This window comes from Miscanthus floridulus, chromosome 18 (genome assembly GCF_019320115.1).
Source record: "Miscanthus floridulus cultivar M001 chromosome 18, ASM1932011v1, whole genome shotgun sequence".
Taxonomy (NCBI): Eukaryota; Viridiplantae; Streptophyta; class Magnoliopsida; order Poales; family Poaceae; genus Miscanthus; species Miscanthus floridulus.
In genome coordinates this window covers 108,075,871-108,140,936 of record NC_089597.1, presented here as the reverse complement: position 1 = coordinate 108,140,936, position 65,066 = coordinate 108,075,871, and the positions used below count along the sequence as shown (strand labels likewise).

Here is a 65,066-nt window from a genome sequence, read left to right as displayed (position 1 = left end):
CGAGGCCGTGCTCGTGAAAGGACACAAAGCTCACGACATAACCGTCGCGAGGCCTCGGCTCCGGCTCGCCCGATGGAGTGATCCACTCCGGCCTGTTAGGGTCGGTCACCGGACGAAGGTGCCCGCCGTCGACGAGCGACTGAAGCATCTCCACGGTGACGTTGGATGGATCCCAAGGGTCTGCCTCGATGACAACGATGTCACCGGCCATGAGTATGGTGGAGGGTTCAAATGCGGCGGTGAGCCTATCTCTCTGCCTCTCTCTCTAGCTCGCCCTTCTCCCTTCTTCTTCCCGGTGCCTGCTGCTCTAGCGATGGCTCAATGGGGGCAGAGCTAATGCAGGCAAGGTAAGGTGGGGAGGGACGAGGCTCGTTGTGTATTTATGTAGGATGAAGGTGAAATGGGCAGGCGACGAAATCGGGGAAGTTTCCCCCCAGATCCGGTGCGGTTAATCCCGATCTGATTTTGCCGCCCGCATGCCCACCTTTTCCTCATTAGTCGCGGGAACAGTTACGTCCCATCCGCTGGCACCACGTCACGTCCAACCGCGGCAGCAGTAGATGTCATTCCGCATCCCCAAGGAAATCGCCTCAAAAGGCGCGCCAGCCGTTGTCAAGCCGATGGGGGAGATATCCCCCCACCCTATTCCTTTCAAGATGAAGGAACCGGGCGCCAAGCCCATTACAGTCCAGGGGTTCGAAGGATGGGCCCCTAAGGGTTTCGACAGCCGCCCCAGGGCAACAGAGTTAGGGGCGACCGCGGGCGAGCCCATATGGGGCCGAGGCCCAAGCGAGCGAAACGCTTAGGATGCCCAAAGTCATGTCCGAGACCGGCAGGGAGGTCTCTGAATGGGATCCCACTGTAGGGAGGCACCGAGCCATCGGGGCCCAGCGAACGGCCTCGGCACCCACTAGAGAAACCCTCTGGTACTCTTGGAGTGCGTCTCTGGACCGCTAGCTGACCCCTAACAAACGGGGCTCGGGCCTCCACTCGGACTTACCCGATAACAGCTCATCGGAAATGCCACCGCTCGCGCCCATCGAGGGTAGCCTGGCATATTCCACCCCTCCTTCCGAACAAAAAGGAAGCATGAGGGTCGTATAAAAAAGCCAGGGGAACCCCTGATGGACCTCTCGCAGAGGCTAAGAGGCTCTCCCTGCAACTTTGCCGAGACCCAGCGACCCAGGCTCGCACTCGAGGGGGCTCGGCAAACAAACCCCTCCTTCCGAACGAAAAGGTTGCGCGAGGGTCGTGCAAAAAGCCAGGGGAACTCCTGACGACCCTCTCGCTCCGTGCAGAGGCTAGGGGGCTCTTCCTATAGATATGCTAAGACCTCGCGACCTAGGCTCGCACCCAAGGGGGGCTCGGCAAACAAACCCTCACGCGCGAGGGGCGTACAAAAAGCCAGGAGAACACCTGATGGCCCTCTCGCTCCGTGCAGAGGCTAGGGGGCTCTTCCTACAAGTTTGCCGAGACCCAGCGACCCAGGTTCGCACACGAGTGGGCTCGGCAGACAACCCCTCCGTCCGAACGAAAAGGATGTGCGAGGGTCGAACAAAAAAGTCAGGGGGACCCCTGACCGCCCTCTCGCTCCGTGCGGAGGCTCGGGGGCTCCTCCTGCACCCAAGACAAAGACAAGCGACCTAAGCCCGCACTTGAAGACTCGAAAAAACACGATAAAAGGGCATCGAGCCCGTTACGGTCCAGGGGTTCGAAGGCTAGGCCCCTAAGGGTTTCGACAGCCGCCCCAGGGCAACAGAGTCAGGGACGATTATGGGCAAGCCCACGCTTGGCCAAGACCCGAGCAGGCGACTGCCCAGGACACTCTAAGTCATGTCCGAGATCGGTAGGGAAGTCTCCGAATGGGATCCCACCGTAGGGAGGCACCGAGCCACCAGGGCCCAGCGAATGGCCCCGGCACCCACTAGAGAAGCCCTCTGGTACTCTTGGGGTGCGTCCCTCACTAGCCGACCCCCAGCGAACAGGGTACAAGCCTCCACTCGGACTTACCCGATAACAGCTCGATGGAGGTGTCACTGCTCGCGCCCACCGAGGGTAGCATGGCACCCTCCACCCCTCCTTCCGAACGAAAAGGATGCATGAGGGCCACGCAAAAAAGATAGGGAAACCCCTGGTAGTCCTCTTGCTCCGAGCAGAGGCTCGGGGGTTCTTCCTACAACTAAACCAAGGCTTAGCGACCTGAACTCGCACTCATGGGCTCGGCGAACGCAATAAAAATCCCTCGCACAACGTAAGAAAAGCCCCTAGAGGAGTAAAATCCACTCCTCCAGGGCCTCGGGGGCTACACCCGGCGGGTACGCTCGCGCGCACCCACCGAGGCCTCGAGTACGAAACGCAAATCCCGACAAGAGCCGCCGCAAGCCGAGTCTCAAACCTCCGAGAGAGCGCTCACACTCTCCCAGAGGCTCGGGGGCTACTGTCGTGTACCATAAAAAGGGGGTACCCTAAGCAAAAGCCGAAAAAACTCGTAAAACCCCCATGAGGCCTCCTTAGTCAAACTAAGGAAACAATTCACGGTGATGTCCGAGGCCGGCTCGACCAAATCTGGTCTCGGACCAAATCTCCGCCGCGCCCGAGGCCCCCCGGTCAAGGCCTCGGACGTCCCGATCCTGCTCCGCATCGCCCGAGGCTGGGCTCGTCCTGTGTCCTCGTCGCCTCTGCCTCGACTGTCCCCCTAGCAGGCTGTCCCATCCGTTTAATACGTCCGGCCGCATCCGCTACGTCAGCCACGACCGGCAGGGTACAGCGACAGGGGCGATAGGACAATGGTCAAATCTCCTTTCTACCATCCCCTACTAACAATACAGGGTTACCACGCCCTGTGGACACATGTCCCACGCCATTCCACCTAAACCGAGTACGACGCTGACCACCGAGGCTCCCGTATCGCACACAGGGCACGTCCAAGGCCTCGGATGGATAACTAACTCTCCGCCTCACTAAAGGCCTCGCCCAAGAGGCCTCGGACAGGAAACTGATTCTTCGACTCACCCGAGGCCCCGCCCAGAATGCCTCGGACGAGCTACCGATTCTCCACCTCGCTCAAGGCCGGCTCAGCAAACAACCACATCGCCTCCGCCTCGACCAACCACTCCCACGACATCGTCCGGACGATGGCTCGGTACGGGAGGAGTGGCCGATGAGACGCAAGTCACATCGATACCATGCCGTCCGAAACAAGACAAAGCAGGAGTTACCGGCCACTGTGCGCAGCACTGTGCCCATGACTAATGGGTCCATACCGCACTGTGCTGCCTAACTCTAACTGCTCCGAGGACAACGCGGCATGGGGAGCTAAGCTCGGATCCCAGTAGCCTCGGAATCAGTGTGCAGGGTCAGCCGCTCCCTCCATGCCTCGGCAATTCAACTCAGGGTCTCGACAACCTTGGGATTCGCGCCTGCCGAGCCCCCCCACGATGGCTCGGCCTCGACACCGACTGAGCCTCGGCACTTCGTGCGGACAACGCACTGCGACTGGCACGTCACTCGTCAGGCCCTACGTCAAGCTATTGCTAGCTCCCACGTCTCACAGGATCGGATGTGACCGGTGCGCTACTCTGGCACTTCAAGGGCGGAACCACTCCATCGACCTTTTTCGCCACAGCAACAGGCTATAGGGCTCGGATAGGCTGCCTCTATTCACACGACGCCACGTAACTAGCACATGTATCACCCCCGTCCCCCCTTCTACTATAAAAGGGAGGGAACGGGGCTATTTCTAGGGGGGCAAGACACTCATACAAACTTAGACACACTCAGGCACATACGAACTCACGAGATAGACGAACACAGGCTGTAACGCCCACACTTGAGATCAACATCTCAAGCAACTAGCCCCGTTCATCATAGAGACCTAGGACTAGCTCCCTCTCTCGCCCTGCTTGTAACCCCCTACTACGAGCATTTCGGTGCAAGGAATACAAGATCGATCTCTCAGACTGGACGTAGGGCACCGATTGCCCGAACCAGTATAAACCTTGTGTCTCTTTGCATCACCATCCGGGACTAGGGGCACGCAGTACAAATTTACTAGTTGGTTAAGGACCCCCCGGTCCGAAACACCAACACATATCCAGCAACCACATCTGACAACCATGTCGGGGATGAAGAAGAGATGGCATTGAGTTGTTCTGGAGGCAAAGGGTGCTGGGAGAGAGCATCCGCTACCAAATTGGAAGCCCCTGGTTTATAGACAACCTTGAACTACAACCCCACAAGCTTGGTGTAAAGCTTCATCTGCCATGGAGTCTGCAATCGCTGCTCAGTAATATGCATCAGGCTCTGTTGGTTAGTGAAAATAGTGAACTTGCCATGTTATAAGTAGGATCTCCAATGGTCCACTGCCACAAGAATAGCTAAGTATTCTTTCTCGTAAGTAGATAAGCCACGCAAACGAGGGCCAAGCGACTTACTAACAAAGGCCAAGGGGTGACCATCTTGAAGGAGGACTACGCCGATGCCGACATCACTTGCATCAGTCTGCAACTAGAAAGGCTTGGCAAAATCGGGTAGGGCTAAAGCTGGAGCTTCAGTGAGAGCCTGCTTCAGAGTGTCAAAGGCTACAATGTGGTTGGCAGTCCAAATAAAAAGCACACCCTTCTTGAGCAGATTAGTCAAGGGCCTGACAATCACAACATAGTGCTTAACAAACTTTCGGTAATAACCTATGAGTCCGAGGAAGCTGCGGAGCTGCTTGACATCAGATGGTTGTGGCCAGGCTTGCACAGCGGCAACCTTTGATGGATCTATGGAAACTCCCTATGCACTGACGACATGACCCAAGTAGTTGATAGATTGCTGAGCAAAGTGGTATTTGGACAATTTAACCAGCCACTGGTCCTTGGAAAGCAATTCAAAAACTTGTGCCAGGTGCTTAATATGGTCTTCATAAGAGGCGTTGTACATGAGTATGTCATCAAAAAACACCAAGGCACACTTGCAAAGGAGTGGATGTAGTGTATTGTTCATAGCACCTTGAAAGGAATTTGGGGCGCCTGTTAACCCGAAGGACATGATGGTGTACTCAAACTGGCCCTAATGTGTTTGGAAGGTAGTCTTGTGTTCTTCCCCAGGAGCAAGGCGGATCTGGTTGAAATCGGCCTATAGATCCAAATAAGAGAACCAACTAGCCCCAGAGAGTTCATCCAAAAGTTCATCGATGATCGGAATGGGAAACTTGCTCTTCACAGTGAGTGCATTGAGTTGGCGGTAATCGACACAAAAGCGCCAGCTGTTGTCCTTCTTCCTGACCAAGAGAACTGGAGAAGAGAAGGTGCTGGTACTAGGGTGAATGAAACCAGACTGTAGCATCTCTGTCACCTGAGCCTCAATCTCTGCCTTCAAGGCCAGCGAGTAGCGATAAGGACGGGCAGAAATAGGCTGAGCCCCTAGAATGAGGGGAATGGAGTGATCACAGGCCCAACGCAGAGGTAGCTCGGTTGGCAACCTGAATAAGTGTTGATACTAAGACAACGACGCCTGAATCTCTGGCAAATCACTGTGCACTGATGAAGTAAATGCATCCCCTTCAGCGGACAAATGATGGAGCTAAACTACTGAACAATCAAGCTACTCCGATAGACTGCCTTGTAATACTACAGTGTGGGGACCATAAGGAATTTGAACCCAACGTTGAAGCTAATGAACCTTCATGGGTGAGAATGCCTGTAACCAATCCATCCCCAAAATCATGTCATATGTGCCAATAGGAATGAGCTTGAGGGTAGAGTGGAAAACATATCCTTGAATAGACCACTCTGCATACGGAATTTGAGTAGTGCAAGGTACTGATCCACCATTGGCAATCTTTACAGAAGTTGGAACTGACAACTGCTGGACCCCCTTCAAGGAAGCTACCAAGTTGGTATCCAAAACGAGTAGGTGCTCCCAGAATCTAACAAGATGTTGATACTCTTGCCTTGGAGCATGTCTTGAAACTACAGAGTTCTAGGGTGGAATGATGGAGAGACAACAGCAGCAGACATAAGCATGAAGGAGTGATCGGCCGTAACAGGAGTATCTAGCTCTGGACTTTCTGTCTCGGTGAACAGCTCTTCGCAAAGATTCCACACCTCCTGTAATGCGTGCAATTGGAGAGCCAGAGAGCATTTGTGACCCTAGTGCCATTTCTCCCCACAACACATACAGAGACCATAGGCTTTCTTGTAAGAATGGAGGGACTGCAACTTGTGATCCACTGAAACATGGTGGAAGTCACGACGACGGTCGTTAGGATGGTGCTTTGGTTCTGGCGGCACGGGAGGAGCTGGAAGAGCCAGTCGCTGGGGAGGAGCAAGAAGTGGCAACGACCCCCAAGGCGCCGCCAACTTAAGGAATGCGGGAGCATCAGTACACCATAACTCCCATCGATGGGTCGGCTCGATGGCCTCATCCTGCAAAAGGGCAAGCGAACAAGCAGTGTCGAGATCGGCGGGACGCTGAACAAGAACAACAGAGCGGATATTGTCGCGGAGGCCATCGATGAAGCGTGTGGTGTAGGAGAGGGTATCTGGGTTAGGTGTGTAGGCCGAGAGCTGCTCAATAAGATCAACAAATTGATCGACATATTCTTGAACCGAAGCGCTTTGCTTAATGTGGAATAGTTGGCGGATGAGAAGTTTGTGTTGATCGCGACAGAAGCGCTCGCGCACCATTGCACAGAAGTCCTGCCAACCAATGTGTTCAAGGCGATGTGCAATGGATTGAATCCAGCGCTTGGCTACACCGGTGAATTGCATCGTAGCAACGCGAACCCACATGGATTGATCAACAAAGTACATATCAAAGTAGGAATGGGCCTAAGTGATCCAAAGTTGGGGGGTGGTACCATCGAATTGGGGAAAATGCATTTTGGGTAATTGGCCGAGGTGGGAGGATTGAGGTGGATTGGGGAAGGATCTGGTGGTGGGGGAGGAAGGTGGGCATCCGTGACGTTGAAGGTAGGGTTGGGAGTGGGAGGAGGATGGGGATATGGGGCGGATTAAGGAGGGGGATCGGGGAATCAGCGCATAACATTGACCGGGGTCGGAGCTATGGTTGTGGCCAACCCATAGCCCCTCTCCTGTGTAGTCGATTCGACGCGGTGCTCGCTGGGCCAGTCGATCGGAGTCCCGGCAGATGAGCGCGGCGACCAACTTTGGCTGCCGCAGGGTGCCCGATGTGGGTAGCTCCACTGCAGTGCGACCTCCACTCGACCGAAGATTCTTCACCTCCAAGCGAAGATCATCGATCAGGCCATCCACCTCCGGTAGCCAACTGACGAGCTCCTCCACGGCGGTCTCAACGGCGGCTCATCATTGATCTCGTGGATGTGAATCAGCTCGAGATCCACCATCCGCTGCTCGAGGTCAGAGACTCGCTCGTCGAAGTGCCCCCCCAGTTGTCGGCAACGACGATGGCGGTGTACTGTGCTGAGGCATACTCCTCCAGCGACTTGATGCATCGGTCCACAGCCTTGTCCCGCTCCTGGAGCTCTGAAGTCGCCTCCTCGAAGCGGCGCTCCCACCGCTCCCATCGACCGCTAGAATCGGTGCGGAGGTCGTCGATCCGCTTGAGGACTTCGTTAAAGAGTGAGCGCGCGTTGGGATCCATGACTCCCTTGGCACGCTGAAGATGGGTGAAGTGGGAGTGTGGCTCCGGCGGATCCAGCCCTTGGAGGCGTCGGATCGATGGCTCTGGTACCAGTGTCGACGACGCTCGCTGCGGCGGCGGCGGGAAATTCGGGGAAAGGGAAACGAGGTTCGCCGAACAGGCTGACGATCGATAGAGTGATTAGGTTATGTCTTTACAGAGTCATTGGTTGATCCTCTCCCTCTCTTCCTTCCACTCTTCTACTACTCACTGCTGGGCTTGGGCTCACAGATATTACAAATCAATTTTGGGCCGGTCACTCTCTTGTTCTTGGGCCTGATGCAAATACTCCTCTTGGGCTCAATGTTTACCGGGTGCGGCGTCGTGACACATGGGCATGGATTTGGAGCACTAGTGGCGACCATAGTCATACTGTTCTTGGGACGATTGGATCGTGGAACATAGTACGCTTCTTAATAAATGTTTTTCCACTATAGAAAACCTGGGACGGGATTGTTCCCACTTTCCTGGAACAATAATGATGTTCCCAGGACATGGAACATGGTATTGTACCAAGTTCCTGGTGATACTGGCAGCGGCACCCTAAGGCCCTGTTCGTTTCCCGGGGAACAGACACCGGGAAGAGTTCCTGGCCGGATTCGTTGCTTCATTTATATACGAATTTTCTTGGCCAGAACGATTCCTGGCGTGATATGCCCTAACCGAACGAGGCCTAAGCAAGAACTAGAGAAGGGGGGGGTGCGAGATTGATTTAGGAAGGGGATGGGTTGAGGAGAGGGATGTGCTCTTTTATTTAACACAGGTTAAGTGACTCAATGCAAAATTTTCGGCACCTTAACCGGTTCAATACACAGGGAAGCCACCACCCACCATGGACACGCCATATGCCGGATCTATTCGTCTCTTGAACCGATATGAATTTACAGTACACAATATAAAAAGTCTAACAATCTAAAATTGCACTTTGAAAGTCAATGGGTCTAAGGAGAGAAAAAAGATGGGGACGGCCCCATGGAGCAACCATGGGCATCCATCGTGTCATGGAGCAACCATGGGCATCCATCATGTAATTGCGACATGTGTCTAAGTTTATGCATCTATAGCAGGAGAGATATGTAGTTTTTCTTTATAATTATTTCTCCTAAATTTAAAAAGTAAATCTACGGTGGGTGCGCATGGTTGCTCTACGGAGACCGTCCCACTCAATTTTTTTTCCCCCGGATCCAAGTGATGCATGCGGATAAGTTAAGGCCAGTCTCAGTGGGGATTTCACGGCCCTGTTACTAATATATCTATATTTTAGAAATAGTGCAGAAGAGTTTCATCCCCATGAAACTCTCTCTACTCCCATAAAACTTTTATCATCTCTCTCTTCATCAATACGGTGCCACATCAGTCTATTTAATATCCATAAAACTCTGATGAAACCCCATTGAGACTGTCCTAAGAGACATTTGTTGCATTTTGCTCTCTCGGAGTGGTAAACGTGTATTATTCTTTTCATGGTCAGAGCTAAGCCATCGTTTCACTCATTTTCTCCCTTGCCCCGGCCAACTCAACTGCTGACCGTGATTAATACCCCGAGATGCACATGCACGCGCGGCGCAGCCACATGGACACACACGACACGACGACACACCTTCGGCCTATCGCGTTTGCGGCAGCGGCGGCAAAGATTGCGGGCTCCATTGTTCTTCGTGTCAGTGCCCAATCGAGCTTCAATATCCTACAGGGACAGTACTAGCTACCTGACTGTTAAGTGCCTTTAATTCCTAGTGGCTACTCTACGTTCCAATGGAAAATGACAGGGTGTTATGGGTTGAAGACTTGAAGTACAGTAATAATTAGCCACCGAGCGGCGAGCTCAGTCAACCATTCTGATAGCGTAGCTAGCATCAAAGGAGACACTGACCCTGAAATCCTGATCGAGCTAGTGCAAACGTGCAACCATGGCATGAGCTGATCAAGTGGTAGCTGGACCTGGATACACGTACGCAATTGCAGCTACTAGCATGGTCGATTAGCTAGGTCGTGGAAGTGCTTCCTTCTTAGGGCGTCCGCAATGGCTAGCTATTTGGCTAGCTAGATGTGACGTGTCAAGGAAAAAGTAGGAGAGAGAGTTGTCACTAGCGACGAGCAAATAGTCTATCTATTTCACGTAGCCCAAGAACATATGAGAGGAGCATGTGGGTCCACTAGAATAAGAAGGTATAAAATAGTCATTTCTCTTGTCTCTCACCTCCACGTCAGCTAGCTACGTAGCTAACACCATTGCGGACGCCCTTACTAGCAATAGCGTTTTCCGTTGAGGCCAGGGGCATCAATATTCAAGCACCAACCACCAAGAATTTTGACCGCTACCACTTTGTACTCGGTACTCCCTCGGTCCAAAAATAGCTGTGATTCCCGTTTCCCGAGAAATAACTCTAACTAATTTTATATAAAAATATATTAACACTTATGTTACACAATTAATATCATTAGATAGATATTTGAATATATTTTCATAATAAACTTATTTGGAGATTTAAATGTTGCACGTATTTTATATAAATCTAGTCAAACTTAGGGCACGAAAACTTAAAACGACAGTTAATTTGGGACGGATGGAGTACTTACAAAGGATTCCACCTATAAACTTGTTAGGTGACCCTTTTCAGTAGTCTCCGTGGCTATATGGTAAATGTGTTGCGGTGGCATTTCTTGTATACTTTTTTTTAATTTATACTCTTCTAATAAAAGTTCACGAGAAATCCACTTCCCTCCCCCCCCCCCTCCCACTAAGTTTGGCATGTGTCCAGAATCCCGGTAACTCCCTAATGCCTTGTTTGGATGCTGTCGAATTCGCTTTAATCCATATGTGTTGGGGTGTATTAAGATGGAATTACACCCTAGCACACGTGGATTGATGGGAATATGAATACATCCAAACAAGGCCTAAACTAACATTTAGTTCAATTTATTTCCTCCAACTATTTTAGTTGTCATAGGAGCTCTTTTTCTCTCTCCACTCTCATTCTCTCACGGAGCCCGTGGGAGCAGGTGACGCCCCCACAGGGTCCCACTGGCTCCATGAGAGAAGGAGAGAGAAGAGATAAAAAAAGGTCACGTGAACACGCATGAGGTGACAGAGAAGCCGGAGTCATAGCTCTACCAAACATGAACTTAGGCTCTGTTTAGATTCCAAAAAATTTTGCGCAGTACCCGTCACATCGAATCTTGCGGCACATGCATAGAGTACTAAATGTAGACGAAAAAAAAACTAATTGCACAGTTGGGTGAGAAATCGCGAGACGAAACTTTTGAACCTAATTAGTCCATAATTAAACACTAATTATCAAATACAAACGAAATGCTACAGTGAGCCAAAATCCAAAAATTTTTGGATCTAAACGAGGCCTTAATATCAAAATTTATGAGGTGACAGACAAAATTGTCACGATATACTGTTCTAGGCAGCGTAGTAGCACGCCAACCAATGATCCGGTGAAGTGACGGACAATGTGGACGGCTGCATTCCGCGCCAAAAATACTAGGCAGCGGATTTGGACCTCTCCGTCAGCTGTCCGAGAATGAAATGTCCCTGTGCCAATGGCAAAGGCAAACGCAGTACGCGACGACGTGCAGCTGGTTGGAAACGGAACAGCAATACGTCGTGCTCCGGGCAGTTGTGCTGCTGCATGCACTGCGTTGTGCGTTGGAGCAGCTTTGCATTGGTAGCTAGCCTCCGCGATTCCGATCCGTCTCTTAACACGCTAGCTGCCTGACTGTCTCCACCGTTGCAACTGATGACTACTGATGATTCCATCCGTTCGTACGTTTGATGAGTGAGAGAGCTGGCACGTTTCCTAGCTAGTACACACCACTACACTGCACGTGAAACTCTGTACTGGTACGTGTGGTCGGTTCGAGTGCCCCTCTAGTCGGTTCGAGTGCCCCTCTAGAGCATGACAGTACTCCATATGACAACGCGACACGGCTAATCCCCCTGCCGTAAAACCGTGTGAAAGCCCCCGAGTACTAGCCGTGTCTTCCTGGGATCCCATATTCCCATCCCATGACTAAACTATCCCTCGGCGGCGTGTCCTTTGGATCCCATCAACTGTGCGACGCCGTCCGGCTCCGGCCGGCCGGGCACCATGCACAGGTTTGTTCGGTAGCCTGGCGCGGTACAAGCACGATGCCCCGGTACGTGTCGTGCAGCGACTCCATGCCGTGGAGCACCCGTGACCCGAGACGGCCGACGCACAAGGCACAAGCCGTGCGCGCGCGGGTGCCCGCGCCTATAAGACCCGGCTGCCCCGTGTCGCGTGGGGGAAACGATCGAAACCACTCTCGCGCTCGCTCTCGGTCTCGCTCGACTGGTCAGAAGCCCCCGCGCGAGCGTTCGCCGTTCACGCGCCTCGCGCCTGCAGGGGAATCGATCGTGGCAAGAGCTACTACTACAAGTAGCAGATTAAGCGATGGTGGCCGCGGCGAGGGTGTGGGAGGTGAAGGCGGAGGGCCTCCTGCGGGGCGCGTGCGCGGCGCTGGCCGCGGCGGCCGCGCTGCTGGTGGGGTTCAGCACGCAGACGGAGACGGTGCTGCTCGTCACCAAGAAGGCCACCGTCAAGGACGTCCAGGCACTCTGGTAATTAAGCAGCCTTCCGAAGCTCCGCTCCGTTCTATTCCATTCCATTCCATGCGCACGCACGGGTCGGGTGCTGATGAGTTGTACGTGCGCGTCTTGTATCTCTGCCCTGCCGCAGGGTGCTGGCGATGGCGGCGGCGGCGGCGGCGGTGTACCACCTGCTGCAGCTGCTCAAGTGCTTCTACCTCAGCCGCGTCGGCGGCGCGAGCCCCTGCCGCCGGAGCAGCAGGGCTCTGGCCTGGACATGCCTCCTGCTCGACAAGGTCAGGCGCAACAACTCCCTCCGTCTCCGTGCCCTCGTACGTACAGTCGTACTCCTCTGCGTTCAAAGGAGGAAGGGTTGCATCCCGCCTTTCCTTGGAAGAATCTTCAAGCTTCCGATTGGGGGAAATGTCTTTTTGGTCACTATGGCAATTAAATTACTACGTAAATAAAACCAATCAAATGAAATCCTGGGAATCATAGTGAAAAACACACATACGTAGATGAGCCGGAACTGCTGAAATTAGTGGAAACTCAAAGGACTAAGGGGGTGTTTGGCTGCTTCTCCTAAATTTTAGTCGTTGTTCTATCGGATGTTTGGACATATGCATGGAGTATTAAATATAGACTAATTACGAAACTAATTACATAGTTTGCGAGACGAATCTTTTGAGCCTAATTAGTCCATGATTTGATAATATTTTGCTACAGTAACATGTGCTAATGACGGATTAATTAGGCTTAAAAATTCGTCTCGCAGAGTACTGACAGATTATGTAATTTGTTTTTTTTTATTAGTATCCGAACACTCCATACAACATTCTACTAACACACCTCCTAAATTTTAGTAGCCGGATCCGAACACTGCCTGACCTCATGTTACAAAATTAACCAGAAACAACAAACAAGGGCTACAGTGGAGTATCCAATCCAACGCTTCGCATGACAAGCCTGGGCATTCATTCGTAGTAGCAGTACGTTGTATCGACAACACGGTCTAGCCAGAGTACTGTTCTGCCTTTTGTCACTTTACTTGAACAACCTCGACCGTATACAGTATGCTCTGAAAGGAACATCACCATCACTTAAAACTATCAAACGATTTTGACTGGTGATAGTACCGAGCTCGCGGAGGATGCTATTGATAGACTTATCTGAAATAAAAACTTTTTAAATTTCAATCAAATTTATAGAAAAAAAACTATATACAAATATTAAAGACCCTAACTGGATACTCTATACAAATATAGTTTATTCTTGGTGCATCTCTTGATACTAATTTGATGTCATAAATCTTATTACTTTTTTTAAAAAATTTGCTCAAGCCTAAAAAGTTTTTTTTGAAGATAGCTTTAAAAGTTAATTTATTCTTGTGAGGAAGTACTGGTTCATTTTGGAATTAGTGATTAGCACCTTTCATTCGACAGCTGTGTTACCTATAGCACACGGCAGAATGCATGGCACCCTACTCTACTCCAATCGTACACTTGTGAGGCCCCCTACATGCAGATGCAGCTGCATTGAAATGTTAAATAAATACCGGTACTGCAATTACCAAACATCCAAAAAGTGCTCATCAGCCCTTCTTTTACAGACAATGATTTTTTTTCTAAAGGAAACTCAATAAATAAAGGTGCTCATCCCTACACAAGGACCAGGCAAACATGATTGAGATTTAATTAAGATAGCGTTTGCTGCACCTCTCCGTCCTGTTCGTTTGGGCTTGTTTGGCTTATAAGCCATAGCTGAAAGTATTGTTGGCTGGTTTGGTGGGAGAGAAAAATATTATTCGTTGGTTGATAAGCCATGACTTATAAGCCAAATACGACCAAACGAACAGACTGCTCATCTGCATCACTGTGGTCTCATTAAGCGCACCAAGATCGCTATCAATGGAGGAAGGCTAGAATTATGCAACCTCTTTGCCATTTGTTTGGGCATGTTTGGCTGATAAGCCATGGCTGAAAGTACTGTTGATTGATTTAGTGTGAGAGAAAAATACTATTTGTTAACTAAAAAAATACAACTTATAAACCAAACAAACCTTAACGAATAGGGCTGTGGTTGTCACGTGGATACGGTGGACTACGACTACGACATCGCCTTGTGTGAGTGAATAGTGATCGCAGTTGGTTAGCCGTTTCAATAGAGTTTATTTGTTTGCAGCTTCAGCCGTGTTCCAAGAAATTATCTTATAATAAATAAATAAATAAATAAAAACGTGAGGCCCATACCTGGTTCAGTGGCTCCGATGCTCCAGCTAATTTCTCGTTTGTTTACTCGGTAGTGTCCTGCAATTTGCCTGAGCCCACTCCCAACTCCAAAGCGGTAGTGAAGTCGGAAGTGTGAGCCATTGAACGTAGCAGCAGGAGTGTAGGACACAGCACATTGATTGCTCAAAGGTAATACAAGCCATAGGAAACACCTCGAGCTACACACGGCCGCCGCGCCGGAGAAGGACGGACGGACCCGCATGCACTGCCGCCCCGTGTTGCCAACAACCGCAGCTACAGCCCCTGCAGATTCACAGAGCAAACTACAAGGACACACAGGCCATGTTTAGCTACGAGCAGAATCGGCGCCGCCAAACTTTCGGGTTCCTGTAGCGCACTGTAGCGTTTTGTTTGTATATAATTGTCCAATCGTTGATTAATTAGGCTCAAAACGTTCGTCTCGCAAAGTACAACCAAACTGTGTAATTAGTTTTTGATTTCGTCAACATTTAGTACTCCATGCATGTACCGCAAGTTTGATATAACGGGGAATCTTCTTTTTGCATAGTGCCAAAGTTTGGATTTGGTGGGAACTAAACTTAAGGCCACAGCTAGTAGTAAAATTAAGTCACCATAAATTGCGCCATACTCATATGTCTCCTTCTGCCACAGTACCACACTACCGCTGCACGCTGTGTCTGTTTGCTCGTCATCTATCATGTCGACCTGTTATGGTTTGGTTTCGCTGTGCTGCGAGCACGGCACGGCACGGCGCAGCAGCGTCTCGCACACGCAAGCTAACTCTGGCATGCGCCGCTCGCTCTGTGCCTGTGGCCGCAGGCGTGCGCGTACACGACGTTCGCGACGACGGTGGAGGCGGCGCAGGCGTGCGTGATCGCGCTGGACGGCGCGCACGCGCTGCAGTGGACCAAGCTCTGCAACATCTACACCCGCTTCTGCGAGCAGATCGCCGGCAGCCTCGTGCTCGGGATGCTGGCCGCCGTGGGAACCGCCGTCCTCTCCGCCGCCTCCGCGCGCAACGTCTTCCGCCACTACTCGCCGTCGTCGCCGCCGCCGCCGGGGACCTACGCCGCCGCGCACTAGCTCTCCGGGCCCAAGGAGTCAGCTGGGCCGGGTGTGCTTCTACGAAGAATCTAACACTGGGCTGTGACGAATTGCAGGCCCACATGAAGGGTGACCTGGGCTATGAAGATGGAGAGAATAGAGTTCTACTCTAGAGTGTGCTCCAGTAGTCCTACTCTTGTTTTCCCTCCTCCTCCTCCTCTCTCTCAGAAGAGGTGTGTACTTCGATTTTCTTTTGCTTTTGTTGCATTTGATACATTTGTGGACACATGAGTATGCATGTTCGTCAGTGTATTTCGTAGATAATAAAATGTTGCCTCTTACTTGTAGATTGTAGTGCAGCTGAAGAATAAAAAAACAGCAATTACTGCGCGCTAAGGGCTTACAGTATGCTGTTGTGTGACTTCAGTATTATACACCTGGACTTCGACAAGTCCAATTCATCCCCCAGTTTTGGAAACCACGTTCCAGTTGAAAAATGGGATACAATTACAAAATTCCAAATAAATTCTTCCTCCAAAATCACCAGACTTTTATCTTCCAGATTTCAATATCAACCCAACATGGCTCAGTTTTGTAGGTACCCAATACGAGAGATCAGTCTGCATTTCACCAAAGCGACATGCTGGGGTTGGCCTTTATGAACAATAGATTAACCCAGACATGGTATACATTATAATCAGCATTTGTTGTCAAAACGATATCTATACATGATACAAATACATATGTCGGACACAAACAAACAAAGCATACCTTACCCATCTAAAAGAATTAATATAGACCTCTTGGCCTTTTTATATATACCATTGCCATCTCATGAGTAGTAAAGCATGATTTTTGACAAAGGTGTCGAAACTAGAAAAGAATAGTAACAAAATATCAACTTTTGGCCTGTGTGTTGTCACTGCTCGGAATGCCCGCAGCAAGCCGCGCTCTCAGGTCCTTCCTAAGAATCTTGCCGGAGGGATTCTTCGGAATGGAATCCGTGAAGAAAACTCTGTTGATCCTCTTGTAGAACACGACCTATAACACAGTACAAACTGTAATAAGGTATGGACTCTTTGGATAGTTTGGATCATAGTAGTTTGCCTTTCAAGTGCATAGGCACATGAACTGATGCAAGCATTTCTTATGTTTTTACATGATGCAACCTTAGTTGAAGAGTCCTTCCAATATATACGGTTTCTGGACATGCACTGTACATAACAATTGTGTTGATTATTTATTTCAGAAAGTCAAGATTTGGTATTACCTCCTTTGCAACAAACTGTTTGATCTCGTTCTCACTAATCTCAGAGCCTTCACTCCGTATAATGAATGCAACAGGGACTTCGCCAGCAAGTTCATCTTTCATTCTGCAATTGATCCAAAAGAATTATTTCCTTGACACCAAAGTGATATGGACCATGTGACCTAATGTCATTTCAGGATTTAAGTGTGTGGGATCAACTTACGAGACAACAGCAGCATCCTTAATTTCAGGATGTGTGATGAGAAGGGCTTCAAGTTCCGCAGGAGGTACTTGGAAGCCTTTGTATTTGATTATCTCCTTCAGCCTGTCAACAATGAAGATCTCATCGTCATCGTCCACATAACCAATGTCCCCAGTGTGCAGCCATCCATCCTTATCAATGGTGTTCTTTGTCGCTTCTGGATCATTCAGATAACCTGCACATCATAGGTTTCCGTAATTTGCATGAAAACAGTTACTTGCAAACATTCTGGTGCAATTTATAATTTAATCTGATAACTAATAGCAGAAAATATGTTTAGTGCTGACAAAAAAAATCAGATGGTCCAAGCATACGATATTCAAAAAGAATGTGATAGGATAGTTGCTAGAGACAACTTCAGGTTTAAAGTCACAATAGTGATAACTTAGGTGGTGAAAGATTGCCATCAATTATACTTGCTACCTACAGTAAACCCTTATACTGATACCACAATTTCTTCTCATTTCCAAAAAAGATATTTCTACAAGGTCTTAGTCCTTGAGGCTTGAGGTGGTGGCATGTGGCAATTACTGCCGAAAGCAACATTGATCATATCCAAACTCACATATATCTTCTATGGAGTAGTTTTTATTTGGAACATATATATTGTGTGGTTGAAAAATGGAAGGGCAGACCATTGCTCTCTTTGTTTATCGAAGGGACAATCATATCTAAATGCATAGAAAAATAAATAAATACACCAAAAGTTCAATATTCAAGGGCAGTGAAGGAGAAAGAAAAGGACACAAATTTTGGAATATCCCAATCAACATGCACATGGGTATCCACAGAGGCACAGACCAGCCTATCGCTATCATGGATTCATGGATACAATGTAAGCACACTCTAAGGCGCACCAAAGGGATATTTCACCTTATTGCATCTACAGCAGTTTGCAGAAGGCAAGAGAACCCTCAACAAATCGAGTCCAGAGCTGAAAGGTAAAAATAAAAAAAATAAAAACTGATGGAAGGATACACCTACAGAAGCCAGCTGTCTGGTCCTACCTAACATCTACTTTGATGATAAACAAAGATTACAGCAGAACTGGCTATTAGCTGCTAAACTTAATGCTTGAACTTTTCATTTTAAAGAATTTGTGATTTTAAAGCAATTATGATATCTAGTACTCTTATAAAGCTAAACCCCACTAGATGATTTTTCTCTTCATGCTCAAGTCAGGAAATGCAGCCATTTTGGCTATGACACGAACAGGTCCACACAGACACAGCTGCCTAAGAGTCGATGGGTTTTCAGGTCTGGGCAGGTGGGAAACAAGCAAAGGGTTTGTCGGTTTGGTCTGAATTTCACACTTCTGGAAGCTTACTTTCACTAGGTGCATGCAAGCATATGCAATTATCCATACAGCATAACTAGCGCATGTCTTCATTTTCTCATTTTCTAGCATAACTTAATAACCGAAATCATCTTAGGCCTGAGTAACCGATGCTGAGCTGCTCCCACTGCTACATGTACTCATAGTGATAATGGCAATGGACAAGATGTGCTGCCAATAATGAAAAAATATGGCTTCTAGAGCTATGAACAGATCAAGAACAAGTTTTTGTATTTCTGGTCTCAGGTAGTCAGGTTCTTCTCCTCGCATTGCACAGGCGAGGGTAAGGCTTACCATTAACACCCTTCCCCAGACCCCGCACAGAGCGGGAGCTCTCTGCACTGGGTACGCCCCTTTAGGTAGTCAGGTTCTTATCAGAACCATCAACCATGTTGTCATGACGAACTGATTGGCAATCCATGGACGATTGGTTACCAACGTGCCTGCCTCCGTGGCAGTCGGATGCAACAACTGCTGGAGACGATTATTGGCAGAGTGATAATGAGCCGTGTGCTATAAGGAAATCATCAGTCTCTCTGGTGCTTAGGTTCGAACAACCGAACAAGTAGGCAACCAGCAATGATGTAGCGAAACTGGACGTGCACCGAACACGAACTTTTGGTGTGCCAAAGGAGAAGCTTTAATTTGGTACAACTACACCTACTTAGACTAGTCAACTTTTCCATAGATACCAAACAGAACCAGTAGACTGCTGTTCCAGCATGCATGGTAGGAGCGCATGCACACCCATGAGCCATGAAGCAGCTGAGAATGCTACTTTTTATTTCCTCAGATTTCTTGAGTTTATAATCCTACAAGTTCGAAATATTTGATAGACGAACAGCTGACATGGGAAAGGGTCAATTGTTTTATTCCTGATGACAAAATCAATTTACTGAAATACCTATGTGTATAGGAGCAAACAGTGTTTTGATGATACCTAGGCATTCATGCCTGATGGGCGATGGCAAAGCAGAAGCAAATTAGTTTACGTGCTAGTGGGCTCTACCTTAACTTTAGAAAAACTTATCAAGTTGTCCATGCTAGCCATCAGTCGTGACAGCTTTCATCCCGTGAGTTGAGAGCAACGGCAACGTTGGCAAGGGGATCACTGTGATAGGCCAACCAAACCCACATTCGGAGATTTTATACTCGGCTAGTGATGGGCTGACGGCTGCACATCCACGGGGGCCTAAACTAACCTGATCGTACTCACCAATGATTCAGCGCTGTCAGTACTTACTAGCACCACGTGACGATAATACACCACCAACATGCCAACATGTTGTTACAGTATAAGTTCGCGTGTCAGGGAAGAGAGTAAGAGGATTGGACAGTACCTTTCATGATTTGTTCGCCGCGGATGCATATCTCGCCTGCCTGGTTCCGTCCCAGCAACGCGCTGGTGTCCGGGTCGATGATCTTCAGCTCCGCGTTCCTGACGACGGTGCCGCAGGAGCCGGACTTCACCTCGAACGGTTCCTTGGCGAAGGCCAGGCACATGGCCAGCACGGGCCCTGCCTCGGTCATCCCATACCCCTGGTGGAAACGAACAGAGATTTTTCAGTCCAAAGTATCCCATTTCTCTACTTCGAAATCAAATCATATCACATTCACATTTCAGCAAACAAAACCCATTTTTTGCACAGGTACAAGCGTGATGCTGTGGTGCAGCGGCATCCGTGGTGGGATTCGCCCACCCAGAGTTTGCCAGTTTGGGAGGGAGGAAAGACCGGAAGAGCAGTTGAACGAAATGCTTTCTTAGCGCGTGTTTAGTTGCGTGAAGTTTGGATTTTGGGCTACTGTAGCACTTTCGTTTTTATTTGGCAATTAGTGTTCAATCATGGACTAATTAAGTTCAAAACGTTCGTCTCGTAATTTCCAGCCAAACTGTGTAATTAGTTTTTTTTTCGTCTACATTTAATGATCTATGTACGTATCGTAAGATTCGATGAGATAGGTACTGTAACACTTTTTTTTAGAATTTGGATGGGAACTAAGGCCCCGTTTAGATGCGAAAATTTTTGGCTTTTGGCTACTGTTGCACTTTCGTTTGTATTTGGCAAAAAATGTCCAATTATGAACTATTTAGGCTTAAAAGATTCGTCTCGCCAATTACGGACAAACTGTGCAATTAGTTATTCTTTTTACCTACATTTAATGCTCCATACATGTACCGCAAAATTTGATGTGACGGAGAATCTTGAAAAATTTTGGATTTTGAGTGAGATCTAAACAGGGCCTAAACACGCGCTTAGCGAGACGGCAACCCAAATCATGGGGTTGGCGTGTGCCCCCGACCTTTCACCACACTAGGCCCCTGCAGGCAGGCAGGCACCCTGCACCTACGTCCTACGCCTCCACTCCATCGAGAGCGAACAGAGCACAGGCGCCTCGACCGCTCGAGGAAGGCTGTGTTTAGTTTAAAAAACTTTCCTAAAAAATGCTACAGTAGCTATTACATCGAATCTTACGATATATGTATAGAGCATTAAATATAGACGAAAAAAAACTAATTGCACAGTTTAGTTGAAAATCACGAGACGAACGTTTTGAGCCTAATTAGTCCATAATTAAATACTAATTATCAAATAAAAATAAAAATGTTACGGTAGTCAAATTCTTAAATTTCGCGAACTAATCGCAGCCGCAGGCGTAAAGTCGTTGGGCGTGGTTGAGATGTCGCCTTGGCATGAGGCACAGGCAAACCCGAGCGGTCCTGCCTGCCCTGCGGGCCTCTCGCGGCCCGCAGCGAAAAAGACGGCAAAAGAGCGACGTACGCTAAAGGCTACCACCCACCAACTCTCCTACAGATAGAACTGTTGGCACTGTGGACAATGGGCATGCATTCAATCATGAAAGCGGCATATTCGTTCGGCATGTGATGAAGCGTGGTTACGAGGTGGGGGTGGGGTGACGCGAACAGACCTGGCCGAGCACGGCGTTGGGGATCTTGGCCATGAACGCGTCCTGGAGGTCCTTCCCCATGGGCGCGGCGCCGGACATGACCATGCGGATGGAGGCGAGGTCGTGGGCGCCCACGCGGGGGCTCTTGGCGATCTCCACCACGATGGGCGGCACGAAGGGCGCCACGGTCACGCCGTGCGCGCGCACCAGCTCCACCAGAGCGCCGATCTCGAACTTGCGCATGATCACGATGGCGCAGCCGGCGCGCAGCCCCGCCAGGAGCACCGAGTTGAGCGAGTAGATGTGGAACAGCGGCAGCACGCACAGCACCACGTCGTCCTTGCTGAAGTAGAGGTTCGGGTTCTCGCCGTCCACCTGAAAATTTGCACAAACGGACCATCAGTCAAAACGAGTCCAACGAGGATTTGAACACTGAACGCTGGCTGGCGCCATTAAATCCTACTGCTGTATATCGGCACGGATCTCGGGCCGTATCATGAGATTGTCAAACAGCTGGCTCTGCCTGCCTAGAATTACTTCTGCTGACAGGCGGGACCCACGTGAGGCCAGCCACGACCACGAGGCCGGCTGTCCCATTAACGGCTGATGACGCGCGGTGGTAAATGATCACTCTATTCGCGCCGACAAAAAAGCGCGTGAGAAAAAAATTTCCTCCCGAGCTGGGAAGCGTGGGCCGCGCCATCACGCCACTTCCAATCGAAGAAGCACAGAAAGGGGAAGGAAATCCCCAAAAAATTCGACGCCCCAATAGAAAAACTTTTCCTCCTCGTGCTCCTAGAGCTAACGGGATGGAAATGGAATGGAGCAGGGCCAGTGGCGGCAGGAGGAGGAGCTCTGCTCTGTGCTCTCACCTGCTGCGCGATGCTGGTGACGAGGCTGCGGTGCGTGAGCATGACGCCCTTGGGCAACCCGGTGGTGCCGGAGGAGTAAGGCAGCGCGACGACATCGTCGGGGTCCACCTCCTTGTCGGCGTCGAGCGGCTCCGCGGCGTCCATCAGGGCCCCGAGCTCGAGGCAGCCCTCGAAGGCGCCGTCGACGGCGACCACGGGCACGCCGCGCTCGGCGGCGAACCCGCGCACCTTCTCCACGGCGCAGGCCTCGGTGACGATCACCTTGGCCCCCGCCGCGGCCGCCTGGCGGTGGATCTCGTGCGGGGTGTAGAACGGGTTGGCCGTGGTGGTGGCGGCGCCCAGCCGCGCGGCGCCCAGGAAGACGAAGGCGAACTCGGGGCAGTTGCGGAGCAGGTTCATCACCACGTCGCCCTTCCCGACCCCGAGCCCGCGCAGCGCCGCCGCGGCGGTCCGCGAGAGGCGCTCCACGTCGGCGTAGGTGTGGACGGCGCCCGTCTGCCCGTCGATGAGGCACGGGCGGGAGCACACCTCGGGGAGCCGCTCGAAGCAGTAGGCCTGCAGCGAGAGGTGGCGCGGGATCTCGATGTCCGGTAGCTTCGAGCGGAACACTACCGACGCCGCCGCTGTTGTGGCGGAGTCCTCCGCGACGGAACCCATCGCCCTCGCCGCCGGTGAAGCGATCGACTCCGCGTGGGCCCGAGGGCAAATGGTGGTCGGGATTTCGAGGGCTCTGCTCGTCTCCGCTGCTCGCCTGAGCTGAGGAGTGGCGGAATTTGGGGGAAGGCCGGGTTATTATACCGCCGTGGCGAGGTGGAAGGGGGAAAGACTTGGTGGGGGACAGATCACAGAGGATGACTGGTGGGGCCGCAGTGTCGGTGGGGGAACGCGTAACGAATTCGAGGGTGTCCATGCCACCCGACTCAAAATGGCAACGGGTACCTGAAATCCGAGTACCCGACGGGTTTTACCCGACAAGGAGGCGGGTATGGAAGACATTTTGCACCCGCGGATACGTTATTGGACGAATTCTTGTACCCATCGGGTATGTGGGTACGGGTGTGGGTGTATACTACCCATACCCGTGGGTAAAAAAACCCGCATAAATAATATCCAACCTCTGCAATTTTAGCTCATATAAGCATATGAGTATATATATTCCAGAACTCCCTCAAACCCTAATCCCCATATAAGCATATTTGGAATGAACCAATGAGGCATCTGATCTATTTTAACTAGCTTGACCTGGATATATTTATGTTTTGCTGCTCTATTGTTGATTTGTTTTGCTGGAAGCTATTATATTTTGGTGTGTGAACTCGGTATATTGTTGGGTGCGGGTTACCCGTCGGGTAAAAATTATCCGTCGGGTGCGGGTATGGAATGAATTTTCTACCCGCCTGCGGGTACGGGTAACCCGACGGGTAAGATTTTGATCTGGCGGGTGCGGGTACGGGTGGCCAGTACCCATCGGGTACGTACCTGTTGCCATTTTGACACCCGACACGGACACCACGTTGGTGAGATGGCACGGGTCGATCGATAGAGTTGACTGTAGTGATTTGTAGCACGTCAGAATCTCAGAGAAGGTCATTTTGACTTTTGTTTTTCACTTTTCACCGAACTAGCTTGCCAGGGCAGTTATGGGTGTCAGCGGACCAGGCTCGCCAACGGCTAACGCCTGACCGCGTCTTCAGCGTCCTCAACTGCCTGCGCACGTCGCGCACTCGCCACGCCCGTAGATCCGCAGAGCGCGCTCCGTCGCCGCATGCGCGCCCGGTCTCCACGGCGCCCGCGCTCCCGCTTAGGCCGCTCACCCGCTCACGCATGCGCTGCCATGGCCAAAGGCCACCCGATGTACACTATATATGTACTCATACATGATCAATACAAGGTTGTCCAGTTGATCACTTTCACTCTACATGGTATCCCTCTCCATTCGCCACCACGTCCCGGACATCCTTGACCTCGACGAAGGCAACTTCGGCCAGTGGCGTCATTTCTTCGATTCAACTCTCGGCAAGTTCGACATCAAGAGCCACGTCCGCTCGATGACTCCCGACGACGAGCGCGATGGCGAGTGGCGCATGGTGGACTCGTGCGTCGTAAACTGGATACTCGCCACCGTGTCCAAAGGTGTCTTCGACATTGTCTGTCGTGATCGCCACGACGCCTTCACCCTCTGGCACGCCTTCGAGGGTCTCTTCTAGGACAATGAGATGCAGCGCACGGTGTACCTCGAGGCCGAGCTGCGTTCCATGGTGCAAGGCGACCTGTCCATCAATGACTACTGCACCAAGCTTAAGCGGATCGCCGATCAGCTGCGCGACATCGGCCATGCCGTCTCCGAGCCAAGCCAGGTGCTCAATCTTCTTCGTGGCCTCAACCCCAAATTCCGCTACGTCAAGCCGGTCATCACGTCCAAGTCGCCGCCGCACACCTTCCAGAGCGCCCGCTCCTTCCTCATTCTAGAGGAGCTCAGTTTCCAGCACGACGCCACCGTCGAGGCGGGTCAGGCCCTGACCGCGTCTCATGGCGCCACCAACAACGGCTCCTCGTCATCCTCCTCTGGTTCCAAGGACGCCTCCTCCGGCTCTTCCGCCCCGCGCTCCACCAACAATCGATTCGGGTCCGGCAATGCCGAGAACGGCAACGGCGGCGGCAACCGCAAAAACAACCGCTATGATCGCCGTCGCGACAACGGCGGCGGCCGGAACAACAGTGGCGGTGGCTCCCACTCCAACAACAACGGCGGCAACTCCAACGCTCCGTCCGCGCCATGGGCCGCCGGCTACAACCCATGGCAAGGCATGGTCCAGGCGTGGTCCATGCCGTTCCGTGCCCCCGGCGCAGGCGTTCTGGGTCCTCGGCCGCCGTTCCAGCCGCAGCAAGCCATGACGGCCGCCTCCAACAACTCCAACGTCTTCGACCCCAGTGCGCTCTAAGCGGCGCTCCAGTCGTCCGGCGCACAGCAGCAGCCGCCCAGTGCCTCTGAGTGGTACTTCGACACCGGGGCAACGTCACACATGTCTTCTTCACCCGATAACTTCCCCCCAGCTCCTTCCGTTCTTCTTCCTCAGTCATCACAGTCGGGAATGGTGCTCGTATGCCAGCAACACACCGAGCACACACAATCATCCCCACTACCACTTCGCCTCTTCATCTCGATGACGTCCTTGTTTCTCCTTCTCTCATTAAGAACTTGATTTCTGTTAGGCGATTAACTCGTGATAATGATGTATCTATCGAGTTTGACCCTTCTGGTTTTTCAATCAAGGATCTTCATACCAGGGCGGAGATGCTCCGATGTGATAGCAGCGGTGATCTCTACCCCCTTCGCCTTCCACACCATCAAGCTCTTCACACTTCATCAGCAGCGTCCCTGTGGCATCAGCGACTTGGACATCCGGGGATTCCAGCTACCACTCAAGTTCTACAGAATTTTTCTTTTCGCTGTAATAAAACTGATGAGCATTCATGTTCTTCTTGTCGGCTGGGTAAACATTCTCACCTGCCGTTTCATGATTCCACATCACAAACATTTTTCCCGTTTCAATTAGTTCATTCCGATGTATGGACATCACCTGTGTTCAGTCATTCAGGATACAAGTATTATGTTGTTTTTCTTGATGATTACACACACTACCTCTGGACAATTCCCCTGCGAAATAAATCTGATGTTCTACCTACTATTTGTTCTTTTATCGCTTACGTTCATACTCAGTTTCGTTTGCCAATACTCGCCTTCCAGACAGACAATGGCCATGAGTATGACAACACTGCCATGCGTCTTCTGCTATCTTCTCTTGGCACTCAGCTTCGCCTCTCGTGCCCCTACACGTCTCAGCAAAACGGGGAAGCCGAGCGTGTTCTTCGAACCATTAACGATTGTGTTCGTACACTACTGATCCACAGTGCAGCTCCACTGGCGTTCTGGGCCGAGGCGCTCGCCACGGCGACACATTTGATCAATCGGCAATCGTGCCGCGCCACGGGATCGGCGACACCGTTCCAGCTGCTCTTCGGCACGCCGCCAAACTACAACGACCTTCGCGTCTTCGACTGCAGGTGCTTCCCCAACATGATCGCCACGGCGAGTCACAAACTCGTCGTGCGGTCGACCGCGTGCATCTTCATCGGCTACCCGGCTGACCATCGCGGCTATCGTTGCTACGATCCCGCGTCGGGTCGCGACATCATCGCGCGGCTCCACGACGCCTTCGCCGTGAAGGACATGGGACCTGTGCAGCATTTCCTCGGCATCAACGTGCAGCGCACTCTGACCGGCTTCTTCCTCTCGTAGTCCTCGTATGTGGAAGACCTGCTCGAGCGTGCCGGCATGGCCAATTGTAAACCAGTCGACACGCCAGTAGACGCCAAGCCGAAAACGTCAACAGCTGATGGCAAGCTGATCGACGACGTCACCACCTACCGCAGCATCGCCGGAGCACTACAGTACCTGACGATCACCCGCCCCGACATCGCCTACGCCGTGCAACAAGTCTGCCTCCACATGCACGCGCCACGTGATGTTCACCAGACGATGTTGAAATGCATCCTCCGGTACATCAAGGGCACGACAACGCTTGGCGTTCAGCTGCGCACTGCATCGACACCGACGATTACGGCATACTCCGACGCCGACTGGGCCGGCTGCCCGGACACACGGTGTTCCACGTCCGGGTTCTGCGTCTTCTTCGGCAACTCCCTCGTATCGTGGTCCTCGAAGCGGCAAAACACGGTGTCGCGGTCAAGCGCGGAAGCTGAGTACCGCGCCATCGCCAACGCCGTTTCAGAGTGCTCCTGGCTTCGACATCTGCTCGGTGAGCTGCTCTGCAAGGTCTCCTCGGCAACGGTGGCTTACTGCGACAACATCTCGTCCGTGTACATGGCGCGCAACCCCGTTCACCACCGGCGCACCAAACACATCGAGCTAGATATCCACTTCGTTCGGGAGAAAGTCGCCATTGGAGAGCTTCGCGTCACTCACGTTCCCAGTGCGCGACAGGTTGCCGACGTCTTCACCAAGGGTCTCCCGTCGGCGCTGTTCTTCGACTTCCGGGACAGCCTCTCCATCGTACAATCACCCAACGTCGAGACTGCGGGGGGGTGTCAGCGGACCAGGCTCGCCAACGGCTAACGCCTCACCGCGTCTTCAGCGTCCTCAACTGCCTGCGCACGTCGCGCACTCGCTGCGCCCGTAGATCCACAGAGCGCGCTCCGTCGCCGCATGCGCGCCCGGTCTCCACGGCGCCCGCGCTCCCGCTTAGGCCGCTCACCCGCTCACGCATGCGCTGCCATGGCCAAAGGCCACCCGATGTACACTATATATGTACTCATACATGATCAATACAAGGTTGTCCAGTTGATCACTTTCACTCTACAATGGGGAGTAGCCATCCAGGCTGGTGATCGAGCTCTGCATGACTCCATGGCAATGCAAAACATTGAAGGTGTTGGTCCGTCCTATATATTCTAGTAAATCATCATACAGGGAAACACCATTCTGCAGGGGGTAAAAATCGTTCATGTTGGCTTTGACTCAATTACTCTTTTTTTTAGGAATTGACTCAATTACTCAAACAGACGACTGACTTGTCTCCGATAAAGGCCCCAGAGTGTGACAAAGGCCCACGTTCGTGCAAGCCTAGCCCAAATCGAACCCAACACCTAGCGCTTGAACCAGAACTACATACCCTGCCAAACATCGCCAGCGAGCTCCATGCACAAATCGCCTTCTTTTCAACCCATTTCACTCGTTCCAAGCATGAGATGCATCCGGAGTTTTGGACAAAGAGTCCCTGGAGTTTTGGACAAAGAGTCCCCCCTCCCTCGACAGTCACTATACTTCGGTTATTACTATAAATTTGTTATGGTTATTATGTTATGAACTTATGGTTCAATACAATACATATTTATATTAAAAAGATTTTGTACGTGGAATATCCTCCTCCAAAATTCTGGCTCCGTCATGGGAGCCAAGGCAGGGTGCGCGTTGTCGCCGGATATGGATGGGGCGTGAACACCGTGGAGGGAGGACGGCAGATGGCGTGAACGAGGTGACTAAACACCGGAGGTCGGGAGCAGTAAATTTGGATTAGTCGCATGAGAAAATTGGGAACCAGCTTGTGTTGGAGCGTGAGTTTTCTTATTCATCTCCAAAACGAGGTTTTTTGGAACTTGTTTTGGATATTGTGTTCAAGATGTTTTATATGATAGTAAAAATGCAAAAAAGAAAAGATCTTTGGCGCTCAACGATAGTATGGGCGACAGAATAGTTTTAGAACATAACTTCGATATTACTATAACTAGTCGTGTGTTGGTGTGATAGGGAATAATCCATGGATCAGAAATGACATATAGTCGGAGTCCTTCTGTTGAAGATAGTCAACTTGTTTTTCTGGCCTTTGTAATTCTATACTCTCTAATTTCAAGAAACGTGACAACAATATAAGAAAACAAAAATATATAGGTAGATAATCGACTAAACAAAAGGGTGCGCAAAATGACCTATAGGATATGATGCATCTGACGATTCCCTCCCGATCGGTTGCAAATGGGGTAATAATCTACAAGTACCCGAGCATGCATGCCATCCCCACGGCCGAACCAATCCACCAACTCGTTGCTCGCGTCACATGGCCACGCGACGGCGCCGGCGCTTCAGCAGTGTCGGGAGCCTCCGCGGTATCGCCCTCCGAGGTCGGAATCGTCTTCGGAGATAGCCGCGGCAAAGTTGACGTCGGCGCAGGCGCAGGGCTCGGCGCGATCGCCATCTGCCTCATCCTCGGCGCGGGCGGCGACGGCGACGGCGGCGGCAGCGGCAGCCGCGGCCTGGTGATGATGCCCGGCGGCACGACGAAGTTGCTGATCTGGAGCACGGATATGTTGTACGGCCTCGCGGTGACCGCCCTCTTGAACGTGGCGTTGATCAGCGACCCCGGCGCGGCCGACACGAAGACGGCGCCGCCGCGGCCCGTGGCGGTGACGTTGAGAAACCCCGTGCGGTTGCGCGCGGTCCCCGTGGTCTGGAACAGCGTGGTGACCACGGTGGGCTGGCCGCCCCGGGGCAGCGCCGCCAGCTTGGCGGCGTCGATGTAGTCGAGCGCGACGTGGACGGAGATGAGCTCCACGAGCGCGGCGCGCGGCAGCCTGGCGCTGCGGCGGAGCAGCCAGTCCACGGCGGAGTTGTCCGGGACGAGCACGGTGACGGAGTTCCGGCTGTTGACCTCGCGCGCCACGCGGGTCTTGCTGAGGAGGAAGTTAAAGAGCTTGAACTCTGGGTACCGGCTCAGGATCTCCGTGACGTTGAAGGCGACGGCGGCGTTGCCGCCGGTAGCTGGTGGGGCGGCGACGGCGGTGGCGGGCAGGAGGAAGAAGAACACGAACAAGAAGGTGCTAGGAGCCATGCGTGCGCCGATGCACGAACACGCACAAGCACCGATAGCGCACGGCGTGTGGCACGTAGAGTGCTATATATAGAGGGATGGGCGGCAGGTCATGAACTCGACAGCCGGAGAGAAATTAGAGGACAGGAGGGGTTTAAGGTCTGAGCAGTTAGAGTGGAGACTGATCCCACTCTCAGAGTCTGACCAGTTCTTGAGGCGCTGGCATGATGCATGTTCCCTGAAATACAGGGGCAGGTTTGATCATGCTAATGGCCAGGAATAATTGTCATGATCATGACCATACTAGTTAAGTTCCTCAGGTAAAACTTGTCATGACCAGGATTCCCATGTTTTCATTTTTACTTTCACTTCCGTAGAGTGAGACAGAGGGTAGGGATTTATGAATTATCATCAGTATTTTTTTTTTGAGAAACAATTATCATCAGTAGTTAAGTTCCTGGTCTAAGAATGGAAATGGGCCTGTCTGGGCCGGTGCGGAACCTGGCCCACTTCTGGATGGGCTCATCTGAAGCCCAACTAAATCAGCCCAACATCTCAAAGTAGTAGCAACGTGAGCCTTCTTATTTCATTTCCTTTCCTTTTTTTTAAAAAAAAGGAAAATGCTTTTTTTTGTGACTAAAAAAAGAAAAATGCTGAGAGACAAGGCAACAAGGTAGTCGAGTCGTATGCAGTGGCGAAGCTACGTTCATCCATTGGGGTCGGCCGACACCGACGGTTTCCAGCCGGCTTCTTGTATGTAGTAAATTTTCACCACCGTAGACCCCAGTAAAAAAAAAAACTGCGACCCCGGCAGCCTACTAGTCCAGCGTGGTAGCTCCGTCCGACCCATTGACCAAGTCTACAAGCACATGCAACAATTATACAAGGAGCTTGCACGTGCAGGCTAATAAGCCCACCCTGAAGGCCTATTTACCACTTCATGAACCCTACGTCCGAGTCTACAGGCATCAACTTAAAAGTCAAAACGTCGCCTCCGAGTCTCCGATGGTAACTCACCCTTTCCCATCTCAAATCCACCTGCATCTGGTGGCCGCGACGATCGATGGGTCGTGACTCGCCAGGGTCAGCGCCCGGTTGATGCCGGTGATACCGTGATATGCTCTCTGATCCTTACTCTGAAGTACATCAAATAACTTGATTCTACAATTGATAACTATAATGATCTATTTTCTTGATTTATCACATTGATGTTGCTTGTCTGCACTTTATTGATTTATCAAGTCTAAATTGTAAGGTCTTTGGGTAATTGGGTTTTCTTTTATCTTTCAGGTATATAATCTAAAGTTCTAAAATCTTAATTCAGAGATATAGGATTCTATTGTTTGTGTTGTAGCAAAGAAACGTGCTTTTTCATTCTACATTCTATCAAGATGCACATTTGGAACGATTCTTGAAAAGAAAATTACCCCCACCCAATAATAACTAAAAAATGATGGAGATATTTCAAGAGCAAGAAGAGATGGCACCACATCAAATACAAATCATACTTTGTAGCCACAATTCCAATCGATGATTGGGATTGTTTTGCTATAATGCTATTTTACATTTGTTGATATTATATATGATATTGTATTAACGCAACCTTAATGTTAGCACTATGGGTTTGTGCTGACCTCGGCGACGATTAATTCTGGCTTCGCCCCTGGTCGTATGACATCAGAAACCAGACATCCGGCATTCAGCTCACCTCACAGGTCGCCCATTGTTTCGTTGTAATATGTTCCCTAAAACGTCAGATCATCGACAGGACGTCGTATCGTATACACACACCTGTTCGCTTGAACTTATCAGCCGGCTTATCAGCCAGAATCTACAGTATTTTTCTCTCACAACAAATCAGTCAAGGCCAGCTTATCAGTTGACTTTAATACCAGCCGAACAGACCCTGATCTTTCTCTGTGTCTCCATGGAATCCGGTGGATGGCACGCGTTGTATCCACATGCAGCGCGACGAAGCCTTGGCCACACGATTTATAACTTCATCGAAGAGAAGAATCTTCCAATCAAGTGAAATGATATCACACACCACACGTAGACGTAGTTGGGCACGCATGCACCAGGTCACCAAACCCAGCCAGCTCTGAGCTCTACACCACCATGTCCAAGACCAAGCCGGCCGACATGCATGGATGGGTAGTACGTCGCGTCGGAGGAGCCTCTGGACGACATCTCCTTAAAACCTCGCACGTGTCCCGCCTCTCGGTCCAAGGGGACTGTAGTTTGCACATGCTATCCGTTTTGTCCGTCGCGCCCGCCATCGATTCATTCAGTCATGTCATGTCACGTTGCATGGAACATGCACGCACGCATATGAGAGAGAGTCGTCTAGCTAGCGAGAAGACATGTATGCGTTTTCTCAGGATAGGAATGAAGCTAGTAGGTAGATAACGTAGTTTATGCGAAGTGAAGGAGAAGGAATTATGACGTTAACCATTTGGCATTAGGGGGAAGCACAGGTCGGTAGGCGTGGCAGATTGTGCTCCACGGGTTATATTACTTGTATATTCAACTCTCTCATCAGCAGTGTAACGTAATAATTGGGCATCAGATAAATTAAAAAGGATCGGTATGTGTACCGTACGACGCTGCTAGCTACGTGAATAATGGCGACACCAGGCCAACACCTATCGCTTTGTTGTTGGTGTACGTGCTGCTACTGCTGAACGTACATGTATGCATGTGTACGTCCCAGCCCAGGAGATCGATTGATCGAGAGCGTGGCTAGCGAAGTCGTTCTCTGACACACGTACGCTAGCGTTGACGAAATTGATCGATTTGCTGTCCGCGCTATACGTCTGAGCTTACGTTGCGTATATATATATATGTTTATTACATGCGGGTCAGTTGTTTCTTGCATCACGCATATATGTTATTGTATACATCTACTCCATATATATATGAAATTGCCTTTTTTTTTGAAACGACAAATTGCCTTTTCTGTCACTAAACGCAATAGTCATCGTCAGCTTCTTCTGATGAGCCACTATTTCGCTCCTTGCTCCTATATATAGAAACATATATGCATATGTAGATGTTCTGCATCACTGCAAAGAAGAGCCGTGGGCATGCATCGTATGCGCACGCCGACATCACGTGAATATTATTCCTTTGTCGCGTGTGCCTATATATGTTGCATTGATAGTTTATATCCACGTCGTACGCAACCTGATGACGCTCGTAAGTTCTTCAAATCTATGCATGCACACCCAGAATTTAGGATGTGTAGTGTTGTGTCCATGGATCACGAAACATTTGATATATGTGTTCCCTGCTGCCCCCATCATGTTTCCCTTCACCGTCCCATTATATTATATATACTGACAGCAGGCAAAGCCCATTTCCCAAAATGGCAATATCTTACTATATTGTACAGATTTTTAGCGTCATAGATAAGTGACGTTTTAGACATTGGCATAATCTCCAAAACGTATAACTTCTGTTAGTATATTTTGAAGCATAATTAAGATTCATTAACATATAGAAAATTCATATTTTTATAAAAGCTATAGTTTGAGAGATTTATTTGTAGCTTTTTCAAATATCTAAACATGCTCCAAATCATCAATATGTAACTAAAGTTGGAATGCTTGGGCCCAAAACATCATTTATAAGTGACAGAAGCGAGTAAATATTCATAGGTTCATCTTTGCAAATAACACACAAAAAAGGCAGTAGTAAGCTAGGTGATATGCTAGGCTATGCACATTGTTTTCCAAAGGAAGAAAAAGACATTTAGTAATTGATATGATGTTCAGTACCTGCTAGTGGCAGAAAAGATTCTCCTATAGTCCTATGTATGTCCTTTATGTTTGATCTCCAAAAATGTTTTTCTTTGTATTTAATAATTTTATGTTGTTTTACCGTAGTTATCATTTTACCAGGACTTGAGTTATCACTTTTCCTTCCCCATTGTAAGCTTGCAAATGAAATGCAATGAATACTATTAAAATGGTTTTGGGAATGGTTTCTCAAGATACCGATGAAAATTAGACACGTTTGGTATAGATTCTTCTCCAGCTCCTGTAGCAGTCCAGCACACACTTTTCACCAGACAACCAAAATCTCAATAGAAACTCTGGCCTCGTTCTAAAAAGGTCTTCTTGTACGGTTACGCCATGCGCGAAGCTAAAAAAACAAGATTCTATCACCTCCCTGGACATTTGTCCTATCTTCTCCATTCATGAAAATACAAAGTTGTTGAGCCAAATTAAATGCTTTACCAAAATAACTTCGGCTCCACAAGTAAAGTTACTCGTGGAGCCAAAGCAAAAAAAAAAGCTCCACCAAGGAAACAAAGTACCCCTAAGGCCTTTTTTATGTTATCGAATTCACCTCAATCCACATGTGTTGGGGTGGATTGTGGTGGAATTTAGTTCAAGTTCCACTCCAATCCACCTCAACACATGTTGATTGATGCGAATTCGACTACATCCAAACAAGGCCTAATTTATGTTTCCCTAATATATAAAGTGTATGCTAGTTACTAGGGGGAGGACCTACCTCTCATTTCATCAATAAGCACCGAGCCAAAAATGAAGGAAACACCACAAACCAATTGGGAAAAGACGAAAAAACTACAAAACTTTTAGAGTAACACACACTAGTTGTCCTTAAACTTCTAAAGTACACATCTAGATCCCTAAGTTTACTTAGTGCAACATTTAAGGTCCAAATCACCAATCTACATAAACTTGACTATGTGGCACAACAAACATGACATCTGACGCATTATACACTACAACATCAATAGCCATAAATACTTAGTACAACTAGGGATCTCTTGGGTTCAATGCTTGAGTGTCACATGTGTCATTACTTGTTAGTTAGGGTGATTTGGACTTGATGCGACAGACTTAAGAAGTTTAGGGAGCTATATGTGTATTTTAATATTATAAGGACCTACATGACCACGTGGGACAAGTCTAAAGGCAGCATGTGAATTTCATTCAAAAGTTGAGTGTAATTTCATCTCCTAGTTGTGGGCTTGTGGCAAGCCCTAGCTACCCAATATTGTCTTAATAAAGCTTAGCTTGTCAACTTAGACCCCATTTGGTAGGGCTCCGGTTCCGATTTCTTGCAAGGAGTCCGGAGGAGGCAGAGGTGTTATATATATATATATATATATATATATATATATATATATATATATATATATATACACACACACACACGTACTGTTCTGTAGCTGGCTACAGAATAAGTTATTCTGTGGCCACTTTGAGTTACGATAATTACTATACTAATTTACGAGATTATGGTAACTCCCTCATAAGTGATTTTGTAAAACATTATGGTAAGTATCATCTTGAATTATAGTAACCCATGTATTGTAAATGTGTATTGTCATTATCATAAATTAGTACAAATATTATCGTAAATCAAGGTGGCTATAGAATAAGTTATTCTGTGGCCAGCTGCAGAATAGTCTTACCGTGTTTGAGGACCACACACATGTTTTGGGCCTACTAGTGAGACTACACACATGTTTTGGGCAAACGAAAACATGTTTTGGGACCTAGTGAGATAGTACAACTTGCAAACGAAAAACAACTTTTGGAAACCACACACATGTTTTGGGCCTACTACCATAGACATAATTTATACAACAATTAATTTACTTGTTATTTCTAAAGAAACATTATCAGCCCGTTGTAAGCTTTGTATCATTCTAGTATTTTGAATAAATCTTACTGACGGTCCTCAAACTTCTCCCAGGTTTTCATCTAGGTCCTAGCACTTTCAAACTGCATATTCAGCTCTCTAAACTATATATATATATATATATATATATATATATATATATATATATATATATATATATATATATATATATATATATATATAAAAGTAGCTTCTCCTGACTCCTCCTCATAAACTTAATACAAATTATTATAAAACTGTCACTAAAGCCATTTTTGCTAGATGTTTTCTAAAAACGGCTCTAGCTCGACCAGAGAAGCTGCTCCACATGAGGACCTAGAGCTGCAGCATTACCAAATGGTGCATTACACCGACCAAACCTAGGCTACTCCTAGTGAGATAGTACAACTTGCAAACGAAAAACAACTTTTGGAAACCACACACATGTTTTGGGCCTACTACCATAGACATAATTTATACAACAATTAATTTACTTGTTATTTCTAAAGAAACATTATCAGCCCGTTGTAAGCTTTGTATCATTCTAGTATTTTGAATAAATCTTACTGACGGTCCTCAAACTTCTCCCAGGTTTTCATCAAGGTCCTAGCACTTTCAAACTGCATATTCAGCTCTCTAAACTATATATATATATATATATATATATATATATATATATATATATATATATATATATATATATATATAGAGCTGAAAAAGTAGCTTCTCCTGACTCCTCCTCATAAACCTAATACAAATTATTATAAAACTGTCACTAAAGCCGTTTTTGCTAGATGTTTTCTAAAAACGGCTCTAGCTCGACCAGAGAAGCTGCTCCACATGAGGACCTAGAGCTGCAGCATTACCAAATGGTGCATTACACCGACCAAACCTAGGCTACTCCTAGTGAGATAGTACAACTTGCAAACGAAAAACAACTTTTGGAAACCACACACATGTTTTGGGCCTACTACCATAGACATAATTTATACAACAATTAATTTACTTGTTATTTCTAAAGAAACATTATCAGCCCGTTGTAAGCTTTGTATCATTCTAGTATTTTGAATAAATCTTACTGACGGTCCTCAAACTTCTCCCAGGTCTTCATCTAGGTCCTAGCACTTTCAAACTGCATATTTAGCTCTCTAAACTTGTCTCGAGTGCTCACCTAGGTTCTGATACTTTCAAATTGCGCATTTAGCTCTCTAAACTTGTCTCTAGTTCTCATCCCGGTCTTGATACTTTCAAAATACACATTCAGCTTCCCAAACCTGTATCATTGTACCATCCCGATCCATCCCCTTCCCCACACTTTGTTGCATGTGCCCACCACACTCATGCAACAACATTCACGCTACACCACGAGTGCACAGGAGACAAGATGTGTGATAGGAGGAGCTCATGTGGGATGTGCAGATCTAGCTTCCTAGGACCAGCTACGCCGCTTGTCCTACCTTTTCATGCTCTCAGTTGAGCCTTCGCTGTCGTGTCCCTCCATTCCGCTTGACTCACTCCCGCTCCACCTCACTGCTGTGGGCGTCGGCCCTGGCCTCAAGGCAGTTGCATTCATCACCACTACCACCACTGCACTCCTTCCTCTCCCCCATCAAGCCGGAACTCATGCTGATTCTCGTTATCTCCTCACACTCAGCTCCCCACTCTCCCAGCCTTCCTCACCTTCCTCGGCCATAGTGGGGCCATCGCTTCCCGGCCGACGTGTTTCAATCGAGACATCCAGAGATAGCGGCGAGTTGCTTCTACACATGCAACCGTTTTAATGTAAGTAATTGTTTCAACTATCTTTTTTTCTTCATTTGTGTAAGTAGGCTACTAATGTTTTATTGGAATCTTGTTGTGTAGGCCCATGAGAGGTGTTTTTCTTTCAGTGGATCGACTATGCAAACAAGTTTGACCCTAGGTATCTCTTTTTCGATGATTGGTGTTGAGGGAGACATCCACGTGAGCACTTCCAGCGGTGGGTTCCACCCCCTAACCCCCCACCAATGAAGGCTAAGAAGAAGCACCTAGCCGCAGTTAGATGACTCGAGGAACCTCCTCTGTGCGAATGCGGAGATCGAGCTGTGATAAACCCTGAGAATACGTTAGAGTTTGTGTGTCCGAACAAACACGGAGTAAGTGGAAAGTGTATCTGTTTAAATGTTTATCTCTATATGTGTCCGTGTACTAATATATTCTCTTGTAGCATTATGGATTTGTGAAGTGTCGTTTCAATGAGTGGCTCTATGGTCCTAAGAATCAATGGCCGGAGCCACCAAAGGCAAAGGAAAAGAAGAAAAAAGGTTTATTTACAAAGCACCTCCAGTCAAGTACGAATGTGGTGCTAAATCCAACTACGGTCTAGTCCCTTCGGAGCTTGGAATAGGCCATTATTGCGGCCATATGATTGACTATGATGAGGTTGGTTATTTTTGTGGTAAACATGAAATTGTATTTTATTTCTTTTGCTAAGACATATATGATATAATTTTTCGTTTGAACAGAGCACTAGGAAATATAGGTGGGAATGTTATGATGGTTAAGCTAAGTTCTTGGATGAACTGAAGGGAAGGCAAGTAATTGCATGGAAGAGGGGATATGGACCTAGCTACATCAACCTATTTGTTAAACATCATAAAAACAAGATGCGTGAGTTTGCTAGACAGCGCGGTATTCGTAACCCAATCGATGTTGGGCTTGACAAATGAGGATTGGAGAGACAGAGGGCGTTAGAGGAGGAGAGGGCAAGGAAGGAGGCAAGGGAGGAGGAAAGAGTACAGATGCAGGTCTTGAACGACCATGTTGTTGCATTGTGTGCCAGTGAGTCATTGGAAGCCTTGTTATTTTCATTGCCTGCTTTTAAATATAATATAATTGCGTTGCTAACTTGTTGCATTTCATACATGAAGGGATTGGATGTAGCGAAGACCATGTTGTAGAGGTGGCCCGTGCAAGATTTGAGGAAAAGAAGTTACATGAGCACAAAATGCGAGCTGGTAGCACCGTTCAATCTCCGATTGTGTTGTCTGATGAGGGGGACGAGGATGAGGACGACACTACTAGGTTGAGCGATCTCATCACTCTTGCTGAGGTGGGCTTGTAGGCGGAGGAGGCTGAGGACGACACTAGCAGACTGAGCGAGCTCATCGCTCTAGCAGAGGCGGGCTTGCAGGCTGAGGAGGAGGATGACACGTTCTTCACTCAGGCCGCAGAGGCCATAGATGAAGTGGAGGCCGCTTACTACAGGTGATAGACAGATCAAGGCAATGTAGGTGAGCCAAGCCACATGAGCCAGACAGAGGAGGACACGTTCTTGACTTAGGCCACAGAGGCCGCAGGTGAAGCGGAGGCAGCTTACTACAGGCGACAGGCAGATCAGGGCAATGCAGGTGAGCCTAGCCACAACAACAAGGTTGTGGAAAAGGACTGGTACTCAGATGACGAGTTGCTTACTCAGTATATTTCAGACTAAGGATTGATACAGGTGTGCTAGTTTAATGTTTTAGATTTGGTATTTATATTGTAGTAGAACTTTCTCGGCGCTGCATTGTGTTTCATTTGAACTATTTATATATTGTACCCATGTAACAAATACTGTTTAATTTTTGTAATGGACATTGTGTTATCTCATAAAACTTTCACCACAAAAAATGGTATTACAATGCTGCAATTTGCATGTATTTGTTACATTCTCGGTAAATAATGCTTTGGGTTTTGTCATTGTCACACATTCGGGTATTAATTTTGGGTCTTAGTTTGGTGCCCATCTTGTCTAAACATTATCTAGAAGACTGAACCAATCACTAATGATATTGTGTCATGTCTATGTTCTATTGTTTTAAAAAAATAAAATAAAAAGTTGTTCTCACCATTGCAATCTTTCGAAACCCCCTAAATTATATGCATCAAAATCTTGCTGCTGTTGATGCGCTCAGAAGGGAGTCTAGCCAGCGCCTAGCATGGGTTTGCCGCACCACCGTCCACGGTGCGGCAAGGCTAATGCGCCAGCAGCCATGGCACGGTAAGGCCGATGCGCCCCTAGCCATGGCGCGGTGGTCAAATCGGCAGCAAAAGGAACAAGGCACTTCTATTATGTCGTCGTGTCGATTTAACGAATAGGTCAATAGGAAGGTTAAGTGCCCGAGACAATCAATACACAAGTTCAGCAATACTAACTTATACACATCCCAAGTTCATCACAAGTTCAATAATACCACTGTTCGACATAAGTTCAGGAAGTCATAACTAGGACACAAGTTCATCAATACATAAGTTCGACATTACTTGACATACTACATGTTCCATTAGTATATGGGTGTCCGAGTACAAGTGCATCATGTCATCCTAAAGAACTTCTACGACCTAGGAGTATATGGGTACCGCGGATGTCGCTGCCTCTTCGGACGTGAAGGCAGCACGTTAGGGGTGAACCCAACATCGGTACGGTCTCGCTGGCGGTACACCCGGTGGTACTATTGAGTGTAACTAGGACCCTACAATTATAATATAAGCATCGTTACTTACAATGTTTAAGTAATTGTGACGTATATGGAGAAGGGTTGTTTCAAGTACCTGTTCATCGAACTGTGTAGGAAATGGTGCATCACCAAGCTAAGATATCCCAATCTCATCACAGTCCTCGTCCTCGTCCTCCTCATCCTTGTCCTCCTCAATGTCATGCTCTGCAGGACCCTTGCCTAGATTGCCAGGAGTACGAACATAAGAGGTCCCACCAGTCGTCGTGTCAGAGGAACCTGCTCCTGTTGGCATAGTGCTCAAGCGTAAGGAACTAGATAGGTCTAGGTCATAGGGCATCTCCCATGGAGTATCCACGCAGCTGAGCTTCTGTGCTAGCTTCTTGCAGCTCCTCCTCACCTTCTGCAAAAAAGGAAAACACGGATGCATGAGCCATGTGAACCATTTAACCACTATCATGGCTTTGAGAATAGAACGTACATCGACGAAGACGTGTAGAATGTCGTGCGACTCCCCTCTAGTCTCGTGAAGTCGCACGGCTGCTTCGTTGGACAGACTTGTCAACTATGATGCATGCATACACAAGCGAGCTAAGTTCGTATCACTACAATTCATAGGAACACCGACGTGCAGTTGTATTGAAATTCAATTTTCTTACCATGTATCTCTGTAGCGGGGCTCTCTGGAGCTGTGTCTCCATCCTTATCGCCTCGTCATACGCATCAGCGATGTCATCCTCGCCTTTGTCCTCATCAATTGGCTTGTTAGTGTAGGGGGCCTACATATGTGTGCGGGTACTACTATGCAACCATTGGAGATAGCGGTCGAAGTTGCGTTGGTCGTGCGGTGGTATCTCAGCGATCAGGACCCTTTGCCGACTGTCCCATTCGTGGATGAACGGGGCATGCGTCACTACCCAATTCTTCTCCTTGTACCTGTTCCTTCGACCGTACCTACAAGTTTAACGTAAGTTCGTGATTGTATGTATGCACATGAGTGCTAAATTATTATGTTTTAGTTGTCGCACCCGTGCAACTTTCTGTTGGTTGTGTACAGCGGCGGTGAGCATGGCTGCAATCTTCCGAACTTCCTATACACCCTTATAGGGTAGTGCATCTCGACCACATGGAAGAAAATTAGTGGCCCGTTAAAAAGCCACTCGTCTGACTCTTCCTCAGTGCGAGGACTCAGGTACCCCTCTGGGTTGAATCTAGACCAAGGACACTAATTCACCTGAAAGTTAGGTAACTACAGTTAGGTTTTTGGAATAATAAAAAAGCAACAACACCGACTAGCAGTATCAAAGTGGTCGTTACCTAGTGCTGTGTCAGGACATCTAGCGTGTCTGAGTACTGCCTGTACCGCCGCTTCGGGTTCCCTCTAACTACCTCTTCTTCTTGCCAGACGTACAGAGCAGTCGGTCCTATGTCCATGTGATTCCATGCCTGCATTGAATAGGATAGTCAGTCACAAGTGCGGCATCAAGTTTGAGGAAAATAAAAAATCAATGCACTTACAAGTAAAGCATGAACAATGGGCCTCCCGACTGGCCATCGCTCCCAAAACCAAACCTGTAGTAGGTGGGAACAACCTCCTAGGTTGGCACCTCCTGTACTACATCGGCAGGCAACATAGAGCTGATGATAGATCCATGCTAGGACCGCGCTGCCCTAGCTGTACGCTCCTATATTCTCCCATGGCTGGCTCAGTATGTTGAGGAAGGACCAGATGATGGTGTTATCCGACGCGTCTAGGAACAGAAAGGCACCTAAGAAGTGCCATAGCCACAACCTAGCATACCTCTCGATCTCCTACTCTGGAGCATTTGGGTGCAGTGGTGCCCCAATGTTTTCTGTTATCCAGCTCGAACTAACACTGGATGTTTTCCTAAAATATTTTGCAAACATTAAATTAGAGCCGACACCGGATGTTACATGAGAGCTGAGGGAACAAAAACAAACATTAAACTAGACAAAGACAATATGCATCATAAAAGTTATGTACTACACCCTCCATGTAAATAGCAAAATAATTTACAGAATATGTGCTGGTGTCCAAATGGTAAATGTTTAGAACGTAGAAATTCTTACTTTGCTCTCTTAGCATCCTCGTCCTCGAGTGGTCTTCTGCCATAGAACTGCTCCACCAAGTCCATCTAGTGATCGTTATCAAGGATCCCAGTCACTGGAAGACCCCTCAACCGCAGACACAAAATCATCTTCACGTTCTGCATCGTGATAGTCATCTCGCCACACGAAAGGTGGAAGGTGTGTGTCTCTGGCCTCCAGCTGTTGGTTTTTAATTCAATACAAGAAGTTTTTTTAATTCAAACAATGAGACAAATCAATGCTTTGTACTGTCGCAAACGTGTATCAAATCATACCTATCGACAACAGTAGTGGGGAGTGCAGGGTCGAGGATCGGTAGCCCAGTGTTGAAGACCCAGATGATCTCAAGGAAGCCGGCACACTGTATGTACAGCCGGTATCGCTCGTCACAGTGGTGCGGCTGGTGCGTGCGTAGTCTAAGAGGTACCAAGTCTTCCTGAAGCTCCGACAGGCACTTGGCTCGGTGGTCCTTGTCGTAGTACACCTCAAGAATGGGGTACTACGGATGATGATCCCCCATCCTGGTTCAAATTTCAAATGGATATGTTAGAACAAACATTAAAAGTACTATAATATGATGGAACATTAGTGCATAAAAACAAAGTAAATGTAAAAGGAATAAACTATTATGCAAAATTAGAGAATAAACATATATCATAATAAACATAGCTCCAAGGTTCCAATGTACTAACATAGTAGTTTTAAATAGCATAGCAAACAATTAACATTAATATAATAAAATGTATGCTATATGCACCTACTGCCCTTGTCTTGTATGTCTGCTAGACATGTGATCAGGTTCTTTGCAAACGGAGCAAAGATTCCTGCCACGAGTCTCGTTGAAGTCTCCCCCTCCATACATGTCTTTGTCGTACCCTCTCATAGCGTCCATGTCCCCCTTGAGTCGCTTCTTCTTCCTCCTACCCTTGCCTACCTTCATTAGATCCGAATGCGGCACGTAGTCATAACCATGATAAGGTGGCCACTATGTCGGATCAAGGTATGGCTCGAAGCTCCTTTCCCAAATATGGCAGATCCTCATAGTTATATCCGCGAACCCTGTAGGCCATGATCATATGAGAGCAAGGGGCATGCATGATCTGAGGGACGCTGCAACTGCACTCTACTTTTTCAAGATCAACTCGGTAGTTTCATCCACCATAAGACACTACACCACAACACCGCTTCACCGTCAAACATCTGACGCTAAAAATTATATTTGGCGATGGATGATCTGACGCTAAATCCTCATTTAGCGATTTGCTGTATGTCGCTATAGATGTTCATGTTTAGCGTTAGCCCATCTGTCGCTAAAACCAGATATAGCGTTGATCTGTCTGACGCTAAAAAAATGGGCCCCACGTCCAGCTCACGTGCCCTGTCTCAGTAAGCAGTTCGTGCGCAAATTTTTGCCTGGCCCACGGTATAGTGACAAACCCTAGACTCTTCCCATACGGTGCCCACGGTAAACGCACGTAGCCCCAGCCGCCTTATCCCATTGCTCGACCATCGCTCCCCATCCACCTGCATCTATCTCTTCCTCACGACCATGGCCAGATACATTATTGCTTATACTTGTTACTTGTCATATTGTTTCAGTGATTTGGATTGGTACTACTCCATACACAGCCTTGTTCTTCAAATCAGTCCTAAGATTACTGCTATAGGCAAGTGCAATCTACCTTGTCAGTTTCATTTATCTATTCTTTGCCAGTATTTTTTACATTTTTATTAGAAAAAATAGAATTTTTATGGAAGCTTTCCTGCTATGTATATCATTTGAGTGCTGCTCTATCAGTGCTTCACATTGCTATCATTTCTGTATATTGTTGATAGCATGTTTGCATTTGGTTAATTGTTTGATATGAAGTAATGTGACCTGACACGACTTCTGATGTCAACTCCTTTTAATTTGTGTGACTATGCTAGTGAGACATGATTAACCAAAACAGCACTGTGCCATTTGTATTCTCGGTGCTAGTTTAAAGCATTAAGCCTTATTCGTGTAGTCAAGCTAGAAGAATGTCACATTTTGTTCTGGAACGAATTTGGATATTCAATATTGCTCTGTAACATCAACTTGGCTACTGTGTTGCTCAGGTGTTCACCAGCTCACGCAGTTGGTGCTCTGCTCTTTTATCGCTGCTCCGCCACTGCCACCGCCCCCCGCCTCCCCTCCGCTACTGGACGCTGCTGGTGTGGCCCTCGACAGGACGCCGCTCCTCTGCCCCACCCACACCCCCATGCCGCCCCTCTGTGAAAGTACGCCGCCGGCTGGTTCCGACAGCACACCGCCGCTCCGGCCGCCTTGTCTTCCCTTGTTGTTGTGCTTCGCCGGTGATGAGCGCACCCACCAGGTATGCGCGCCCCTTCTCTTCCCTTGCTGTTGTGTGAAAGCCAGCTCCCGAACCCTAACTTAAGCTATTTTGTAGATCTGAGGAGGAGGAGGCCAGGGAGAAGAACCGGAAGTCACAGCTCACCCGAGCGGACGCTTTCTCCAGCGCCCCCAGAGAAGTTGTTGCCGCCGAGCTGCGCCCCTCTTCCCCATCAAGAAGAGCCTCATGCATTTTGGTTTTAATTCATAAGTCTAATTTGGAGCTTTGGCGTACTCCCTGGAATGGTGATTGTGTACTAGTGCTAGCAGTAGGAGTCTAATACTAATATTTTGGAACATTTGTTTTCAGTTAAGGCCTGTTGTGGTGTAGTGAGTTGACATAATTTTCATTTTGCCTTGATCTGTGATGCATGACCAATGTTCTTAATTAAACCTATCTGTGATAGGTAAAGGGATGCAAGAAAAAGGAGTGCAACAAGGCATCTAGACCTCTCAAGGGCACTGTAGGTATGTCCCTAAATTTACATTCACAAACTACGTACAAAACTAGTGACAAATTGTAAAAACCTAGTGACTAAATTCAGCATATAGAAATATATTTGGAAGACAATTACTAACATTCTGTTCCATCCTGCTTACTGTTTCTAAACAAAGGTGTCTTGACCTTTTTACTGATATTTGTACTGTTTTTAAGCTGAAAAGGAGCCTGATTGTCTAGTTAAAGAATAGTAGTATTATTTTCAAATAAAAATACTAGAATTCAAATATAGGGAACCACTGTTTCTGCTCCTATGTTTGGCTGTTTGCTGCTCTTGAATAGTATACAATTTATTACTTTTTGTGAACATTTAGAATATTAACATACTATCATGACCCTTGCACCTGTGCAGAACCCTGGTCAGTTTAAAGTGTATTCTGGTGGACTTGCATGGAAGAGACAAGGTGGAGGAAAGACCATTGAGATTGACAAAGCTGGTGTAACCGCAGTTACTTGGATGAAAGTCCCCAGAGCATATCAACTTGGAGTCAGGATTAAGGATGGCCTGTTCTACAGATTTATTGGCTTCCGTGAACAGGTCCCCCCCACTCTCAACGCGTGCCTTTAATATTATGTAGTTTGTTAATGGTGTTGGTATTAGAAATAAAGAGGCTACTGCATCTGGAGAATTGTGTATTTAGAACACTTGAATCTGGATGCATTTCTCAGTAAAATTAGGATATATTTGTTGATGCAAAACTTATATAGTTAAAAGTAGCACTAGCTTTGTCTAGTTTTCTTAGAATTTTGGAAATCCACTTTGCTGACCAGATTTTCTATCTTAATATGGCATATGATTATAATGAATATCGCTTTAATATGAATTAGATCATGGAAAAGGAGAATGCTTAGTTTGCCCAAGTTACTCTGCTGTGAAACTGAATAGTTTCTGCCTTGCTATATGTGACATCTTATTTTGGTATATGTTTTTCATCTATTGATTAAACCTTGAGCAGTTCGATCTTTATATCCACTAAAGCAAACTCTTCTTGTTCAAATTAAGGTGAACAGTTACTATATTCTTTCATGCCACTTGGTATGCCTGTCCTAAACAAGTCTTGCAGAATATGGTATCTTTTGTACATAATGTATCTATTATGTAGTTAAGACTTACCTATAGATAATATTTGAAGGAATATTGTTCACGATTCTGTATGCAGTGTTATTCAAAGATGGAAAATTCAAAATTATATTTGGATTATCAGATTTTCTTTGGATTTGGTTGTCTTAAAATATTGCCAGTCATTTCTGAGAGTATGCTTTGACTTTTCAGTAAAGATGAATGGTGAGGTTAATATATTTCTCTTATTGTTACCTGACGAAAATATTTGATCTTGTCCTTTCTTGCATAGGATGTGAGCAGCTTGACCAACTTCATACAAAAGAATATGGGCGTCACACCAGATGAAAAACAGCTTTGTTAGTGGCCACAATTGGGGAGGGATTGAGATAGATGGTAATTTGGGCGACCTTTTATTATTTTAACATGGGACCCCTTTTAACATATGTTCAGTCTGATTTTAAGGTTTGTTACCCTTGCCTCTGTAGGAAACATGCTAACCTTTATGGTTGGTTCAAAGCAAGCATTTGAAGTATCCCTAGCAGATGTTGCACAAACCCAGATGCAAGGAAAAACAGATGTTCTCTTAGAGCTTCATGTTGATGATACTACTGGAGCCAATGAGGTTTGTAGTGGACAGTAGTTGTAGTGGATCCACTCATATTTTCTGCATTGCAATGAGGTGCTAGTTGATCTCATTTGGATACATGTAGCTAATACTGTAGACTTATCATTGATGAATCATTGATTCTTGTTTGTAATGGCTGATCATATATGTATGTCTTAGTGAGTGTTTGGACTTGGTCATGAATGAATCTATTTGTATGAGAAACGTGCACAATGATGTTACTTTTGTATTAATTTGCAACCAAATGGCCTTTTATTTTTTTAAATGCATTTAAATGATCTCGTCAAACCATCAGTCGCTGAAAACATTTGTAACTTCAAATTGTCTATCGCTATAGAGTACTGGGAGGCTATCTGTCACTAAAGAGTAGCAGCAGACTATCTGTCGCTAAAAAAATTTAGGGCAACAGACCGTCTGACGCTAAAAGCAATGTCTAACGCTAAAGATTTTTAGCGACAGGACTTACAGCGTCTGTAGAAGTCTGTCGCTATAACTTTTTAGCGTCAGATTGTCTGTCGCTGTAGCCGCTTTTAGCGTCAGACCATCCATCGCTAATCTTGGTGTTGTGGGGTAGTGAGATGCGGGGCACCCTATTGCATGCTTCCTCCCAACTACCCCAATGAATCGTCAGGGCAATTTGCTTAGCACGCCAAGCCTTTCCGTACTTCACATCATACTTAACGAATCCAGATATAGACTGTTGTAAAGAAGACACCGAAATGTCGTTATTGTCATCAACGAGCCCCAATATATGATGGGCAAGGTAATGTGCAGTGAGCTGCTGATGATTTTCCTTCCCCCTATTTGTTAGGCAAGTGTGGGGTTCGACCACTTTACTTATCCTCCACTTGCCATCACTCTGTCTCTTTCATGCATTTAACCTCCACATACAAGTGTTTTTGCATATCACATGGTACCTCAACTCCTGGTCTGAATGAGTGATGTTGTATGGCCTATGGTGATACACAGCATAGTCCTGAAGGAAGAGCTTCATCTCGGACATTGTATTGAATATCATCCCCTTCCTAAGGATTTCTTTCTCATGGACATACAATGATTTCCTACACATCTAGAGACTGGTGTCACAAACTGCCATATCTATCATGCTGACATCCCTATAGTTCGGAACGCCCCTAAAAGGTACGTTCATCGACCTTAGTTGCTCAAGTTCAATCGCTGTGTAAGGTGGTGGTGGAACATATTGCTGCGCTTCACTAATTCTGCCCCATGAATCATAGGGGGTATCATCTGCTGGCAAATCTGTGACTAGTCTACCCTGAGCCTGGATAGCATGCAAAACCTCAGTTGGTACTGGTAATGGCATACCATGAACATGTACTGGCATAGCACGTCTACCTCCCTAGTCATCATCTGAATCGTCCAAATCACTACTAACTACACCACCAATCCTGTCCCCCTCCTCCTGCACCTCCTCTTCTAGTTTAAACTCGTTCACATCGAAGTCATTGCTTATGCAGCCTACTTGACTTGAATGAAACTGCTCCTGCATCAACTGACCATCCAAATCCATGTTACCCTGAGTTGCTTCCCCTTCGACCCTCAATTCTTGCTCATTGTCTCCAACACCGTCAATGGATGGCCCGTCCAGGACACCCTGCATCCTGTACCCATTCTCCACCACCACCTCATCCATAGGCACATTGGAACCTTGGAGCACCCAATTGTAGCGGGACCAGTGAGCAATGTCACGCAATGGCATCAGGACATAGTGTGTCCTAGTCTTCCCAGTATCAAACCCCCCCTTAAGTGTGAAATCACCGTTAAACTTTGCATTCAAACGAACACAAAAGTCGTTGAAGCTAGGAGATTCATCAAACCATTCCAATTATTCTTCCATATCCTCAAACATACCATCTTCTCTCCTAACACTTCCTCCGTAGAAAACTCTAACACAACAATCCATCTACAAAAGCGTTTCAGAAACTTCATCAAGTCATCGAAATCGTCTTGCGTACTAACTGACTGACTACACCTATACTAACTAATTATACTAACTAATCTAATATTAATACCTATACCAACAATTCTAACTAACTATACTAACTAACTACACTAAACATAGTAATATTAATACCTATACTTACTATACTAAGTAACTTTACTAACTATATATATCTAGCTAACTGCAAAACTAACTACAAAACTATACATAACTTATATTTACTAACTTCACTAAATATCTTTGCTAACTAATTGTATAAATCTCTATATAGTCAAACTAAATTTGAATCTTAACCCTAACAAAAAAATTGACAGAGATGCAGTAGAGCATTACCTCGACAAAGATTATGGGTCACCACAATCCACCAATGGAAAGAAGATGGCCGCCGGTGGCAATGGCCGGCCGGCAACAGCCTACTTCTGGAGGGCGGCGGTAATGGCCGGCCGGCCGGCAGCATTCCCCCCTTCTGGAGGACGACGATGGGGACGGGCGGCGCACGACAGTGGAGAGATGGAGGGGCGGCGGCGGCAGTAAGGGAGGCAACAAGACATGAGGAGATGGAGATGGAGTCAGGGAGGACTAGCACACGGTGGCGGGTGCGGCGCTCGGGATCACGGCGGGCGGGAGCGTTGGGCGGGGCATGTCGGGCGCGCCCGCGTTGGGCGTGGCGTGGCGTGGTGGTGGTGCGGCGAGGCGCACAGGGCTGGGCGCGGCGTGGTGGTGGCCGAGTGAGACAGAGAGAGAAAGGGAAGCGAGGCCGGGTACAAGGGGCTGTCGCGCCGTGATGCGTGGCGTGGCAGGCCCGCCGCGCCGTGACGAGTGGCGCGTCAGACCTACCACGTCAGCGGTCGCCGCAGCCGTTGACTGCCCTCTGCTGCGCCTCTATGCATGGCGCGACAGCGTGAATTAGCCGCGTTGTGCAAACAGACGCGTCCAAAAGTGTTAGTTTTGAAAAAAAATAGTGTCAGTTTTAAAAAGAATTAAAAAATATGTTAAAAATAAAAAAAAAATCCATGTCGATGTCCTATGAGTGCGCGTGTACCATCGAGAAAAATACTGTTTCACATGGTAGTTCGTTGGAACTTTTAATGTTTCAGTAAACACAAGCAGGAAGAGGCTCCATATTTTGGGGAAAACTGCATTAATTTCCAACGGTTTATTTTAAAAAATCAGCGTATTAAACAGCACTATACTATAGCCACCACCACTATACCCCCAGCTTCTAATAGGCAGCTAAACCGCATTATTAGCTAGCGTCCACCTAATCAGCCTCACCCGTGTATGTCTAGCACTTTTTTAACACGCTAATTAACTTGAATGAAAAATTCAAATATACTACTACTAGAAAACGATCAAACGTACACCATTTGGTATTTTCACTGCATTCTAAAAATAAAGCTGTCACGAGCAGAATTAACCATCTCAGAAGTCTGAAGCATTGAGAGTAGTAGAAAGAAACACCAGAGTTCACGCAAGCGCTACTGCAAGCCTGTGAATCTACCAAGTAAACTCTCCAACTCCAAAGTGAAACTGTGAAAGCAATGCAGCTGTTGTTGAGCAGATCATCTCTAGTCCTAGTCCTACTGCTGTACTGCACCACTCGAGGGTTTTGCGTAGAGGGCAAACAAAAAGGCAGCTAGCTAGGGCTGCATGCGGGGGAACAGCGGCCTCCATTTCGGTCAAGGAGACCGCCCATACGGCCCCATGGAACACCTCCACGTTGTCGCCCAGTACTACTCACACATCTCCCCGTCTTTTGATTCTCAAAACCAGGCTGCCCCTTAAACTATTCGCTCTTTGCTCTTATCCCTAAATCACATGCTTTAATTACTCCAACTCTTCTTGGCTCTTGTGCTCTCTCTCTCTCTCTCTCTCTCTCTCTTTCTCTCTCCGTCCCTCCTCTCTCTCCTCTCAAGTTTTGGCCGTATTCCAGCGTCGTCTCCGTTCTCAAATGCAATGACTGCATTTTAAACAGGACAGCTGGGGGCTGGGGCTACAGTGCAACACAACACAACACATTCAACTTCTGTACACAAGTCTATATATACTAGTGCTCATAGTATTCTCACATTCTTCTCCTAAGCAAGCACACAACACAGGTCTACATCAACATCTGTAGCTCATCACATTCCCTTGCACGGTTGCACCGCACCTTCTATCATAGGTTCATTCACTGGTCAACAAGGCAGCAGATCGACCTCCATCTCCATGGACATGGACATGAGCTCAACTTATCCCCACCATTGTCTCTCCTTCTCCCTCTCCAACAACTACCACCATGGCCTTCTTGAGGCCTTCTCCAACTCCTCCGCTACTCCACTCGGTAAGACTACTACTACTAGTACTACTAATGCCTTGAGTACTAAGAAGCTCGACATGCATGCTGAGTGCACTACTGGATCTTTCATTTGTCACTATATTACTCATCGGTGATCGTCTTCTCCATGTTCGTTATTATACAAGTAGGAGACGAGCAGGGTGCAGTGGAGGAGTCCCCGAAGATGGTGGAGGACTTCCTCGGCGGCGTCGGTGGCACGGGCGCCCCACCGCCAGTGGCGGATGCAGAGGATCACCAGCTTGTCTGCGGCGAGCTGGGCAGCATCACAGCCGGGTTCTTGCGCCACTACCCGGCTCCTGGGACGGTGGAGAACCCCGGCGCGGTGACCGTGGCCGGGATGTCGACGGACGTGACGGAGAACGACCAGGCGAGGCGTCCCGCCGAGACGTTCGGGCAGCGCACATCAATCTACCGTGGTGTCACCAGGTAGGCGACGTCCGATCCACACCACACGCATGCATGCTCATGCATCTCGGGTTCTTCAGCCCAAGCTTGATGAACTATATACCTAGTTCAAGTAGGACTTCTTATGAGTCTATGAGAGCTGCGCTACTTTTACTTGACATTCATATATGGCGATGGGATGAAGACTAGTATTTGACTAATAAAGCATCTAGCAACACATTTGTTCAACTTCTTGTTATTGATTTAATGGTGTTGGACTCAACAAGTCGTTATTAATTCCATGTCATTTGGATTCAAGTTTGTGTTAATAATCTGTTTTTTACATATCTTGGGGAATGCCTCAGGCACCGGTGGACAGGGAGATATGAGGCGCACCTGTGGGACAACAGCTGCCGCCGGGAAGGCCAGAGCCGCAAAGGCCGCCAAGGTATATGCGTGCATGTCACAGACTTGTCACTGATCCAAGAAACCTGCAAAAGACATATATGCATACTCCGATCACTAACATATATGATTTCTCCTTTATTTCTTGCAACTTTCTCTTGGTGGTGCGTTGGTGCTACACTTCATCAGTCTACTTAGGTTCGTCAACTTCGACACCCAGTTTCAGCTTCAATTGGACACTTACATTTAAATCAACATCATCAAATCAAAAGGTCTTTTTTGAAACTAACTGTGGAAATGGGGGAAAAAATGTAGGAGGCTATGATAAGGAGGAGAAGGCTGCTAGAGCTTATGACCTCGCCGCACTCAAGTACTGGGGTGCTACAACCACGACCAACTTCCCGGTAAGAACTCGAGTCATCAATCTCGGTAACACATTGCTATTCTTAACGCATGCATGCCGAGATTGCTAATGAGGCGTGCGCACGTACGTACCCTGAATGATCCATGGTAGGTGTCCAACTACGAGAAGGAGCTGGAGGAGATGAAGTCGATGACGCGGCAGGAGTTCATCGCGTCGTTGCGCAGGTGAGCAGCAGCGTCCCCGCCCCAAGTCACTCACATGCGTGGCACAGGGCTCACCGATGCGCATCCTTTTCCACGTACACACCTTGCCGTACGCGTGCATGCACGCACAGTCGCATGTGCCAGTGCCTGCCTGCCCCTGCTGCTTTGCTTGCTCTCACATGTTGACCTGACCTTCTGTGTGCTCGTTCATACCCTTTTGTCAGGAAGAGCAGCGGCTTCTCACGAGGCGCCTCCATCTACAGAGGAGTCACAAGGTTAGATCTTTCATGCATGATTCATGGTAGTGACTAATGACTAATGAGCGAGCACGGCGAAAGAAGAAAAATGCACGAGTCTTCTGAACATAATTTGCAGTTTGAACAATGGTAGCAGTGCATTCTGGTCAAATCTTTGTAACAGTGGGATTGTTTATGTACGTCTGACAGGCATCATCAGCATGGCCGGTGGCAGGCGAGGATCGGCAGGGTGGCCGGAAACAAGGACCTCTACTTGGGCACGTTCAGTAAGTGTTCTTCACTGAAATGCTGGATTTGAAAAATCCTTATAAGAACCAAATAAAGCCACTGTACACGAGCTGATTTTTTAGTTGATTCATGAGAACCAAAGCCACTGAGATGGCTGACAAAACATGACCCATATTCTGATTGGTTTTTCTGCACCACAGGTACTCAGGAGGAGGCAGCGGAGGCGTACGACATTGCTGCGATCAAGTTCCGCGGCCTCAACACCGTGACCAACTTCGACATGAGCCGCTACGACGTCGACAGCATCCTCAACAGTGACCTCCCGGTCGGGGGCGGAGCGACCGGGCGCGCCTCCAAGTTCCCATTGGACTCGCTGCAGCCAGGGAGCGCTGCTGCAATAATCGCCGGGGCTGCCGCGTCACAGGGCATGCCGCCGTCCGAGAAGGACTACTGGTCTCTGCTCGCCCTGCACTACCAGCAGCAGCAACAGCAGCTTCCGGCTGCTGCTTACGAGGCTTACGGCTCCGGCGTGAACGTGGACTTCACGATGGGCACCAGCAGCCACAGCAGCAGCAACACCGGCAGCGGCGTCATGTGGGGAGCCACCACTGGTGCAATGGGGCAGCAAGACAGCAGCAGCAGCAAGCAGGGCAACGGCTATGCCAGTAACATTCCTTATGCTGCTGCTATGGTTTCTGGATCAGCTGGCTACGAGGGCTCCACCGGCAACAATGGAACCTGGGTTACCAGTAGCACCAGCACGGCTCCCCAGTACTACAACTACCTGTTCGGGATGGAGTAGGTGCACTGACAAGCTAGCTAGCTGAAATCAGGTGATAGGCCTAGGAAGCTAGGACTGACGATTGAACTGATCACAATTTTGGCTGCTACATATGCCCATGTATGGATGGGGTGCATCCTTCTGGTATCATGATATTTCCTGACTTATACTGTAGCAGGGAGGTCATGTACCATCAGCACTTCTAAATTCTAATTCAAGCTGCTGGTTTGGTGAACAGTAACTCGTGAGGGGGTCCAGCCGGCTGGCTGAACCAGTCAGACCAGCGAACACCACTATATTTGGTCAAAAACAGTATGTGCATTCCAGAAATATTATAGCAGTATCCATGAATGAAAGCATTTAAAATTTGCCGGCTGAATAACAGTAAGGATGTTATGAGACAAAAAGAACATATATACTTTGGGGGACAAATGAATCAGTGCATTCAGATTTTTGCAGTTCCTTTGATGTACGTACCTACACAGAACTGAGAAAGGATTAATGAAAAGAAAAAAAATCCACAATGGCTAATGATGACAAATTATTTTCCCACACAGCAATAGCAATGATTGCAGAGAATGCACTACATAATCAGAATTAAGCAAAAAAAAAAAAAAGCCATAGAATCAGGATAACTATCTAGATTGTCAAGGGCATCTGCTCTTATCTGATAGATATGGTAACAAATAGCTAAGCATCAAAGGACATGCCTCAGACTTATTCTTATCCAATTCTGACGTATAAAATGTGCATAGGCAGTAAAATTCACGTGCATGTTATAATTTATTCTCAACTAGTTGCACCAGGTAATGCCATGCATGTTGCATTCTACTTAAATGTGCCTAGATGGTTGTAGGTTACAACTTGCAACACATAAATCTGCAGAAGTATGGCACGTTATTGTATATATATAGTATAAAACAACAATCCAAATCAGCTGTAAAACGTTCAGAATTTATGAAAATGTAGTAAGGAGCACTCCCTTCGTTCGAAATTACAAAATCATGTAATAACAAAATCATATTCATAAGTATTTTTCGATTCAAATGTAATAACATCAATTTGTGCCAAAAAAAAACTCATGTATTAACAAAGAGATTATTAGCCAATCAAAGAACAAAATATGTCAAACTGAGGGAGCAGTTGATAAGAGTCTGGCACAATATCACGGTTCATGACTAACAAATAACAGCCCAACTCTATATGATAGCAGAACAGAACTTTCAGAGTTTCATATCAAAATGTAAGGTCGAAGACACAAATTTCATGTGTGTTATACTGTTATTCCATTAACCCTTTTGACCAAAATGCTTAAAGCACAACAACACTAAGTCGAAGTTGCAGGAGTCAGGAGATTAAGGCTGGTCATCTCGTTAGTTTCCACTGTAATTTTTTTTACAGCAATCAAAACATGGAGAATAAAGTGAAAAGCTCCACATGGGATCAAGGACAAGCACTCCAAAACTTAAGCTGCCAACTCTAGCTAGTCTTCAAGATTCTCACTGGGATTGCACACATTTGTAGACTAACTAGTCTGTGAGGGGCCTAAACTACTTAATTCGCTCCTTTTGATAAGCTTGCTGGAAGGTGTCTGTTGCATGAAGACGCAACACAGGGTACAGATTACCTCTCTGTCCCTCTCTAAGCAGTTGACCAGTCAAAAAATGAGGCAGTGTGTATCAAACTACATGTACGAACAGTTGGTCCTTGTTTCACCTTTGCCCCCATTGGACCAAACCATCTTGCTCACAACTATCAATGAACTGGAAACCACGCTAGCGGCTTCACGCATGGCTGCAGTTTTTCCTTTCTGTGCTTGTCCCCTCTCTCTCACACAGATCCTAGCCTATCTCTCTTAGTTAACTAGACACAACAGCTCTTTCCATCATGGACAGAGACAAACAAGACAACCCATTGACTAGCTACATAGCATACTTCAAACAGAGGTAAAGTAGAGCTGAAGAAAAGGAAATTTACTGCAAGTTCTTGGCAAGTGTAGAAGTGAATCAGATTATACTAGTAATTCTCCACCGCCCATACTGGTGTGCGCTACAACTTGCAATGGTGCACAGAATTATTTATAGTGCCGGCGTAAATCCAAAGGGCTAAATATAGTTTGTAACAACCACACCTAGGCACCCGTTACAAGGAGTCATGGAGAATTGTATCAACGATGAGTTGATGAAATGAGATAGTGTGGACCAAAGTGTTTTATAGGATAGCTAAAAGAAAACAGAGCTATTATTTATTCAAATTGATTGCTTGTGTTTGTTGATATTGTTAGTCCTAGGTAGCTACCAGCAGTCGACAAATGAGTATAAAACAGTGAAACTCAAAAGGTATTAAATATTTCACTTTTCACACGATGTGTTACATGCTATTCTTCAGCCTTTTCTGCGACAAATATATGGAAACAAGACCTTTCGTTGTTTATGAAAAACTAAGTTTGACCAACTGGCAACAAGCAACAAGACAAAAATTATGGTTATTGATAAAATATACTTTATGATGTCTTTTTCAACATTACAGACTCACGCCCTGAAGATTCTCTCATGAGGGAAAAAGCTTTTGTGTTCCACACTCCATAAATTAAGGCAGATGCTGAACCCTTTTAGTTAAGGAAAAAAAGATGATTGCTAACGTGGGCCATAGTCAAATACGGCACTGTAAAAGGTGCTTCCTTTGCTAGTATATGGGAGCCTTTTCCTTGGTTTTAGAAATAGTTGTTTCGTTGCCCCTTTTTTGTCATCTTCCACATTTGGAAGTTATGTCGGGCTAGCATTTCATTTGAGACTTTGAGTTGCTATCCAACCATCATACAGGCTGTAGCAAAAGGCTCATAGTAGGAGATTGAAAAAGCTGAATTGCCGTGTTAGGGTACGGTGTGTTTGGTTGAGCTGTGGCTGTGAAAAAAAGCTACTGTGGACTGTGAGCTGTGGGAAAGCTGCTGTGGGCTATGAGCTGTAGAAAAGCTGAAAGCTGTTTGGTTAAACAAATATAAAATATACCTTCTATCTTTATCTCTCTTGAAACAACTATGGAAGAGCTTTTTATTCCACCAATTTCGAAAAGCAGAAAGCCAAAAGCCAAAAGCAGGGTCAAACCAGCTTTAAAAAATGTACTACGGAAAAGCAGCTGCTTCTAAAAAAACAGCCTCCAAAAGCAGCCCTTTGGTTGGGCTTTTGGCTTTTGGGGCCAAAAACCAAAGCCAAAAGCCCAACCAAACGGACCCTTAGTGTGCTCAGTGTCTGTTGCTTCATTTTTCATCTGTAGTTCACAAGAAAAAATAATGCGAGTTTAAATGATGGAAGCCTATTAGTTTGTTTGTCTATGGATCCATCGTGTACTTACAATGGAGGATCAGGAAAATTGTTTATGAATTGATAGCAGATTGCATATATATAATATAACCAGGAGAACAGCCACGTTCTGCGGAAGTAAAAACAGTCAAAACTCCTTATTGTGCACAAGAGAATCCAAACAAAATGCACTTCCAAACCAACTGACAACTAATATAACGAGGCCCATTAGTATGCTGGTGTTACCTTTCCATTCTGGGACCACAAAGTGAGCGAATGATACACATTCCTTAATCATGGACCACGGCATGCCTTATAAAAAATATTATAATTGATTAAGCACCTAATAAACTATAAAATTGGGTTCGCTAGAAGAATCTCAGACAAAGAGTATGCTGCTTGATTTGATATTAATGATGCAGCATGCCGTACACATCTTAGAAGAGAAAATGGTCATTATGCAGCCTAAAATTTAGTAGATCAAAGATATACTGTTTAAGCTCCATGCACAATTTCCTTGAGAGATGCATGACAGGTTGCTTAGTGAATGTTAAAAACAATACTAATGATCTTGTTGAATGGTTCCAATAGAAGACAACTGTAGGTCATCCTTTAGTAGTTTTGCCAAAATAAACTTATCCATACCGAAATGCCGTGGTAAGCTGACCCATTCTTGCATAATGCCGGCTTCACTATTTATTTTAAAAAAAAAACTTATGCCTTTTATCATAACAGCACTATGATTATACATGGGTAGCAGCGCTAAGAAGAAATATACATTAGCGGATGAGTTATATGACGAATAATGAAAATCCTGCATTTTACTTAACTACTATGAATGAATCTAGTATATAACTCTGTGTGTGCACGGTGGGGGGTCTCTATATATATGCAAAAGAAAGACAATGGGTGGCATTGAAGGCATGGAACTTAAATGACACATATGTTGACACAAGTATGATTAGTATAGGCAGTTCAAAGCATGACTCTATGGGGCTTAGTTCACTTTCTGCATCGAATGAAAATATCATTTTGATTGATAGATAGTCTAGTCATTTTGTGGAAAATCAGGAATGACATCCCGAAAGACTGATATTGAATCTGGTGAGTAACAGTGTTTTTTTAATGCAAGTAAAAGGTGAACAGTTGATCCATGAGCCCATGATATGTGAATATTGAAGCCTGCGTATGTGCACATTGGTTGACAACAGGCCTGCATCAGTGATTTGATCACATACGGTGAAATGTTCTCTAGGGCATATGTCTGATAAACATTAATTGATACGGTTTATGTACATTCAGAATAACAATAAACTAGTTAGTAGACAAGGAACCATAAGAAAGATGGTGATGGTCTAATGAAAAACAAAGCAGCATGCTGAGAGACATTTTAGACTCTTTTGAAGAAAAGATATGTAGATCAGTTTGAAGCTAATGACTTTAGTTGATTCAGATATAACATATTATCAGTTGAGGTGTCAAAAAAAGATGTTGGTTCGTAGTTTCACATCTCTCACCCGAATCCTAGACTTATGAGAGTAATTGATTCATGAAATGCAAACAGTGCCTTAGATAATTGTACCAACAACGTAATGTGCTAAAGTAAGAAGTATTATTTTTTTGAGGGACAGTAAGAAGTATAATTATCAAGTGATGTAAATATTACATCATAATGTGAGAAAGTAAGAAAGGTAATTTACACCATTATAGTTTGGTCAAGTTTCTCTGCACATTTCGGGATGCTCTGCAGCTCATGTGGTTAAGCATAAAACAAACTACACTACATAGACATGCTATACATCTGAAATAGAAGTGGAGACTACAAGAAATATTCGCCTAAGAAAAGTTACATGGATCAAACAGAGAATTTAGCAGTTACTACAGGGTTCAAGTGAAATGCACTTGCTACCGGTTAGATAATCTTCTGCATCTCTTGTGTGAATGCGCAGCAGGTGAAGGCGGCGCCGAAAAGGTCTCCCTGCTGTTGCATTGTAGCAGCTGCAGGGGCAGGCGCCGAACGGCTCACCTGCCGCACTGTAGCCACAGTAGGGGCAGGCACCAAAGTCGGCCCTGATGTCACATCTAGTCACTGTAGCAGCATGACAGCTGTACTAGGACTAGATTGATAGAGTTGTATAAATAGTTTGTCACTGCAACTCAGTAAAGAGAGAGTTCAGATTTGGCATCTCCTATACAGAGCTCCGGTCAACACTAATGTCTCTGCAGTGTGTGTATGCTCTGTTCTCCCTCCCTTCTTCTACCTCTAGCCATAGTGTATGGTCGGCAACGACAGTTCGTGGTCGGCATCGTTAGTGTGTGCTCGACAACACTAGCGAGTGGTCAGATGTCTCCCTACCAGAGATCGACGGGCTAATAAGTGGTATTAGAGCCGTACAAACGTCGTCGTCGGACTAACCGCTGGCGATGATGCACAGTTCAAAGATGGGCGACAGCAGCGGCACTGCTATGGCTGCCCAGCCACGGCAGGAGGTCGTTGTTCGCACGGTGCAGGAGGTCAACGGCACCAGTTGGCCGACGCTGACTCACACCAACTATGGAGAGTGGTCGGTGACCATGAAGGTCAAGCTTAGAGCCCGATGACTCTGGAATGTTGTTGACAAAGGCACCGACAATGAAGAAGATGACATGTCAGCGTTGGAGGCTATCCTCGCTGCTGTACCGGCAGAGTACATGGAGCCGTTGTGGGCGAAGAGCTCTACTAAGGAGGCGTGGGAGGCTATTGCGGCGATGCGCGTCGGTTCCGACCGCGCAAAGAAGGCGACGGCTCAGCTTCTGAAGCAGGAGTACGCCAACCTCAAGTTCAAGGATGGTGAATCAGTGGAGGACTTCTCCCTCCGCCTGCAGACGCTCATCAGCAAGCTGAAGAGCCACGGTATCACCATCGATGAAGAGGAGGCTGTCTCCAAGTACCTCCACTCCGTGCCGGCAAAGTATATCCAGATCGCTCTCTCCATAGAGACGATGTTGGACTTATCCACCCTCACCATTGAGGATGTGATAGACCGTCTGTGGGTGGAGGATGAGTGCCTAGAACAGGCGACAGCAACGAAGGACAACGATAAATTGCTGCTGACAGAGGAGGAGTGGGCTGCTCGGAGGAACTCTGAGGTAGCTGCCTCCAACCGTGGTGGCGATGGCAAGCGCCGTAGCAAGGCTTTTTCGGAGAAGAAGAAGCAGGTCGACCTCAACGCCTGCCAGCTCTACGGGAAGATAGGCCATTGGGCATAGGAGTGCCCAAATCGCAAGCAGGAGAAGAAGGCTGAGGCTCATCTAGCACAAGCTAACGATGATGATGAGGCCACTATCCTAATGGCGACGTTTTGTGCACTACACGACATCGAGGCCGAGGAGAAGGGAGAGGTGATGACGGTGGAAGGACCTAGGAAGGCCCTGAAGGCTGTAAACCTCGATGAACCACGTGCCCAAGTCCACCTCAGACGTGTGGGCGGCGAGCAGGAGCGGCGGTGGTATCTGGACTCTGGTGCCAGCAACCACATGATGGGCTCCAAGGCAACCTTCTTCGAGCTCAACGACGATGTTACCGGTACGGTGAAGTTTGGTGACAGCTCAAGGGTGGCTATCCGAGGGCGCGACATCATCATCTTCAGGTGCCAGAACGGGGAGCACCACACGCTAATAGATGTATATTACATCCCGTAGCTATGTTCAAGCATCATCAGCATTAACCAGCTAGATGAGCGCGGTAGCAAGGTACTGATCAAGGACAGAGTCCTTAGGATCAGGGACCGGGAGCAGCAACTTCTCGCCAAGGTGAAGAGGTCCTAGAACCGGTTGTACCTGCTCAACCTAAAGGTAGAGCAACCAGTGTGTCTGGCAGCAAGGCACACTGAGGAACCATGGCTGTGGCATGCTCTGTTCGGACATCTCAGCTTTGACTCGCTTGGTCAGCTAGTGAAGATGGTCCAAGGGCTACCCCACATCAAGCACGGAGGCAACCTGTGTGATAGCTGCCTGGCCGGGAAGCAGAGGAGGCTATAGTTCCCAAAAGTGGCCAAGTATCGCACAGAGGATGCTCTCAAGCTCGTCCATGGCAACCTCTACGTGCCGATCACGCTGGCCAGAAATGATGGTCGGTGGTACTTCCTCCTGCTCATGGATGATTGTAGTCGCTACATGTGGTTGCAACTCCTGACGAGCAAGGACGAAGTGGCGGCGGCGATCAAGAAGTTCAAGATGAGCGCGGAGGCTGAGAGCGGCAAGAAGCTCCACACACTGAGGACTGATCATGGTGGCAAATTCACTTCGGTGGAGTTCGCTGCGTACTATGTGGATCAGGGTGTGGTACGACACCACACCATGCCATACTCGCCACAACAGAATGGCATGGTGGAGCGATGGAACCAGATGGTGGTTGGCATGGCTTGATCCATGATGAAGGCCAAAGGCATGCCGGCAAGGTTCTGGGGTGAGGCGGTGACCACAGCGGTGTTCATCCTCAACTGCGCTCCCATAAGGCCCTAAAGGGCAAGATGCCGTTCGAGGCTTGGTATGGGCGCAAGCCGAGCGTGTCCTTCCTCTGGACATTCGGCTGCATCAGCCACGTTAGGAAGACGAAGCCGATCCTCACCAAGCTGGAGGATAGGAGCACACTGATGGTGTTCCTAGGCTATGTGGAGGGTACCAAGGCATACCGGCTCTATGACCCACGTGGAGACAAGGTACTTGTCTCACGCGATGTCGTGTTTGACGAGAAGGTGGCTTGGGACTGGAATAGTCTGAGCATGGGGGAAGCTGGTGGCTTCATCAACACCTTTGTCGTCGAGCACTTGGTCATCCATAGTGGTGGAGACACTGGGTGTTAGTGCAGAAAGTGACCAACACGTAAATATTTATAGTTTTATTGTACGTTGTGATCAGATGTGGCCTAGCACTCAATGACATAGGGTTTATACTGGTTCAGGCAACGTGCCCTACGTCTAGTTTGAGTCGGTCGGTGACTTTATTCTTGAGCCTAGGTGCTCAAAGTTTGCTGTGGGGTTACAAACAGAAGGGAGTAAGATGGGGGTGCAAGAGGTCTAGTCGGACTCTAGTCTAAAGGGCCGAGAGTGATAGGAGCTCTGCTATGTGCTAAGTGTTTGAACATCTGTTGTTCATTGGAATACTTGGTTGTTCAGATCATTGGAGCATGTTTTTAGTTGTCGTCCAATTGATCTCCCTATTGGGAGAGAGCACATCCCCTTTTATAGATGAAGGGGATGATCTTTACAAGTGTGTGAGAGAGTGAGAGTTTGTATGCTACTAAGTCTTGTTGCCCACGCCATCACGTACAAGATGATGGTAGGCGCCCATAACACTATTTTGTGTCAGACGCATATGGGAGGTTTTACCATATTCACCATGTATGGCAAATGACGGCGCCCACAACACTGTCGATGCCTAGAGGCATGCGGGGGGGGGGGGGGGGGTTTACTATGTTTGCCTGGTATGGGAATTGACAGCGCCCACAACACTGTAGGGCAAATCGTCGGTGCCCACAACACTGCTTGGGTTCTGACATGCTTGAAAGGTTGCAGGGCACCCTTCTGACATGTCCTGTCGGTACTGTCCTGCAGGTGTATAGGGTACAGTCCTTAGTTTTGCGGTTTAACTTGAGTGTCCTGCTTTACTTGCTCTGTCCGTTTCCTGGTCCTCACTGAGCAGGTGTCCCCGGTCGGTTAGTCCTAGTCGGCTCCGACTAAGCCAGTCGGAGAAGAGCTGTAAGCAGAGGTTCAGTGTATCCCCAGTCGGAGATGCACGTCGGAGTTAGAAGCATTGTTTGGCCAAGCCTTTTGGTTGGAGAAGTGAGCTAGAGTCAAAAGTGAGGCCTTCTGGTTGGAGAGGCGGGCCAGAGTCAGAAGTGGGCATTATTCCTCCTTGGCCAGGCCTTCCGGTCAGATATTGGATCGCCCTTCTGGCCTATCGTTAGATTTTTGGGCCGGCCTAGGAGTTGCGCGTCATTCGCAATGTTGTCTGCTGGGCTGAGCTTTTGCTGGGAAGTAGGTCCATGAGGGACCCTGGGTTTATGAACCCGACAGAAGCCTCCGAGCCCCTAGGCGATTTTGGGTAGAATTGTCTTGGGGATTTTTGTATTGACAGCAGGTGCGCACGAGCGCACCCACGAGAATAGCTCCTGAGCCCCTGGGCAATTCAGGTAGAATCATCTGGGGGTTTTCCATGTTGACAGCAGAGGATTTTTTTGTTTCGACAGTGGGTGCGCGCGAGTGCACCCGCGGGTGTAGCCCCCGAGCCCCCGGGCGATTCGGGCAGAATCGCCTAGGGGGTTTTGTCAGCGGGCGTGAGTGTGTGCACCTTGGTGGGCGTAGCTTCCTATTTCTAGTTTCTGACCCATCATTTCTAGGAGTGTGGTCCTAGGTGTTTTGGTCACATCTCGAGGGACTAGGTGAGACGGAGTCGTCAACCAGGGCGTCAGGCAGCCGAGGGATTGGGCAAGACGGACTCGCCGACCCAAGCATTAGGTCAGCGAGTCAGAGTCACAAATCTAGGCATCGGATGTGCCGAGGGATCGAGTGTGTCAGAGTCGTGGATCCAGGCGCTGGGCGCAATGAGGGATCAGGCGAGCTAGAGTCATGGATCCAGGCATCGGACGTGCTGAGGCATTTTGGTCGTGTCGAGGGATCGAGTGGGTCAGAGTCATGGATGCAGGCGCTAGGCGCGATGAGGGATTAGACGGGTTGGAGTCATGGATCTAGGCATTGGATGTGCCGAAGGATCGAGCGAGTCAGAGTCATGGATCCAGGCGCTGAGTGCAATGAGGGATCGAGCGAGTAGGAGTCATGGATCCAGGCGTCGGACATGCCGAGGCATTTTGGAGGTGTCGAGGGATCGAGCAGGTCAGAGTTGTGGATCCATGCACTGGGCGCAACGAGGGATCGAGCGGGTCGAAGTTAGGGATCTAGGAGCTGGGCGCAACATGGGATCGGGCGAGTCGAAGTCACAGATCTAGGCGTCGAACATGCTGAGGCATTTTGGACGTGTCGAGGGATCAAGCGGGTCAGAGTCGCAGATCTAGGCATTGGGCATAACAAGGGATCATGTGAGTCAGAGTCATGATCCAGGCATCAGACGTGCCGAGGGATTGGGCCAGTTGGAGTCGCAGATCTAGGCGCTAAGCGCAGCAAGGGATCGGGTGAGTTAGAGTCGCAGATCCAGGCATCGAATGTGCCGAGGCGTTTTGGAGGTGTTTGGGTGTCTTGGGCCCCAAGCCCTATTGGGCTCGGTAGGGGTTGTTTTGAGTTTTTGTGCGTTACCCCGTCCACAGTTTTTACAACCAGAGGGGCTGAGCTAACGTTGCTTGCCTCGATAGCTCAAGTGATGCACTCGGTGAGCTCGCTAACAGCACGTTTGAGTGAAATCTGGGTCCATCGTTCGTGACGGGGTCAGCATAGCCCTTATGTGGCATTCCACTACTCCTTAACCCACATCCTGATAGATGCTTAGGTCATTCCGGAGACCGACCCGGGTGGCCCGCTGGCCTCCCCTCGATGGAGATTCTATGGGCATGGCTCGAGGTTAGGATCGAACAAGAAGGTCAAGATGACCCTGTCTACTTCGGAGCAGACTGGGTGAGGGCCGCTCAGGGCTCATCTGCATTTTCTCCCTTGGCTCTGTTTGACGCGAGGTGGCCTCGAGCCCTTCATGGGCTAGTCTTCGAGACCCGGTCAGTCGTTGCTCATGTTTGAATGAGGCAACTATTGCTTCGTGACGCAATACAGAGCGTTATGATGCATTTAATTGCATATGCGATGCTTCAGATGTATGGGATGAATGAATGTGTGCATGGATGAATGTGTGAATGCGTGTATTTATGTATGAATGATAGCAGATGAATAAATTATCATATAAAGAAATAGTGGGGTTTAGTAATATTACCTTGATGACTCGAGTGACGTGGTTTGAAGAACTCCTATTAGATATGTCCGACCAGGATCCACGCTCGTCATTTGTGATGGAGTCAGCATGGCCCACATGGGGCGTCCCTCTGCTCTTTACCTATCTCTTGGTATTTGCCTGAGCCGTCTGATCGACTCAGGAAGCCCGTTGGTCTCTCTTGGGCAGAGATCCCATAGTTGGGCCTTTCCAAGTCCCTCCTAGGAAGGCAAAGGACCTCTTGCATGTTGGCACCATTTTTCTAGCGCCCGATGTGCGATAGTGGTGGGCCATACCTAGGCCACATCCTGTCTGACCAAGCGCCATTCCGTCTGGCAGGGTGCATCCCATTGGTCAGGGCACATCCCGTCATATCCCATCCGCATTGAATGGGGGAAGGGAGAGAGTTTCTCGCCCCAATCCTTTCGCCTTTCCTCAACTGCTATGCCTCCTCTTTAAATAGGGGAAGGGAGAGGGCTTCTCATCGCAATCCTTTGCCTATTCTCCAACTACTGCCTCTCCTCCTTCTTCCCTCTCACCAAGAGTGCTTATGTGCCATGATGATTCCTAAGTGAGAGAGAGGGTAAGCGAGGGGGAGAACTCACAGATCTGTTTGTG

General features: G+C 47.8%; 4 protein-coding genes across 5 annotated transcripts; 2 read left to right on the top strand and 2 right to left on the bottom strand.

Moving 5' to 3' along the window:
• The first annotated feature begins 11,918 nt into the window (after nucleotides 1–11,918).
• Nucleotides 11,919–15,848, top strand: LOC136521652 (CASP-like protein 2C3). 2 transcript variants are annotated; one of them, XM_066515405.1, is made up of 3 exons: nucleotides 11,919–12,241; nucleotides 12,360–12,540; nucleotides 15,277–15,848. In XM_066515405.1, the coding sequence occupies exons 1-3, from the start codon at nucleotides 12,075–12,077 to the stop codon at nucleotides 15,538–15,540; spliced, it is 612 nt and encodes a 203-aa protein (XP_066371502.1). In that variant the 5' UTR covers nucleotides 11,919–12,074; the 3' UTR covers nucleotides 15,541–15,848. The 2 variants fall into 2 exon arrangements, with proteins under 2 accessions (XP_066371502.1, XP_066371503.1); XM_066515406.1 differs by having other exon boundaries at nucleotides 11,921–12,241; nucleotides 12,360–12,504.
• A 308-nt stretch (nucleotides 15,849–16,156) lies between these two features.
• On the bottom strand, nucleotides 16,157–22,899 carry LOC136521650 (4-coumarate--CoA ligase 4). Its single transcript, XM_066515403.1, has 6 exons — nucleotides 22,128–22,899; nucleotides 21,277–21,630; nucleotides 19,689–19,887; nucleotides 16,974–17,187; nucleotides 16,772–16,874; nucleotides 16,157–16,542 (listed from the first exon to the last, which is right to left on the bottom strand). The coding sequence occupies exons 1-6, from the start codon at nucleotides 22,782–22,784 to the stop codon at nucleotides 16,399–16,401; spliced, it is 1,671 nt and encodes a 556-aa protein (XP_066371500.1). The 5' UTR covers nucleotides 22,785–22,899; the 3' UTR covers nucleotides 16,157–16,398.
• Nucleotides 22,900–28,468: 5,569 nt separating this feature from the next.
• Nucleotides 28,469–29,560, bottom strand: LOC136521651 (fasciclin-like arabinogalactan protein 3). Its single transcript, XM_066515404.1, has one exon. It carries the CDS (start codon nucleotides 29,531–29,533, stop codon nucleotides 28,694–28,696), a length of 840 nt encoding a protein of 279 aa, XP_066371501.1. The 5' UTR covers nucleotides 29,534–29,560; the 3' UTR covers nucleotides 28,469–28,693.
• Nucleotides 29,561–50,489: 20,929 nt separating this feature from the next.
• Nucleotides 50,490–53,354, top strand: LOC136522877 (AP2-like ethylene-responsive transcription factor AIL5). The gene is made up of 9 exons (XM_066516672.1): nucleotides 50,490–50,604; nucleotides 50,748–51,045; nucleotides 51,369–51,451; nucleotides 51,598–51,606; nucleotides 51,724–51,812; nucleotides 51,923–51,996; nucleotides 52,200–52,250; nucleotides 52,422–52,498; nucleotides 52,661–53,354. Exons 1-9 carry the CDS (start codon nucleotides 50,490–50,492, stop codon nucleotides 53,260–53,262), a joined length of 1,398 nt encoding a protein of 465 aa, XP_066372769.1. The 3' UTR covers nucleotides 53,263–53,354.
• The last annotated feature ends 11,712 nt before the right edge of the window (nucleotides 53,355–65,066 follow it).

What these genes read in the sequence shown, in the direction of transcription:
- LOC136521652 (XM_066515405.1), top strand. Translation starts at nt 12,075, where the DNA reads ATGGTGGCCGCGGCGAGGGTGTGGGAGGTGAAGGCGGAGGGCCTCCTG. An exon ending in AAGGACGTCCAGGCACTCTG is followed by an intron (nt 12,242 to 12,359) that starts GTAATTAAGCAG and finishes GCCCTGCCGCAG; the next exon opens with GGTGCTGGCGATGGCGGCGG. An exon ending in CCCTCCGTCTCCGTGCCCTC is followed by an intron (nt 12,541 to 15,276) that starts GTACGTACAGTC and finishes CTGTGGCCGCAG; the next exon opens with GCGTGCGCGTACACGACGTT.
- LOC136521650 (XM_066515403.1), bottom strand. Translation starts at nt 22,784, where the DNA reads ATGGGTTCCGTCGCGGAGGACTCCGCCACAACAGCGGCGGCGTCGGTA. An exon ending in TCACCAGCATCGCGCAGCAG is followed by an intron (nt 21,631 to 22,127) that starts GTGAGAGCACAG and finishes GCAAATTTTCAG; the next exon opens with GTGGACGGCGAGAACCCGAA. An exon ending in CGGCGAACAAATCATGAAAG is followed by an intron (nt 17,188 to 19,688) that starts GTACTGTCCAAT and finishes TATGATGTGCAG; the next exon opens with GTTATCTGAATGATCCAGAA.
- LOC136521651 (XM_066515404.1), bottom strand. Translation starts at nt 29,533, where the DNA reads ATGGCTCCTAGCACCTTCTTGTTCGTGTTCTTCTTCCTCCTGCCCGCC.
- LOC136522877 (XM_066516672.1), top strand. Translation starts at nt 50,490, where the DNA reads ATGGACATGGACATGAGCTCAACTTATCCCCACCATTGTCTCTCCTTC. An exon ending in CAACCACGACCAACTTCCCG is followed by an intron (nt 51,813 to 51,922) that starts GTAAGAACTCGA and finishes GATCCATGGTAG; the next exon opens with GTGTCCAACTACGAGAAGGA. An exon ending in ATCTACAGAGGAGTCACAAG is followed by an intron (nt 52,251 to 52,421) that starts GTTAGATCTTTC and finishes TACGTCTGACAG; the next exon opens with GCATCATCAGCATGGCCGGT.